This window comes from Hordeum vulgare, chromosome 6H (genome assembly GCF_904849725.1).
Source record: "Hordeum vulgare subsp. vulgare chromosome 6H, MorexV3_pseudomolecules_assembly, whole genome shotgun sequence".
Taxonomy (NCBI): domain Eukaryota; kingdom Viridiplantae; phylum Streptophyta; class Magnoliopsida; order Poales; family Poaceae; genus Hordeum; species Hordeum vulgare.
The window spans coordinates 383461937-383534025 of NC_058523.1; the positions used below are offsets into that span (position 1 = coordinate 383461937).

Below are 72089 nucleotides of genomic sequence, written 5' to 3' on the forward strand. Positions count from 1 at the left end.
GATTGGCACATATGGCTAGAGCGGGTAATGCCGGTGATGTTACGTGGCTTTATTCCTGAGGATGAATGGCTAGTATTGGCGAAGCTGAGCTATTTCTTCCGTGTTCTTTGTGTGAAAGAATTGTCGTCTTGCGTGGTAGAAGACATGGAGGAGTTTGCACCGGAGTTGTTGTGCAAGTTAGAGAAGATCTTTCCACCGGGCTTCTTTAATCCAATGCAGCATTTGATTTTACATCTACCGACCGAGGCAAGATTGGGTGGGCCCGTGCAAGATCGTTGGTGCTATGCAACTGAGAGGATGCAGAAGACCCTTCGAGCTAAATGTAAAAATAAGCGTAGAATTGTAGCATCGATGGCTGAGGCATTCATTACTAAGGAGGTGGCAAACTTTGTGACATCACACTACGAAGCCAAAAATCATCATTTGCATACTCCGAAGCCTCGGCACAATGATGCAGACCCTAAAAAAGGTGGGTCCAACCTCAACCTATTCAAAGGGAAGCTCGCACCAGCTGGTGCTTCGAAACCAATAGCGTTGGATGTCGAAGAATGGCGGAACATTTCATTGTATATCTTCAACAACCTAACAGAAGTGCAGCCGTACATCGTGTGAGTTCTCGGCACATTTTCCCGTAACTTCTAATTCATTTGAACTGCTCTTATTCCCGGATATTTCAAACAACCGTTACGTCGCCAAATTCTCGGATGGAGCGGTGATCGAAAATGATTCCGTCGAAGAGTATGAGCTTCTGTCAAAGACAGGAGGCGGCTATCCCGGTTTCATCTATTGGTTCAAACAAACGGTAATTATCAATAATGGACCATTTCATTCTTGGTCTAACTTGCGGTTAATGCAACAATCGTTTCGTATTAAACTTGTAGGCTAATTCAGAGTCTATGGACGCCGAATTGAGATAAGTCGCTAATGGTTTTGACTATAAGGTCCGTTCATTTGAGAAATACAACATCAACGGGTATCTCTTTCGTACCTTTGGCAAAGAGCTATCTATGCCCGACAGGAAATCTACAAATTGTGGTGTCTCTGCTATCGGCGAAGGTGTTATCGAGTATTATGGAAGAGTTGAAGCAATTTATGAACTTCAATTCTATGGTGAAAACCCACCGAACGTCGTAGTCTTCAAATGTTATTGGTTCCAGCCGAAGAAGACTAGAAGGACTCATGAACATATAGGACTATTCGAAATCAATCCAAACACCCATTTAGATGTTCCCGATGTCTATATTACGGCTCAACAGGCGACCCAAGTTTTCTATCTACTATGGGCATGCCAAACGGATAAGAATCTGGAAGGTTGGTATGTTGTTTATGAAGTGCCGCCACATGTCAGACCACCTCTCCCAAATGAACAGGATTATGAACCTCACATTAACCCAAACACATATGATGGAGAATTCATCCAAGAAACACGTCTTTCCAAGAAACGTTTCAAGAACCGCTGTGCTTCACCCAAGAACATGGAAGTAGACAGTGACAATGAATCCGACTCCAGCCCTGAGCCAGAACGAGAAGACCTGGAACTCGTAGAGGTTACTGATGCGGATGACCTATCAATGCTTCAACGATTAAAGGAAGGCATTTCACAACTTCACGCCGTTGAACCCAACGAGCACGTCATTCATGAAGACATGCGTGATAGTGATGATGATGATGCATTTATTGATGATGATTATTAGTTTGTAAGATTCACAACTTAAATTTTATATATTTTAATCTTTATTATTCATGTACATATTATTATTCATGTCAGTTATTCAATTTTTTTATGTTGTCTAATTTCTTTTAATCTTTATCATGGCAGGTCACCAGGTGTGGAAAGATGGTGGGCGCTGGTCTAGATCGCTCGACGGGTTCTTCCCAGGCGCCCCGCACGAGGGGTGGTACTTCCCTTCCACCCCTATCTCTCCGTAGAGCCTTGGCAGACAGTCTGTCGACACCACCCGTGGGTTCTTCTTCGTCGGCGGCATTGCCCACTAGGAGAGGTGCTGGTCAGGTAGGGAAGAAGGGGAAGGGTACAGGGAGAGGTGGTGGCCGCGGAAGATCCAGGAGGACTGTTGAGCCGTCCTCGCCACCACCACCAGCTCATTCACCCGAGCATAGGACTAGTATGGTCGACCCGTTTGCGGAGGAGGCTACGGGGACTCCGTTCCAGGAGCCTGTTGTTGACGAGCATTCGTCCCATGAGACTCCGGTCCAGGAGCAGCCTCGGGTCGAGGTGCATTCGGCCCAGGAGCAGCCGGAGGAGACTACGGTTCCGGAGGCTTCACCCGACGTGGAGAGGCCCGGATGGGAGACCTGACCGGATCATACCGAGTTGCCGGATTGGACCGAGGGTCCGGGTGGCTCAGGGGGCAGGGATGAGCTTACGGATAGTGAGGGTGATGTGCAGGTGGACGGGGCCACCGTGTACAAGCGTGGTAGTACACGTCTCCCGGTCGCGTCGGCTACCCGCGAGCAGAGGCCGGTGATTAAACCTGAAGGAGATAGGTAAGTACATTTACTCTTTTTTTAGCTTTTGCCTTCAAGTTTGTTCAAATATCTAATGCGTTGACCTTATCATACTGCAGGGGATGGGTACACCCACTTGGAGTCCGCAGGCCGAACTCCGTCCTTGGTGTGCTTTGCCGGACAAATTTCCCGGGGTTTGTCACGTTGCCTGGTGAGGGTCAGGTTCCTACACTAGGATTTTCCTGGGAGCACTACCAGGCTGCACAGGCCCCGCCGGAGGAGATTATAGATGGTGTCTTGTGCCACACGAGGGCCGAGATGGTGATCAAGAGCTTTTGGGTAAATTATCCTTTTACAGAATCTAAAATTAACAATATAGATAATCATTGTACTAATCGGTGTTTTCACGTTTGATTGCAGACCTTCTATAGGTGTGAGGATGGATATGAGGAGGAGGTGGCCAGGGTTCTCGAGGCCGAGAGTAGGCGGTTACTACAGAACTTGCGCCACGAGGCTGGGCCGTAGGCTATTCGAGATTACTACGCCACGTGTGGTATTAAGAAGCAGAAGAAGGATTGCCGCAGAAAGTTTCTAAAGAAGGAGCAATACATGAAGGTAATTACCTATTCGTAAGTCCTTCTACGTAGTTTTCTTGATTTCATTCATAGGCGTAGCGCTGAAAATTCTTTCTAATAACTTACAGGTGCCCCCGAGATGGTGTGCGGATAAGATGGATTGTTGGGAGGCGTTGGTTGATGAGTGGTGCACACGCAGCTGGCGAGCCGTCCACGAGAATGCGAAGGATCGGCGTAGCCAAATGGTTGGTGTGCCACACCATCAAGGCAGCGCCAACTTACTTCAATTTGGACGAAACTGGGTATGTGATTTTCTTCATGATTCATGCAATTCATTCTTGATGCTAATATTTTGTTCCTCTCTTTTAGGCGCATCACAATAAGACGAAGATGCCACACTTGTACGACCTTTATGGCATGGCCCATACTGCCTCGTACAAGAAGGCGAAGGCATTCTCCGAGTCTGACATGGATGATCCCAATAACTTCACCAACATATCATCCCACCAGAAGCTCGTGGCATACAGGGACGCGGGGAAGGCTACGAAAGGGTGTGTCTTTCTTGTTTCCGTGTTTTGTTTTCTCTTGGCTTGATCAAGTTTTTCCACCACCTAAGGAGTAGAGAGCTCTTTTTGGCCATTTTTGTGACTTCAAGCACGGTACTACCGCCCCCAGCACGGTAGTACAAATTTACTACCACTGGGGGAGCGGTACTACCGCTCACCATGCGGTACTACCGCCCCCAGCACGGTACTAATTTTTTACTACCGTTGTGGGCGCGGTACTACCGCACGTAGAGCGGTACTACCACGATGACTGGGGTACTACCGCGCCGCCTCGTCCAGGGGACTATTTAAAGGGCCGGGAGGCCTTTCTTTTTCCCCCCTCTGTCCCGAGTTCTTCCCTGTCTCTCTCTCTCCTCTCCTCAAAAACTGCCCTAAGGCATCGCCGGATCTCCCTATCCGGCCATCGTCCTCCGATTCCGACCGGTGGGACTCTTCCCCACGCGCCATGGACACCGGTACTGCCCTCATCTGCAATCTTATGCTTTGTTTGTTGATTCCTTCTAAGGATAGGGCATATGGTCTCATGGCATCGTGATTGGGAGTTAGTGGTAGCTTTTTGGGTAATATGATTCCTTGCATATGTGGTCTGTGTGCCTAGGCCTGCATAGGATCCAGTTCTACGGTTTTCAATCTACTCCACAAGTTTTTCCCTGTCAAATTTGATTAGATCTGTGATTAGGCCATCCCGTGCGGTACTACCACCCCTTGTGGCGCGGTACTACCGCTCGAGGAGCGGTAGTAAAATTTTAGTACCGCTCGGTACTACCGCTCCCCTTTGTGCACACACACTGATCTATTGTGTTTTATGGGGTTTTTGGTCGTTCTTGTTCATTGCCTTGACTTGTTTCTCCCTTCTTTCGTGTTTTGTGTGTTGTTTTGCGTATCCCAGGTGGTGGTTCCCGTCGTTCCAATCCGTCTCGCACTGCCAGCTCCAAGCGACCTTCCTCTGATCCGTCTGAAGGCTCCAATGCCCCCAAGCGCTCGTTCAAGAAGCCTGCTCCAAAGAAGCCCTCAGTCAACTGGAACACTATGCCGCTTGCCGAGTTCCAACACCGCCGCAAGCTCAACCCATATGCCAACAATAGGGAGGAGTTCCCTGGCGGTGAACAGTTTTGGACTCGCGATCAATTCTTAATCTATGAAGACGTGCTCAGATCAAAGAAGAACCTCTATGTCCTGGTGCAGTGTATAGATCTTGAACATTTGAGGAAGGACATGACTTATTTTGGGGAGGCCATTGCTATGGTGGAGCAACTTCAGATTGCGGACCTCATCTCGTTTCACCAGGATTTTGATATTTCCATTGTAGCTCACTTCTTTGCTACAGTGCACTTTCACCATGATGACGCCCGTACTATGACTTGGATGACAAATGGAATGCAGCTGACTGCTACCTGGAAAGACTTCATGGATCTTCTTCAGGTCAGGGATGAGGGCCTCACTACTGCTGTTGGCTTGCGCCCCCATGCCAAGGCCCAAGCCGCTCCAAAGGAGAAGCTGCTCCCATACCTCTCTGTGAAGCACACCCCCACTGGCGAGGTATCCTATGTCATGAACCCCTTCTTGGATGTGATGCACCGGATCTTTCGCAACACACTGTTTCCCAGGGTTGGAAACAAGGACTAGGTGCACTCCTACCTGGTAGACATGCTCCTCTTGTGTCAGAAAGCGAAGAATCGTCAGTGCCAGCCCCTTAATGTTTCTCATGTCATGTGGACTGAACTCTACTCTGCAGTCATTAACCGTAAGGTCCCAATCTACGGTCCCTACCTATTATACTTTATTAAGGCCACTTGGACCAAGATCTTCCACGGGGCTGAGTTTGTTGCTCCTGATTAGGTCCGCCATGAGCCCATCAAGCTGCGTCAGAAAGACAAATGGGCCAACACCTCCTCTCGTCAGGCTGCCCCAAGGGATTTTGATGACGATTTGCTAGGCGCTGAGGATGAGGCCCCTCCAGAGGCTCCTCGACAGGGTGAGGGTTCCCACACATCTGCGGCACCGTCTTGGGCCACACGGCTCACTGACAGGATGAAGACCCTGTTCTGTATGCAGGCCAAGGGAGGAGGAGGAGGACACCGACGATGGCTCCGATGAGGAGTATCGTGATGAGGAGGACCCCGACTGATGTTTCTACCACCTGGGTGTTAGGGCTCCTCTCTGCCTATTTGGTGTTTCGATGCCAAAGGGGGAGAGAGTGTAGGATTTGCTCGTTCTCTAGTTTTTCTGGTCTTTTGGTTTGATAAAACTCTGTTGCTTTCGTTCGCTACTTTTGCTTTATGGTTGAGACTGAGTCGTCAGATCCTATCTTAATGTGAGATATATGTTTTATCTTGCTTATCTTCTGTCTCAGTATTATCAGTTTTATCATTTTATTATTAACCTGTGAGACATAGTATCTTGTGCCAGTATTCCTTTGCTCACATGCTTTGCCATGCTTCAATATTCTTCATCTCTCGTATGTATGCAGTAAGGATGGCTTAGTCTATATAATCTAGGGGGAGTGTTCTCTCTGTGGTTAGTTGTTGGTATGCACATACCTAGAGGAAACTAGCCCCCTTGTGATATCTTTGAAGTTTGCATATGCCTATCTCTCTTTTTTTGTGCAAATCCAACATTGCCATCAATCCACCAAAAAGGGGGAGATTGTTAGGGCATATTTATCCTAAGTGGTTTTAGTGATTGATGACAATTGTTGTGCGGACTAATCTTGTGTCCTGAGCATTTCAGAATATTCTCCTCTAGGCACAAGATGACTCGACGCCCCTCGGAGGATCTCGAAGACGGATTTTCTTCTACATTTCTCTTCCTAGTTTGAGTCATAGGAAAGTCTTCTTACCAAGAGGGGGTCCGCGTCGGAAAGGTTTGGGTGGAATCCTCACGCACACACCTCATGCACCCACCCATATTTTAGCCTCAATGGAGCACCATTGTGTTTTCCCTGCCTATGTGAAAAAGGGTAAGCGGTAGTACCGCTGTACCGGCGGTAGTACCGCTGGCACAGCAGTAGTACCGCTCTCAGAGCGGTAGTAAATTTTTACTACCGCTCCAGGAGCGGTACTACCATTCCAGGTGCGGTAGTAAACTTTTACTACCGCTCCAGGAGCGGTACTACCGCCCGAAGAACGGTAGTAGTTTTTTACTACCGCTCCAAGGGCGGTACTACCGCCCTCAGTGCGGTAGTATTATTTTACTACCGCACCGACGGGCCTTTTCCCGCATACTTTCCCACGGAGGGGGTGGCGCGGTAGTACCCCCCGGTACTACCGTGGTTGGTGAGGAGCTGAGCGGTAGTACCGCTCTGGGAAGTGGTAGTACCACTCGAGGTGCGGTAGTACCGCTCGTGCATTTATGTGGTAGGTGGGTAACGGTTGGATCTGCCCCATCTACTATATAAAGGCATCTCCTTCTTCCTTGAGCCTACCTTTAACCTCTCTAAGCTCCATTGTTGCTCCACAAGCTCATTTTAGCCCGATCTCTCTCCCTAGCCAATCAACCTTGTTGATTTTCTAGGGATTGCTTGAGAAGGCCTTGATCCACACTTCCACCAAAGGATATTTGATTCCCCCTACTAATCCCTTGCGGATCTTATTACTCTTGGGTGTTTGAGCACCCTAGACGGTTGAGGTCACCTCGGAGCCACATTCCATTGTGGTGAAGCTCCGTGGTCTTGTTGGGAGCCTCCAAGCTTTGTGTGGAGATTGCCCCAACCTTGTTTGTAAAGGTTTGGTCGCCGCCTTCAAGAGCACTTATAGTGGAATCACGGTACCTTGCATTGTGCGAGGGCGTGAGGAGAATACGATGGCCCAAGTGGCTCATTGGGGAGCATTGTGCCTCCACACCGCTCCAACGGAGACGTACTTCCTGTCAAAGGGAAGGAACTTCGGTAACACATCCTCGTCTTCATCGGTTCCACTTGTGGTTATCTCTTACCTTTACTTTGTATATGTTGGTGTTGTAGAGTATCTCCTACGTGCTTCGTTACTCATTACTAAGTAGCATCATATAGGTTGTTCTCCCAGTGCCATGTTAGTGAACCTTTATGATTTCTACTCCGTATTTATTTAGAAAAGCTAAAAATTGGTAGTTGCCTATTCACCCCCCCATCTAGTCAACCATATCGATCCTTTCACATGTTCTCCGTTGCTTTATATTGCTTTGGCCAAGTAGTAGATCGTAACTCCAAGAGGGAGCGTTATGCATGATTGTGGGTTCGGGCCCCTCGATGTCTAGCTTGAGTGACAGAAACATGAGACCAGGGGATGTGCTTGTTGCCACCAGGGAGAAAACAACGGTGCTTGTGACCAAGGTTGCAAGGATTGTTACCTTACGCATAGTTCATTAATGCAGTTGTCCGTTGCTTTGAGTTTACACTTTGGGTGGGGCTCGCAACTTAATACGGGAGAGATGTTCTAGATAGATATCTCAAGGTGGATGATAAGTAAGAAGATGCTGATGAATAAACGGTCTACTTGTCTTGGCGTATTGCCCATTACTATTGAACCTCTAACTATCAAGGAACATAATTAGCATTGCGGTGCGTTCATAATTCTGTCAATTGCCCAACTGTGATTTGTTTACCCTAGCATAGTTGTTTATCGTCTTTTGGGAGAGAGACATCACCGGTGAACGTCATGTGACTCCGGTCCATATCATCATCATTGCTTACACCTCCACTATTTACCGTTTTATTTACTTTTTCGTTGCAATCACTATTACCCTCCCGCTTGTGTTCTGATCCTTTGCAAACTACAAGGCCGGAGAGATTGACAACCTCTTTGTACTCGTTGGGAGCAAAGTTAATTGTGTGTGTGCAGGTCCACGTCTTCTGCTAGCGCCAGGGTGGAAGACACCTACTTGTTGGTCCTAGGAGTCCTCCTGGTTAGATAAACCTTACAGTTCCCGTGTGAGGGAAAACTTGCTGCTGACTACATCTCAACCTTCCACTTGGGGTAACCAACGAGGTGCGAGAAGTGTATACATCAGCTCGTCATCACCTAGTGAAGGGGATATGGCCCGTGGGTATACCAAAGTGGAGGAAACCCCACTCCAAGACATTTCGGACCGGCTGGCCCCTAGGTTCGCACTGGTGGCCAGCTGGCGACAACCAGCCCGTCCTACTGGCCCCAATGGCAGCCGGCGGGTCAGCGCTCGTCCTATCCGCTCGTACTGGCGTACGACGATAAGACATGACCCAGACAAAGGGGCACACGTGGCTACAATGCGCGTTGACAAGTCTGATGAGGCTACATGACCTCATGCATGCAAGCAGGGCGAGGCTATAGGACTCCGGTCACTCCTCAGGCTCATCCGGCGAGCCGACACTGTAGCAAAGCATGCAACTACCAACTCCCTGACGGCGGGCGTGCTGACCACTATAGCGCCCGATCGGCAGGCCTCGCGCCGGAAAAGACTCGATAGCAGGCGGGGCCTGCAACCAGCTAGAGAGGCTGGCGACTAGGTCATGCCCCTTATTTTCCTCTACTATTGTAATCCCCTGGCTTGCCTATAAAGCCGAACCCAAGCCCCCAGAGAGAGGGGCTGGCTAGAAACCGAACACTTGTAACACACCATATTCCACACCCCACCGAGGCAGCAAGACTAGTAGTGAGAGCTCCATCTTCCTCCTCACGATCAGCTCAACAAGCACTTTGTATTGTGACCACCTATAGTCACTCCGGTAGGAATAGGGGTTTTACCTCCATCGGAGGGCCCTGAACCTGGGTAGATCGACGTCATGCGTCTCACACCTTCACCCGTTCCTAAACGCCACCGGCACCCGTCGGCCCCAAACAACGAACTAAGCCACCCCCTGGCATGTGCTGCGGAAAAACCTCAACAGGTAGTGGACGAAGGCAAAGCTCTAGTTCATCACATATGCTTTGCTAACCCTAATGCGAAGCTAGGAGACATGTACTTATAGTCCAAGGGGTAAGTTCGGGATACATGAGCCGTGACTCCTTTTACTACGCAGATGAAAGGTGGTTGTATCGGCCACAACATTGGTTGTATTGGCCACAACAGTGGTTGTATCGCTTGGGGACGGTTGTACCACTTCCTGGAGGCGTCCTCGAATTTGAGACCGGCTGTACCGGTCATGTAGAGGCTGGCGGAACAACCGTAACGGTACCGGTCTCGAACCACTTCAAAACAGAAGCTTAGGCGATGTTGGAGTGGTAGTCGGCGGTAGTGAACCAGTTGTATCGCTTGACCGGTGGTTGACCGGTTGTACTAGTACTCGTGTGCTGGGCACAATCCCTCTACATGTTCTTAGGGTTCATCTTGCTCCTTCCCTTCTTTTTGATACCTAAGCCCACAAAGTGTCTCCGTTTGAGGTAGCATTCATGTCTCAAGGGTATTAAATGGTGAATCACTAAAGAGAGATGTCACCTCGGATTCGATGGCACGTGCACGTGCTCTTGTCATAGGACCATTTGGAGCTTGAGGTGTTGATAATGGTTTCATGAGATGATCATGAGATGCTCCTCATTAGAAGGTCTCGATGTGAAAAATTCAATGTGAAAACGGTTTGGTATTTGAATCATTTCGAATAAATGAATATTTAAAAAAGAAAAACTGTCAGCTTGCGACAAATGACGTGATTCATGTGTGCGCCAACGGCTCGGCGAGCATTCTAATCTGACGCCCTACCAACAAACTCGGCCTAGCCCACTAACCAACCCATAAGCCCATCAACTGGCTGAATCAGTTGCTAGTTAGGCCCAAAAACCAGACGAACCCATGCAACCCTGAGTGGCCTCCTTCACCGACCCACGAAAGAGAACAGCTCCACGCGACAGAGAGACAGCAACTGCCCGACCGCACTCCTCTTCCACCTCCCGCCCACGCCCAGATCTCCCGGAGCTTCCAGAGAGCAGCCTCGCCCCCACTCGAGGACAGACATGGCGGCCTTCACCAAGCTCGAGGACTCCCCCATGTTCCGCAAGCAGGTGCTTCCCTTCTCTCCCTGCCTGCGAGGCGTACACGATCATCGGGGTCCCTCCGGGTTAGCATTTTCGGGATCCCGTGGATTGAAGAGATCTCCGGTTTCTTCTGCGTTTTGCTTGGCGTGTTTGGTGGACTTGCATCAGGAGCATGGTGGGTTTTGAGCTGTATTTAGAGTTTTGATGATACTGTAATGACACAGCTGGGTCGGATTTGGGGATTCGGCACCATTTGTGTCGCGAGATCTCGACTTGATCGTGTGCTGTGACGGTTGTTGGTCTGTTTTGATTGGAAATGCGAGAGCTCTTTGAGTGGTTGGAGTTTTTATTGATAAAATTCCGTGTTGGATTGGATTGAGCGAATCGAGTAGGTTGGTGCTGATTTGGCCGCTTGAGTGGATCACATTGTGGTCTGCTTACCGGGTGCATTCCTTTACCTTTTGGCTTTCGTGGTGCCGGATAGTGATTAGTTGGAGGGCTGACGGCTGAGGCTTTTCCGGTTGCAGCGGTGCCTTTTTGGGTCTAGATCAATTTTGCTGCTTGCCGCACACTTGGAACACAATGGTTAGATCATGCAAGAACGAACTTGTCACTTGTGGATTCGGTGAATTGGGAAGCTTGCTGGCCAAAATTGTTAATCCGGCCATTCAGTCCGTGAAATTTGCTACTTTTGTTGCCAATGTCCCTTGTTGATTTGGAATTATGCGTCTGAAATGTTATTGCATCACCTTTTTAACTACAATGATGTTATTTACAATGATGTTATTCACCTCTTAAATTATGTTATTTACTGTTAGTGCTAAAACAGATAAATTATTTGACCACTTAAAATATAGCACTGTTACTGTTTTAAAAAGGTAAACATTATTCTGTTGCTTAAAAGTTACGTTGGAAATGTAGATAAAATGTTCAACTATAGAACTGTTTGGTAAACAAAAGACACCGCAATCCTGAAGTCATAAAAATACCACTATAAGACAATAATGTGTAACTCACTTTACTTTTGCAATTGCAACAATACAAATCACAGTCGTCTTATAATATAATGTAGGCTGTTTTGGTGTCATATAGTCATTTAAAACTGCAAAATATCACTTGATGCTCATTACAGTTTTCAATTTGTGTAGACACTATTTGGTCACTGTGATGGCCTGGGCCTCATTTTGATCCTGTACTTTCAGTATAATACACTAGTCCTGTTACACATAGAATTGGGTCATCAGTGGCACACATTGACGTGGTGGGACAAATAAACATTGATGTGGCTGCTAACTCATACAGGGACTAGCTGCCTGCCACACAAAATTACCATCTGTTCATATCAACCCCCTTCGTTCCAGGCTCCAAAATGAGCCTCGGGGTAAAGTAGGAGGAAAAAAAAGTGTACTGTGCTCTTGTGGTGACATTGGTGCTTCTGCAAATTATCGGAATACCTTGTTGGACCAGCATGACCAATTGAAAATTTGACATATTGAACTGACATATAGGCTTCATCTGTAAATCAGAATGCCCTTGGTTACAGTTCGTTGGATTTTATATGTATTCCGTGACTAACCTTACTCAAGATTAAATTCTGTTGTAATTTAGTGATGAAAGAAATCCAAAGATTATTCTCTAAATGGCTGTTATGCGGCGAAATAGTAGTGATCTTGACACATGACTGTTTGGACACCGGTCTCAATAATTTCACAAGATGGAGCATGAATTTCCTTTTAACCTCTCTCTGTGTTTTGGCCATCAGACCTTTCTTTCCAGTTTAAAGTGTAATTGAGCTTATACGTGCATTTAAGTTGTTTCTGACTTATTTCAATTGATCCATAGGTCACTTCTTTGGAACAACTTACCGATGAGCTGAAACAGCGGTGTTCAAACCTTCATAAAGGATGCAAAAAATTCATGTACATTTCTCTCCTAACTCGCAGCTGTAAACATTTGTTATGGAAATGTAAAGCAACTAGGCAGCACGTGCATCGTTGTGGATGCTATAGATACATAGTACTGTATATGTTTCTCTTATATTTTTTGTTTCACGTAATACATTAATTTTTTTCACTACCTAAGTTTATTTGAAGGCAAGTAGATATTAAGTTTCTGTGGCCTTAGATGTGGTGCTGGTTTGTGTTGTGTAATAGCGCAACCATAGAAATCACTACTCCCTGTAAAAGCAACGACAAAGCGAGTTACTTCCTTCAAGGTTGAAGCCATGCTGGCCATCCTCTACACGAGATTGATCCTAATGTAAAAAACCAAGGTTCATGTAGCAAACCAGGTTATGTACGTGGATCAAGGCCATACGCCCAGCATACACAAGCAAGGCAGGGATTATGTTAGGAAAGAAGAAATTGAAAATAGGAAAGATAGAGAGGTCCTTTGTTAGGAAATTAGAGATAGAGTTAGAGTTTCGTGGATCAAGTTAGTCTTTTTATATATAAAGGACTAGTACACACTAGTCCTTTATATATAAGATGTCTGACTAGATCCTTAAGACCAGACTCTATCTCCTAAGAAAGCTTATATGCATTTGTAAATTTCAATTGAAGTTATCTCTTTTTGTAACCCTAGAATATCCTATCTGTACTTAATTCAATTCTTCAACCAGTCCCTGCGCCCATAACATATGAACCCTCCTTAGGGCATACAACCTCACCACAATGCTAAATCTAGTTGTAGACGTTTTTAGATGAAATGAAATTATTAACTTGGTCTCTATTACTCCCTCCGTCCCAAAATAAGTTTCTTAACTTTGTACTAGCTCTAGTACAAAGTGATACTAAGCTCGAGACACTTATTTTGGGACGGAGGGAGTATTGTGTTATGGTCTAATATTATTTTGGATGTCTATAGCATATATTCCGTGGATGCCTATGAATGATAATTTTACATGCTCCTTTCTTTGCTGCTTCTAGCTATTTTTACTATTATATTGCATGTAACTACTTCGTTTTGTAATTTTGAGGACTAAAAGAATAATAAACCTTATGGTTCATGTTCAACCTTGTTATAGTTTGGCTAATATCCTTAGTTTCAGGGGATCTCTTGATGAAGGATATGCAGGAGATCTATTATTTGCCGACGCCCTAGAAGCTTTTGGTGCTGGTCGTGATGACCCTGTTAGTGTTGCCATTGGAGGTTATTTCACAAAAATCTCTGATGTATCTTTTGCTTACTTCTGTCTTGGTTTCTCATCTATACTTACTGAAGCCATTATCCTTCTCAATTGAATATCTTGTGCCCCTTTGTTTTTTCTATTTCTTGGTGCTCCATATGCCCACATTTACTTTAAGACCACAGTTCTTTGCAACAGTCGACATGATTTGCACCTGCCATCTCACTGGAACTAGATTATACAAGTTTATTCAATAAAATATGGTTCCATGTAACCATTTAGATTTGGGAGAAACCTGAACTTACAAATTTCTTATTATTTTGCAGGGCCTGTAATGTCCAAGTTCACTACTGCATTTAGGGAGCTTGGAACATACAAGGAGCTCCTTCGTTCTCAGGTACTACCTATCATTTACCATTGACATCTACCTTTATTGGTAGTTTAGTTCACCCGTGAGAATAATTTAGTACTCCCTTCGTAAATAAATATTAAGAGCGTTTTGAGTTCTTAATATTTCTTTACGGAGGGAGTAGAAAGTAATATCTTTCTTGCTAAGTTTTGAGTTCGAAGGACAGGCCTAGCGTACTAGTGAAGTACTCCTCACTTGTACCAAGAGGTCCTCGTTTGGCGCAGCCTCTATGCATTGCACTGTGCAGGGGTAAGGCTTGCCTCGTATAATCCTTCCCTAGACCCCACCTGGTATCGGAGCTTCTAGCACTTAAGTTTTGAATCTCCACGCCTTGAATTTATCCCTGCGAGTTATGCCATGAGCTGTACCATTTCAATTTGTAGCATTTGCACCAGGTAAGTACCTGTGCTTTCCTTCTTCATTTTCAGATTTGAACCTGTAGTTTGGAACTACGCCAATTTGACAACCATAGCTTCAATGTTTAGGCTGTAGTATACTGAGTATATTTTACCACCTACAAATTGGATTAGTGGTAAGGGCGCGTTTGGTTACCTGCATCGTTTTTGGGTACTTTGCATACTTGTTCCAGTTGGGCCTGGCTGAGCATATGCAGGCAAAAAACCAACATCTGCATGTTAATTGGTTGCCTGCATCCCCTCTAGCCTGCATGTGCTGAAACAGAAGGCATGTTGTTTGGTTGTGGCCTGGTTTGAGCGAAACACAGGTCGACAATAGTGTGGTAACCTCCTCCTCGATGTGGTGAGGTTACTAGAGGCACAAAAATAGAGCAACCAGAACAAACTTAAGCACACATCAAAGTTTAACCACACACAAAAGTTTAACATAGTACGAATAGTCTTAAACGATATCGCGACACATAGTCTTAAACGAACAACGAACAACCTAAACCAGGAACGAGAGGTCATTTAGGCAGTCACGGCGAAGGCCTCGTCGTGCTTCTTGCACTTGGTGACCACCTCCATGCCGTCGTCGTTAAAGACGATCACCTTCATGGTGTTCGGGGTGAGCAACTTGAAAGTCATCATGTACCCGATCCTGACCTGGTGAACGATGACGAAGGTGGCCCAACCCTGATCAAGGGTGACCCTGCCGTCGACCACCTTCACCGTGACCCTCCATGAGCAGCCGGTGTTCGTCTTCAGACTGAACTCTATAGGCACGGCGGGGAAGTGGTTCGTGAAGTCTAGAGGCAAAGGCAGAGCCTCCAGCTTCGGAGCAAAGATCACCTTACAGAAGTGGGTTGGCCTTGCCTCATCATGGTAGTGCCCGTAGTTCCTCCGCTTGGCGTTAGGGTGATCCTACACCGGCGGCGGCGACACCATCTCCTTGCCCTTGTCCAATGGTGGCACCACCTCCTTGCCCTCCATTTGCATTATCAACAACACGTAGTTCAAAGGTCAGCACTCAAACCCCCTCTCAGTTTCACCTCCTCTCTTCTTCAACCTCTCTGTTTCACCACCTCTCCCTCACCATGAACTCCCAACTCCAACCCCAACCCTTTCTTCTAGGGCATGGGATGGAGGGCATTCTTCCTCGGGTGCTCGCTCGGTGACCGCGCGAAGTTCAAGGACACAATGGAAGTGTGCTCGAACTTCACGAGCATGGCTGAAGTGCAAAAGGAGGCCAACGCTGTGGTGAAGAAGGCGACAGCGAATGAGTTGAAGACGCTGATTCTTGACCCAGCGAAGGGCGCTATGTCAGTCGACATCCTTCGCCGGGCCATGAATCAGGCCAACTCCGGTGACGCTCGACAGAGGGCCAAGTGGGTCAAGTACAGGGAGTACAAGCGTCCCAATGACGACTGTGCCGCGGTGCACTAGACGACACAGACTGTGGTGGATCCGGCGGAGGAAGACGACGAGGTGCAGATGGTGGCCAGGGTGCCGGTGACAAACGACCGTGCAAGACCCATCGTTCTTGACGGTGACGATGAGGAAGAAGACGATGAGGTAGAAGACGAAGAGGAAGAAGACGACGGCGAGGAAGAAAAGAAGCCTACGCCCCATCGCCGCTCGACGCTATTCCAGGGTCGCCGCGCCTAGACAAGTAGGTTGTACCCCAAATCCCCACCCCTGATGTAATCGACAACTTAGCGAAGAACTAAAGATTAGGGTGGTGCTGAATCCTATCCCCACATCGTCGATGTGTTCAATCCCCTCCGTAACTCCCAAATCCCCTGCTCCAAATAAATCTAGCCCGAGTAGATGGATGTAATGTAGAGAGGGAAAAAGACTTACCGCCATGGCCGATTTGCTCCGGTCACGGTCTGCAGTTGCTGTGGTGGTCGCTGCCGTCTTGGATCGCCCTGCTGTCGCTCCGGTGGTCGCCGCCGCCGGTGTGAGTGAGGAAGAGGGGAGAGAGCGGTGAGGAAGGGAGGTGAGGGTGATTTATGACGGTGCTTTAGGAAACAACGTGACTTCTCGAGACTGCACCACGCGTGCAACCGCCCATGCCCACGTACCTAGGGTTGCATCGCTCGGGCCTGGCTCTGCAAAAACGTCAGCGTTCCTGTGGATGTAGGCCCAGAGTTGCTTTAAGATTCGTGCTATGCAGGCCAACCTGTCAATGCGGGTAACCACGGGCCTGGCCCGACCTAATGCAGCCTACCAAACGCGTCCTAAGTTCCTGTTGAGACAGGCTCACCTCCTCTCTCTCGATAGCTCTGGTGGCTGGGAGGTCATGTGTGTGGCTCTCTCAAGGAGACAACGCCTAGCTCCTACTCTTCTATGTCTAGCACATGGGCTGGGCCTAATGGGCAGGACCCATACCGATTCAACACCCCCCCTCAAGATTGGTGGTAGATATCTATCAACCCCATCCTGTCACATGCCAAGTTACCGTCCTTTGTTTCCAGTCCCTTTGTCAAGCAATCTGCAACCTGCTGCCCCGAGCTGACATGAGTAAGGCTAATGATCCCAGCATCAAGTTTCTCCTTAATGAAGATGCGATCAATTTTCACATGTTTTGTTCTATCATGTTGAACTGGGTTATTGGCAATGCTTATAACTGATCGTTTGTCTTTCCACACTCTCAAGGGCTCCTTCCTCATAAGTTTCAACTCGCTCAGTATATTCTTCACACAGAGCATCTCGCTCAGCTTCTGTTGTTGATCTAGACAAAACTGTCTGTTTCTTGCTTCTCCATGACACCAAATTTCCTCCCACAAACACACAATAGCCTGAATTTGATCTTCTATCATCTTGACAATTAGCTCAGTAGAATCATTGTAGCCATCCACCTCAAGATGTCCACTCTTCACAAACCACAACCCTTTGCCCGAAGTGCCCTTCAAGTATGTGAGATTCTGTACACTGTATCAAGATGCCCACTCCTTGGTTCATGCATGTATCTGCTCACCACACCCTCGACATATGCAATGTCAGGCCTGGTATGACACAAATACAGTAACCTCCCAACCAGTTTCAGATAACCTTCCTTATTCACCAGCTCATTTGATTGTGCTATCTCTTGATGATTTTGTTCAAATGGAGTAGGGGCTGCAGGACATCCCATCATGCCCATGGCACTCAAGAGATCTAAGGTGTATTTCTGTTAGCACAAAGATATTCCCTTCTCTGTCCGGGCCACTTCGATGCCAAGGAAGTATTTTAGGTTGCCCAAATCCTTTACTCTAAGCTCCTTGCTCATAATCTCTTTATTTCCTCTTTATTATCTCGAGTGATGATAATGTCATCAAAATACGTACACCGCAAGAACGGTGATTTTCTTACCAGTGTGTCTATAGAACACCATGTCTGATGAAACACGAACTAGCGAGATGCTAATTCGTGTGTGTTGACGACCCGATCTTTCACGGCGACTCTTGATCAACAGTTCGTTCCTCGTGTTCCTCCTTGCACCCTCCAATAATAATCTCTACCCGTGCACAAACAATGCACAAACAAAAATAATGACCCCCTCGGGTCAGGACATAGGCATCGATGTGATGATCAACCCTTCGTCACTAATAGATTGTATCGACGGAAAATCACAAAAAACACTCAAAATTGGATTGCCCCAAAACTGAATGTTTTCTGACCTTTGTTCATAACTCACAAATACAAAGCTTTTTATATGCCAAAAACAATGCGTCAACTCCAAATCTAGGAACTTAGACTCCAACTCCATGTCATGAGCTAACTAGGAAAAACAAATCCTAACAAGAAAGGGAAAAGGACCCACGTACGTGCTAGCTAGCTAGCTCATTGACTCACACAAAAGAGTAAGTACCTATCAAATCTGCACCAGTATTCTACCTATCGCAACCTGATACGGTGCGGTACGAAAATTAGTCTCCACCAAAGCCAGCGCTGGCTCCGCTTTAATCTCCTGTATTTTCTTGTAAGACGCTTGGTGTCATTCTGATTCCTTTTTATTTTGAAAACCAATTTAATCTCTCGCCATTTTATGCACACGTGACTTTTCTTTCCTCTTCTCTTTGGTCAAATATAATTGTACATCTTTACCCTCCATGCGTGTAGGCCTTTGCACTACCGTGCCATATGACATCTCTTGGTCACAATGCATGCGTCACATAATTGGTCTCTGGTCTGCTAATTGCAAAATTGATTCTCGGTCCACACAGTTGACGTACATGACCATCCTTTCCTCGATGAAATCTGACCACCTGTATTGCATTAGTTTCTGTAACATTTTCATGACCTCTGCTTAACTAGCTTAGCTTCGGTAGAATGAACAATTGATGGTGCCATGCCCGTATCAATGTCCCACAAACACACAATCACAATTACATTGACCATACCCCATATCACAAACAGCTCATCTGAAGTTCTGAACCTATCAAGCCATGCCCTTGGCGATTACTTCAGTCCATATAAGGATTTCTTCAGCCTGCATACCTTCCCCGAGGTCTGTTCAAAACAAAGTCTGGTGGTATCTCCATGTATACCTCTTACTGCAAGTCACCTTGTAAGAGGGCACTCTTGACATCTAATTGGTGCAGTTTCCACCCAAAGTTCGCAGCACATGAGACCAATATCCTTACTGTGTTCATCTTTGCCACTGGAGCAAACGTCTCATCATAGTCAGTTCCATAAGTTTGCCACTGGATGGCTCTGGTGCTGGCTGACCCTGTCGACCGCCGGACGTCCCTCCCCGGCGAGCACGTCTCCTTTGGGGACTGCAGCTCTGGCTCGGAGAGCGGCTCGTCGGCGCGCTCGTACAGCGACGTCGCCCGCACCTCGCCGGCCGTTCCCGCGCCGTCGACCGCCGCCGCTCCTGGCTGCGTCGCTCCCGCGGCCCGTCCTCCCGCCAAAGCTCGCCTTGGCCCCCGCTCGGAAGTCCGCCGTGTCTCGGGCGGGCCGGTGCTGGACGCAGATGGCTTCCAGCAGGCTCGCCGACGGGAGCACCGCCGTCGCCCGCGCCAGGAGGACCCTGCCAGGGCTTCGACCTCGCGCCGCCGCAGCCCTTCCCCCGAGGAGCTCGCGGGCCTCTGCTTCCGGTGCCTCGATCATCGCCACTGCGTCCGGGATTGCCCCAACGACATTCGCTGCCGCCGCTGCCTCGCCTCCGGTCACTCCTCTCGGGACTGCGATGGTAGGCGGCCTGCGGCCGCAACCCAGCGACCCCCGTGCAACGCCCCGGTCCTGCAGACCCGGCTTCCTCGCGCTGCCCCTCCCCCAGCGGCGCGCCCCGCTCCCGTCTTGCTGGCTCCAGTCCCCTCCCCACCTCCCGCCCTGCTGGCCGCGGACGCGCCCCCCCGCGTGTTCATGGCGCAGACCGAGGAGATGGACGAGGCCGAGCTGGTTCTAGCCCGCGCGATGGTGGCTTCGGTCACGGGCACTCGCCCCTCCGTGTCCATTGACGAGGTCGCCGCCCTGCTCCTCGGCTCCCTCGAGCTCGAGGAAGGAGACTTCACGGTTCACCAGCACCATCCCGAAGACTTCCTGATCATCTTCTCCTCCCTGGCTGTCATGCGGCGGCTCCGTGGCGAGCACTTCATCAGCTCCGGCCGCTTCTCGCTGTCGCTCCGGCCCTGGTGCAAGCTCGCCCACGCCGGCGCCGGCGAGCTCGAGTACCGCGTCGAGCTGGAGCTCTGCGGCATCCCCGCTCACGCCTGGCTGCTCTCCACTGCCGAGCACCTGCTGGGAGACTGTTGCTGGATCGAGAGGCTACACCCCCGCACTCGTTCCCGCGACGACATGGCGGTCTTCCGCGTCTCAGGGCGCGCGCACAACCCGGCTGCCATCCGGCGCGCCGCCGTCCTGGAAATCGTCGAGCAGCTGCCCGGCCGCGTGCCCTCAGAGGCGCCGGCCGTCAGAACACTCACGTTCCCGGTGGCCATCGCCCTCACAAAGGCCGAGTTGATCCGACCCGCTCCAGCCGCTGCCCACTCCTCCGACAATGGTGGCGAAGCTGACGATGCTACTGGCAGGCATGGCCCTGGGCCGAGCAGGGGGCAGGGCCCTGGCAATGGACGCGCGCGCCGGCGGGGCCGCAAACGTCGTCGAACGGACGGGGCGCAGGCCGGCCGGGCGGATGGCATGGCAGTGGACGCTCTGGTGCAGCATGCCCACGGTGGCTCTGGCCGCTCCGGCGGCGTCTCCGGCCGCTCCGGCGGTGCCTGTACGGTTGCGCCCTGGCCGTCCTCGGCCGCACCGCGACAGGGGCGCCGCCCCACGCGACAGGGGATGCTCGCCTGGCCCGGTCAGCAGGGGCCTGCACGCCCGCGTCAGGGCGCCAGGGAAAGAAGGCGTCAGGGGCCCGCAGTGACGCCCAAAGCCACTTTGCCGGTGGCCCCATCGCTAGCTGCCAACTCCCCCCCGCTGATGACGGCGCGACGGCTGGCAGTGGGACGGGTGGCACGCCCCCATTCGCTGGACGAGGACAGGAGGGGGCCGCCGATTCTAACACGCCCTTGACCGAGGATGCTTCGCCCGGGCCCGCCACCTCTGCGCCCGATCCCACACCCTGTCGGGATCGCTGCCAGCCACGTCCGGCTCCTGCAAAGCATCCAGACGGGATGACCCTCCCTGTCCCCCCTGCAGCTCTGTCTGGGCCGAAGGGGGCGAGGATCTCCTCTGCCCTCCCCCCCGCACCGCCGTAGCCCCTCCCTGCACAGCTGCAGCAGGCACACGCACGCACTCACGTCGGGGAGGCGGGACGCGATCTGCACGCTCCCGCCAATTCGGCCTTGACCTCCCCGTCCCCACTGGCCCCAGTTGCCACCCCGGGGCCCGCGGAGCTCGGCGCTGCTGCCCCTGCCTCGGCACCTGCGGTTGCTGACCTGGCCGGGCCGGCCGTTGCTGTGAATGGGCCCAGGACCGGGGATAACGCTGCCCCTGGGGCCGCGCCGGTTGAGACACCCGCGCTAACTACCGCGCCTGCCGGGGCGTCAGGGCCCGCGATGCCCACGGAGCCGTCGGCCCTGCGGCGCGTGACACCGGGCTCCTCCCCCTGCCCAGGGCACCTCTCGATACTGCTGCGACCAGCGCCCAGGCAGGACTCCTCCCCCCGCGCTGCTAGCTCTAGCACTCGTGCTCTGGCCCCTGGTCGCTTCGCCTCGCCGCCGATCACCCTGCAGCGACGGCGCACCTGCCGCGCCCCCAGCCAGCCCTGGGCGCTGGGTGCCTTCCTCTCCGCGGCCACCAAACAGCTCGACGCCGTTCTGCCCTCTCCCGGGAAGCGGCAGCGCCCCGCCCTCAACTTCAGTCCCAGAAGGGGACGTTCCGCAGCCGCTGACAAAGCCTCGGCTCCCTGCGCATCAGATCGGCGCGCGGTGGTGCAGATTATGCGCACCCTCGGCATAGTGGGGGTGAACCAGCAGATTACAGCCACAGAGATGAAGGCCTATGACGAGATGTTTGCCATGCCGCTGGGGCTTCCAGTGCTGCAGGCCATGGCCGCCTTGGTCGACCGAGCTATCCCCGCTGACCTGGCTACGCCGGCGGGTGATGTCATGGTCCGTGCGCGCTAGGCTGGCGGCGTCTGTTGTCGATCTCTCTTCCATGTATCGAGGTCCTCAGATTGTGGTCTGGAATGTTAGGGGATTAAACTCACGCGCCAGGCGCTGCGCGATTCGCTCTCTGCTTTGTACTACTCGGGCATCCATTGTATGTCTCCAGGAAACGAAAATGGAGTTGATTTGCTCGTCGACTGTGTTGGACACCCTCGGGTCAGAGTTCGATGGCTCTACCTATCTCCCGGCTGACGGCACCCGCGGCGGCATCCTCATCGCTTGGAAAACTAGGGCCGTCACCATTTCCGACCCCCTATTTACCCAAAACGCGATCACGGTCAAGGTGCGCGCGCTTGCAGGAGCCCCGTGGTGGCTTACCACGGTGTATGGCCCTCAAGGCGACCCCGAGAAGCGGCTGTTTCTGCAAGAGTTGCGGGACATTCGCGCCGCTTGCCAGGGCCCATGGATGCTATGTGGTGATTTCAACCTCATATACCGGGATGCTGACAAGAGTTCGGGTAACCTGAATCGCCGCATGATGGGCAGATTCCGGCGCGCTATCAACGACCTTGCCTTGAAGGAAGTCTACCTCAACGGGCGCCGCTTTACTTGGTCCAACGAGCAATCGCCGCCGATGCTCGTGCACCTTGACCGGGTACTATGCACCTCGGAGTGGGAGGACTGCCATGGAGAGTGCCACCTCCGTTGCCTCGCATCCGTCGTGTCCGATCACTGCCCGCTGCTCTTGGACTGCTCTCCTATGCCCGAGGCCCATAAGCGCTTCCGCTTCGAGGATTTCTGGCTACGCCTCGACGGATTCCACGACACCGTCGCCACAGCCTGGAGCTCGGTACATGACCCCGACCCCTTCCAGCGGCTGGTCCGGCGCCTGAAGGCCACTGCCCGCGCCCTTACGAGCTGGAGCGCCCGCTCCACGGGCAGTATCCGGGACAAGCTGGCCATCTCCCGCGAGCTGATTGCCCGCTTCGACCTCGCGATGGAGACCCGCCCGCTCACCACATCAGAGGATTGGTTGCGCAGGCAGCTCAAGCAGTCATACCTCGGGCTTGCCTCCCTGGAGCGCACCATCGCGCGGCAGCGCGCCCGTATTACCTCCCTCGCGGAGGGCGATGCTAACACGAGCTTCTTCCACCGGCAGTGCACCTACCGCCGCTAGAAGAACCGCGTGCATAGCCTCCTAGTTGATGGACAGGTTCGGACTGATCACGAGGAGATGGCCCAGGCCGCATTTGAGCACTTCGACGGACTCCTGGGCACTGCGGTGGACCGAGAGCACACGCTTGACCTGGCGCAGCTCATCACGCCCGGCCAGCTGGGCAACCTGGACGAGCCTTTCACTTCCGAGGAGATCTGGGCTGCGGTGTGCCGCATGCCGCCCCACAAGGCACCGGGGTCGGAGGGGTTTACCGCCGAATTCCTGCGCGCTTGCTGGTGCATCATCAGGCAAGACATCCTGGACGCCTTCGAGCAGCTGTATGCGCTCCGAGGAAGAGGGTTTGGTAAGCTCAACCAAGCCCTGCTCACCCTGCTGCCCAAGCGAGCGGATGCACACAAGCTGGGAGACTATCGGCCCATTTGCCTGATCCACATAGTCGCCAAGATATTCGCCAAGGCTCTGTCATTGCGCATCGCCCCCAAGCTCGATAGCTTGGTGAGCCGCAACCAGAACGCCTTCATCGCCGGTCGCACGCTCCACGACAACTTCGTGCTCGTCAGGCAGTCTCTGCGGATGCTCCAGCACCTGGGCGCGCCGTGCATCATGCTCAAGCTCGACCTCACACGGGCTTTCGACTCCATATCCTAGCCGTTCCTCTTCGAGGTCCTGCGCCAATATGGCTTCGGTGACAGGATCAGGGAATGGCTGTCCATCCTGCTCTCTTCGGCCAGCACGCGAGTTATGCTCAATGGAGTACCCGGCCCACCGATCTGGCACAGGCGTGGGCTGCGCCAGGGCGACTCCACATCGCCGCTGCTCTTTGTCCTGGCGGCTGATGCGCTGGCCCGCCTCATGCACAGGGCGCTCCACACCGGCATCCTCAGGCGCCTGCACCCCCGTCGCAACATTCCGACAATTTCTCTATATGCCGACGACGTGATGATGTTTTGCCACGCCGAGATGGAGGAGGTTGTTGCCGTGAAGAGCATCTTGGGCATCTTCGAGACCGCATCTGGCCTGCGGGTGAACTACGGCAAAAGCTCGGCCACGACCCTGCACGGGGGTGAGGACGCCGACGCCCTGCTGGAGGCGCTGGGCTGCCAGCCCGCGGCGCTGCCCATCATGTACCTGGGCATCCCGCTCTCTTATCGCCGGCCCTCAGCGGCACAGATGCAGCCACTGGTAGACGCCGTCGCAGGCCGCCTCCCGTCCTGGAAGGCATGGCTCATGAACAAGGCAGGACGGCTGGCATTGGTCAAATCTGTTCTCAGCGCGATTCCGATTCACCAGATGCTGGCTCTCTCGCCCCCGAAGAAGACCCTGAAACAGCTTGAGAAGATTCAGCGCGGCTTCCTCTGGGCGGGTCGTGAGGCTGCAAAGGGAGGACACTGTCACGTCAACTGGCGCACTGTCTGCCGGCCGCTCGCCTACGGTGGGCTGGGCATTCGAGACCTGGAGCGCACGGGGCTAGCGCTCAGGCTCCGCTGGCTCTGGTTATCGAGGACGGATGCCGACCGTGCATGGCAAGGCCTTGACTTACAGTTCTCCCCTGAGGAGCGCGGCCTATTCCATGCATCCACCCTCATGCTAGTAGGTGATGGCCTCACCGCACTGTTCTGGGAGGACCGATGGCTGCATGGGCAGTCAATTCGCGAGCTTGCGCCACTCCTATACCTATGCATCCCCAAGAACAGAAGGAAAGTGAGGACGGTGGCGGAAGGCATCGCCGGCAATGCCTGGGCCCGCGACATCAGAGGTGTGGTGGGCCTGCAGGAGATAGGCCAATACTTGAGGACATGGCAGCTCGTCGCTCGGATCAATCTGTCCTCGGAGCCGGACAAGCTCATCTGGAAGTGGACGGCCAACGGCATCTACTCGGCGAGGTCTTGCTACAGGGCAACCTTCCATGGATCATTAACATGCCACTCTTGGCAGCTCATTTGGAAAGGTTGGGCTCCCCCGAAAGTCAAGTTCTTCCACTGGCTTGCGGACCTGGACCGCTGTTGGACCGCAGCCAGGCTTGCGCGCCGAGGGCTCCCTCACCACACTCGCTGCCTCCTATGCGACCAGGAGCCCGAGACTATCCGGCACCTGCTGATCTCCTGCTCCTTCGCGCGGCAGGCATGGCATGAGACGTTGTCCTGGCTGCACCTCCCGGCCCCTCTGCCGATGCACGACGCTTCCATCCAGGACTGGTGGAGTAGGGCGCGAAACGCCACCCCCGCACCGCTCCGCAAGACACTGCGTTCTGTCGCGCTGCTGGTCCCCTGGATGATATGGAAGCATAGGAACGCGTGTGTGTTCGATCACATACCTCCGTCGCTGAGCGAGCTCTTAGATAGGATTCAAGAGGAGATTAGGTGCTGGGCTCGGGCTGGGGACAAAGGGCTTAGGGTAGCTTTGCCCCCAACCTGGGATGTCCACTAGACCTGCATGTAACCGTGCTGTAACTTCCTCTTCGGAGGCTGAACTATCCCCCTTTTCAATGCAAAGAAACGCAAGGCTTTTGCGTTTTCTCGAAAAAAAATTAAGTTTGACTATATCCTCTGGCGACCAATCTGACCTTATGTTGAACCGCTGTGGGCCCAAGCCCATCAAGCTTATCTCTTAGGGCCCAAGACCATGTGGGGTGCTGGCATAGAAGGGGACATCCAGTTCTTCCGTTCCCATCCAAGCAGTCACACGAGAGAAACCCCTCGCGCTAGCCACCAGACTGCTGCTCGCCCTGTCTGTAGATACATCTCTCCCTCGATTCTAGATGGTATCAGAGGCCTGGACGACGGGACCTGAGGTGAAGGCGGCGCCGGCCGGCAAGGCGGCGGGGTCCGGCAAGGCGGTGGCATGGATCTGAGCCGGCAGCAAGCGCGACGAGCTCGTGGTGCGGAGAGGCTGCGCGTGTGAGCGGGAGACACGAGGGCAGCGCAGGAGCTGCGTGCGTGCGTGTGTGCTGCGTGAGAGGGACCAGGCCGAGTGGAGGCTGATTGTGCTGGCTGCTGCTGGTGGAACTGTGGGGAAGAGGAGGAGCAGAGGAGGAGCGGTAGAGGGGGAAGAAGGGCAGCTGCTGGTGCCTGCTGGTGCATCTGGAGTGGGCTGGTACTGATTGCCCAAGGAGAAGGTTGTAGCTGCTGTTGCTGCTAGTGCTACCACTTGTGTGGGTAGTTTGCTGCTAGAGTTACTGCTTCTGCTGTAATTTGCAGAAGAGGAGGCTGCTGCTGTGCAGTGCTGTGCTGAATTGCTACTGCTGCCTTACTGTGTCTAGGAGGAAGAAAGGGGCTGCTGTTTGGAGAGGAAGGAGGAATTGTTGGTGTTGTGCTGCTGTTGTTTGCTGAAGGTGAAGCGGGCAACTACTAGAGCTGCTACTGAGTTGTTGGTTTTGCTGCTGCTGAAAGTGGACGAGGTGTTGTGTGTTGGAGCTGCTGCTGCTGATTGTAGAGGAGAAGGGTTTGAGGGGGAGAGCCTCATGCTCAAGGAGAGGCTCTTCCTAATGGAGCAGGAGGTCAGCAAGGGATGCCGTCTCGTGACCATCGAGGCGTGTTTTGCAGGGGCAGATGGTGCCGCTGGCAGCGCCGAGAAAGCTGTTGTTCTGGAGATGGGGGATACCATAGCTGCGGCTGGTGCTCACCATGCAGTCAAGGAGTATCTAGGGAATGATGACATGAGAAGGGGTGATGTGGAGCCAGAGAAGAGTGGTGAGGATAGTGTAGAGAAGGCCAGTGCAGGGTTTGAGAAGGAATACAGCATGACTGTAGCAGAGGTTGAGAGGCTCAGGGAGGAATTGGTAAGCCTGAAGAGGAAGGTGGAGGAAATCCAGGCTGGCAAGGAAACAACCGAGGGGGCGACACGTGAGAAGGATGCTCAGACCGTTAAGTTGAGCGCTGAGTTGGAGGAGCTTCATGCTTTCATATCACAGCTTCAAACCGCAGGCTTGGATGCTCGCTATGGAGACTGTGCTCAGTGGACCTCTACTGATGATGATAACCCGAAAAAGGCATCTCTTGCTGCTAATGAGAATGGTCCAGAATGGGTTCTAGACTCTGGAGCATCTAGGCATGTTGCGGGCAAATCCTGTGTGTTCGAGTCTTACAATAAGTATCCTCCTTCTCATACGGGCACTATACAAACTGTTGGTGGCACAAAACAGCCTGCCATTGGGGTTGGTACAGTAAAGTGCACTCAGACCATCTCCATATCCTCAGTTTTACATGTGCCAACTTTTCATGTCAATTCGGTCTCTTTCAGTGCTCTCATTGATCAAATAGACTGCCGTGTGATCCTTGACAAAATCAGTTGCCAGATTCAGGAGTGACAGATGAGCAAGACGGTTGGGACCGGCACCAGGCATAGGGGGCTCTGGTATATGGATCAGGGGGTGCAGCCAGACTTGGTTTGTGCTGCGACCATGGAGGACAAGGAGAAGCAGGCGATGATCCATCACTGTAGGATGGGCATGTCTTGTTTGATATGATGACTAGAATATTTCCGGATGTTATGTGTGAAATAGGCAAGGGCAAGATGACATGTGATGTTTGCGAATATGCAAAACACACAAGAGCTACATATGTGAGTAAGGGGCTTAGGAGCATATCTCCTATGCTCATTAATTCAGATGTATGGAAGAGCCCAGTTGTGTCAGTAAATGGAATGAAGTACTTTGTTACCTTTATTGACTGCTATACTCATATGACTTGGATTTATTCGATGCGTCACAAGGATGAGGTGTTCAGCTGTTTTCAGGATTTTCATGCCTTGGTAAAGAATCAGTTTAAGGTGCAGGTGCAGGTGATCAGACTGACAATGGCATAGAGTATGTGAACAACACCTTTGGAGCCTTCTTGTCTGACCAAGGGATTCTTCATCTGACTTCTTGTCCGGACCCCCCCCCCTCAGAATGGAGTGGCAGAAAGGAAGAATCGACGTATTCTTTAGGTTGCTCGGTCGTTGATGTTTACCATGAATGTGCCCAACTTCTTGTGGAGTGAAGCAGTTACGACAACCACATACTTGATCAGCCGAACACCTGCAAGGATACTCAGCATGAAATCGTCGTGTGAATTGCTGTTTGGAGAAAATAAGTTTGTTGTTCCCCCAAAGTTGTTTGGCAGCACCTGCTTTGTTTGTGATCTCCGACCTTCTGTTGAGAAGCTAGATCTGCGGGCAGTGAAGTGTGTTTTTTTGGGCTATGCTTCGAGTCAGCAGGGGTACAAATGTTGGTGTCCCTTGGAGAACACCGATTTATAGTATGGATGTCATTTTCAAGGAGTCAGAGCCATTCTATGGTGGACCGACAGACCTAAGTCTGTTGTTTGCAGAGCTTGACCACTTGCACTTTGTTCAGGATGGTCAAGAGGGGGAGAAGGATGTATCTCATTCTCAGGATGATTCTATGGGCACTAACATTGATGAGGATGTACATGTTCAAGTCTAGGTTCAGCCAACAGTGAGTTCCATTCAGACTGGTAATCTCCAGCTCCTTGTTCGAGATCGGTGGCAGGAGATTCCCCTAGTGTACTCTCGACGACAGCCACAAGTGCATAGCTCATCGGACACACATCTGGTATATTCACAATGTCAGCCACAAGTGCATGGGGAGCAGTCAGGGTAGGGGGAGCAGCAGGGCAGTGATGCAAGCTCATCTGACACAGTGGAACTGCTTATTGCGTTGCGAAAGGGGACACGTGAAGCGGCACAGAAGGCTTTACCACGAGATGTTTTTGATGATCATGACATTGGAAATTTTGTGTCTTATGAGGCCTTGTCTCCTTCCTATAGAGCATTTGTTGCCTCTCTTCAAACTGTGTCAATCCCAAAGGATTGGAAGGCTGCAAAGCAAGATCTGAAGTGGTGCGAAGCGCTGATAGAAGATTTGGAAGCATTGAGGAAAAACAAGACTTGGGTGCTAACCACAATGCCAGCCGAAAAGAAAGCAATGAGTTGTAAGTGGATCTATACAGTGAAGCAGAATCCTGAGGGGAAGGTGGAATGGTATAAGGCCAGATTGGTTGCCAGAGGATATAGTCAAACTTATGGAATTGACTACGACGAGACGTTTGCTCCTATAGCAAAGATGAACACAGTAAGGATATTGGTTTCCTGTGTTGCAAACTTTGGGTGGAAGTTGCATCAACTAGATGTCAAGAATGCCTTCTTGCATGGTGAGGTTAAGGAAGAAGTGTACATGGAGATACCACCAGGTTTTGGTACTTCTGTGACCACGGGAAAGGTATGCAAACTGAAGAAATCCTTGTATGGACTGAAGCAATCACCGAGGGCATGATATGATAGATTCAGGCGTGCTGTTTGTGGTATGGGGTATGGTCAGTGTAACGGTGACCACACGGTGTTCTACATGCACTTTGATCGAAAGATCACCATTCTTGCAGTTTATGTGGATGACATTATCATCACTAGAGATGATAAGGAGGAAATAGAGATATTGAAGGGGTGTCTGAGCAAGGAGTTTGAGATACAGGATTTGGGTAACCTAAAATACTTCCTTGGTATTGAAGTGGCCCGGACAGAGAAGGGAATAACTTTGTGCCAACGAAAATACACCTTAGATCTCTTGAGTGACATGTGCATGGTGGGATGTCGTACAACCCCTACTCCGATTGAACAAAACTATCAAGTGACGGCACAATCAGGAGAGCTGGTGAATAAGGAAGATTATCAGAAACTGGTTGGGAGGTTATTGTACTTGTTTCATACCAGGCTTTGACATTACGTATTCCTTGGGTGTGGTGAGCAGATACATGCATGAACTAAGGAGTGGGCATCTTCATCTAGATATTGTGCATCTTGAAGGGGACTCCGGGTAAAGGGTCGTGGTTTGCGAAGAGTGGACATCTTGAGGTGGATGGCTATAGTGACTCTGATTGGGCCAGTTGTAAAGAACTAAAGATGATAGAAGATCAACTTCTGGCTACTGTGTGTTTGTGGGAGGAAATTTGGTGTCATGAAGAAGCAAGAAACAGATGGTTGTGTCTAGATCAACATCAGAAGCTGAATAGCAGAAGTTGAATATAGAGCATTATCTCAAGGGTTGTGTGAGATGCTCTGGGTGAAGAATATACTGAGCCAGTTGAAACTTCTGAGTAAGGGACCCTTGAAGGTGTGGTGTGACGATGAGTCAACTATAGCCATTGCTAATAACCCAGTTCAACATGATAGGACAAAGCACGTGGAAATTGATCGCTTCTTCATTAAGGAGAAACTTGATGCTGGGATTATCAGCCTTACTCATGTCAGCTCCGGACAGCAGTTTGCAGATTGCTTGACAAAGGGACTGGGAACAAAGGACTATAAATTGGCATGTGACAAGATGGGAATGATAGATATCTACCATCCATCTTGAGGGTGAGTGTTAAACTGGTATGGCCCCAAGCCCATCAAGCTTATCTCTTAGGGCCCAAGCCCACGTGGGGTGCTGACCTAGAAGGGGACATCCAGTCCTCCCGTTCCCATCCAAGCAGCCACACGAGAGAAACCCCTCGCGCTAGCCACCAGACTGCTGCTCGCCCCCGTTTGTAGGTACCTCTCTCCCTCGATTGTACACCTTATAACGTTCCACCTTCCCCTCGGGATTCTACTTCACCGTATAGATCCACTTACAAATCACTGCTTTCTTTTCTGCGGCATTGTGGTCAGCACCCATGTCTTGTTTTTTTTTCCAGTGCTTCCAACTCCTATCATCGCTTTGCAGCACTTCGGATCTTGCTTTGCAGCCTTCCAATTCTTTGGGATAGACACAGTTTGCAGAGATGCAACAAATGCTCTATAGGAAGAAGACACAGCCTTATAAGACACAAAATTGCCAATGTATGGTCATCAAAACCAGTTTGTAGAGCCTTCCTTGCCACTTGACCCTTGCCGCTTCAGGTGTCCCCTATTGTGCAATAGGCAGTAGAGCCTTCCTTGCCACTTCACTCTTCCTTGCTGCTTTCATGTGTCCTTTCGCAACGCAAAAGGCAGTTCCACTGTGTCAGATGAGCTTGCCTCACTGCCTTGTTGCTCCCCCTGCACTCTTGCATCACTGCCTTGTTTCTCCCCCTGCACTCTTGCATCACTGCCTTGTTGCTCCCCCTTCGCTTGTGGCTGCCATCATGAGTACACCAGGGTATTCTTGTGCCTCCGATCCCGAACAGGAACCTGGAGAATACCAATCTTGGAAAAGGAGCGCTATTCTTTTTTTTTAAGCAGTAGTAGAGAAGAAACAAAACTGATTGGAAGGAAATGCCAAAGTGGTCTTTGAATCAAACTAGTTCGTTATGTTTTGAATGTTAAATGTTATCGTCATACTCCAGTCTAGGGTCTGTGTGTATTCCTTGAATCTTGTAATATGCCCTTTGGGCCTTATAGCGATACACCAAATCTCTGCTCTTACAGTCAGAAGGTTCTCCATTATTTTGCGAAATGTAGAAATTATCTTATTGGATATGAACAGATTGACCAATCTAAATTTTAGAGTACCCCTGGTTGTATGGCTGTAATTGCAGTTCAGACTTGCTGAGCCTAACAGCTAAATAGTGAAGTATGACTAAAATACCATCCAGACACATTTGTTATCAACTATATACTTTGAACTAGTGTGTGTATAAGTTCCAAGAATCCTTTTGGAATGACAAATATATATCGGTGCAAGTGCCCGGTTGTCTCTAACTAGGCCACTAGGGACTTTATACATCTGGAAAAAACTGTTAAGAATGGAAAGTATTTTGATATACTTAGCTTCACTGCACCGGCATATATCCAGAACCTGAATCATGTGTTGAAAGAGAATATTTATGTGGTATGTAATGGGGCCACCATTTGGGATCACAAAATCACGGATTCCTGGAAAGCTGGCACATTTCATTTGGTCATGGTGTATGTCGCTCTGCTCTTTTTTCCTAGTAAAATATCATTACAAGTGACTATTCGTAACATTCTATTCAATCTGTCCCTTCAAACAGGTCGAGCATATGCTTAGTGAACGTCTGACGCAATTCATTAACGAGGATCTGCATGATGCAAAGGTTAACACCCCCCCCCCCCCCCCCCCACACACACACACAACACACGTCTTTTATGCTTGTTGGGCCCAAACTTAATTAAGTAGACTGAAATGGTCTTCAAATTAATTTCACACTTGTAATTGATGTTCTCTTAACTACACTTGGCCTACTGTCTTGATTTTAATGTGGAGAATTTTTAACACATTGGTTAGTTACTATTTGCGCTAACATTTGGCCCACTATATAGGATTGCCGACAGCGTTTGGATAGGGCTACAATGGGCTATGATCAGGTAATGTCTTGACTTCTACTATGTCATTTTCTATTTTTGTTGTTTATTTCTTCATGTTGGCCCGTGGTGCACCATGAATAAATGAATGATTTCACCTTTTTTCTGAATACCATGTTTTGTTTTTATGCAACTTATGGCCTACTAATTCCTATTGGTATATTGCTTCTCAGGCCCGTGAAAAATTTGTGTCAGTGAGGAAAGGGACTAGAGCAGAAGTAGTGACAGGACTTGAGGAGGTAAACTGTGATAACTTTTTCGTAATGGATGTAATTCAGTGTGCACGCCATCTTCCTAATCCCGTCTTTACAGGATCTACACAACGGCAAGTCAGCTTTCGAGAGATGCCGCTTTAACTTAGTATGTATCATCATTTTTCCTGCATATACCATTGCTATGTATATTGTGTAACCATACCAATGATTCTCCTGCAATGTAAGGAATTCAGGTTCATGCCCTTGCAAACATTGAAGCAAAGAAGAAGTACGAGTTCTTGGAATCAATAAGTGCGGTGATGGATGCCCATCTAAGATATTTTAAGCAGGCATGGATACTCTCTATAGTTTAAGCGATCTTTGTTGTATTGTTGGTTGAGACCTTCTTGATTTATTTTCTTTGTTCTAGGGATTTGAGCTACTGAGCCAAATGGAACCGTTCATTCACCAGGTTTAATAATCGCTCCTTTGGCATATTGGTTTTAACCGATATTTATGATAACCAGGAGTGCGTTGACCATAACTTATTGATGAATCTGCTAATTGCAATGTCTTAATGCAGGTTCTAACATATGCACAGCAATCAAAAGAAATGGCTATGAACGAGCAAGATAAACTTGCAAAGAGAATTCAAGAGTTTAGAACTCAAGAAGAAATATCAAACTTGAGAATGGCTAGTAATGTGAACACATCTACGAGTGGTGATGGCATCCATGTTGTTGGTCTTCAGTCCTATAAAAAGATTGAAGCCTTGATGCAGTCAACTGCCAATGGCCAGGTAGTTAGTTATCCGTTGTTGAGTAAAGAATCATAAATAATAGGCTAAAATACTAGAAATTGTATGGATGGTGCATTGCTTCCCCACATAATCGTTTGGAGAGAACATGTAGCCCAGAGATAAATAGATAATAAGTGTGCCGATGAACTTTTGTTTCTACTGGTGCTTGATTTGTTTAGGCACCTGTTCCCCACATAATGACTGTTTGGCTCAAAAACTAGGACTCCACTCTTCTATTATCCTCTTATTATTATAATTAAATCAGCTACATGTTCATTATATTTGTAATCCGTAATTATTTTCTGGAGTCTGTTGCTTTTCCTGAATATTTTTCTTTTACCAGGTTGAAATAATTAAACAAAGTTATCTCTTTAAGCGTTCTGAAAATTTACGAGGAGAATGGAAGAGGAGGTATTTTGTTCTTGACAGCCATGGGACTCTGTACTACTATGGGAACAAGGGAAAGGTATTGTTAGCAATTTGATCATGGCTTGTTGGTCTATTTAAAACTTGGCACACTAAGTATCCTGAGCTTTCACATTTTTCTTGTGTGAGTTGGTAAACTTATGTTTTGTAGAAATATATGTTTCGCCTTATTCATAGTTATAATTGATTTTCTTTTCATAATTCATCTATATTTGTAATAAACATTATGTTTTCTAATATCCAATCCTTGATCATGGTTTTCATCACTGTTACTTACTGTGCCATTTTCCTCTTTCAACTAGAGTATGATCTAGGAGTATTTGTTTGCGTTTGGTGATTAATTGTTCTGTGTGTGGAAGGTATCAGAGTGATGCCTATTTTCCCCATCAAGTGGATTAATTGAAAAAATGAGTTACAGTGGGGAGTCCCCACTGTCTTTGCTAAAAAAAGGTGGACTAATTTTCTAAGGGTTATGTCACTACAGTGTGATTTGTGCTCTACAAAATTTCTTTGCAACTGGTGATTATAGTGGAAATATGATAGATTGTTTAAGTGCGGCGTTTGAGAAGTTATGACATAAATGTGTTATATAATTCACCCTAAGTAGTTGTTATTTGTTATTTACTTTATACTTACCTTGTTTTGTTCTTTGGAAGCAAGGAGTGGCATCACAGCAAACTGCTGAACCGACTGGTGTATTTAGTCGCTTCAGATTCCTAAATCAAAAAGCTTCATCCCAGGGGGATGATTCTCTTTCATGCCGTACAATTAATCTCAGAACTTCAACAATTAAGATGGATGCTGAAGAAAATGATTTAAGATTTTGCTTCAGAGTAATCACTCCCATGAAGGCATACACTTTACAGGTAATTGTAACTGGTACCCCTTAAACGTTGAACGTTCTGTTTATAGCACACATTTTAGGTTTTGAAGAAAAACAGTGTTTTGAAATGTTAGAAGAAAAACACATTGTTATGAACTTCTGATATTCATTTTTTGAAGAGTGATGCCATATGTTTCTTGAGATCCAATTTTCACTTTGTTGATGGCAGGCGGAAACAGAGGCTGATCAAAAGGACTGGATCGAAAAAATAACTGGAGTTATTGCATCACTGCTGAATTCACCATTCCCGCATCAGGTTTGCTCCGGTCTTCTCTTTTGTTGCATTCTACAGAAACACTTGGTTATCTGTATCAAAATCTATCCAAAAATAATCTGCTTAACTGTCTGGTAGCAAACTTCAGATATCTTACTGCAGCATCTGCTTTTCATAATCATGTTATACATTACTAGTGCTTGGCCTGCCTTAAGATTTTCTCCATTTTAGTGCAATTGCATGCATGCGAAAAACAGTTCCTCTTCAAGAGAGTAAATTACGTAAAACAACCACATGTGGAGCAGCCAAGCTTCTGGCATTCTCTGTGACAAGAGGGTGCCACAAAAGCTAAAAGGCAAGTTCTATAGGACGGGGTTCGACCCGCAGTGTTGTATGGCGCTGAGTGTTGGCTGACTAAAAGGCGACATGTGCACCAGCTAGGTGTGGCGGAGATGCGCATGTTGAGATGGATGTGTGGCCACACAAGGAAGGACCGAATCCGGAATGATGATATACGAGATAGAGTTGGGGTAGCGTCAATTGAAGAGAAGCTTGTCCAACATCGTCTGAGGTGGTTTGGGCATATTTAGTGCAGGCCTCCAGAAGCCCCAGTGCATAGTGGACGGCTAAAGCATTGCTGATAATGTCAAGAAAGGCCGGGGTAGACTGAACTTGACATGGGAAGAGTCTGTGAAGAGAGATCTAAAGGATTGGGGCATTACCAAAGAACTAGCCATGGACAGGGGTGTGTGGAAGCTTGCTATCCATGTGCCAGAACCATGAGTTGGTCGCGAGATCTTATGGGTTTCACCTCTAGCGTACTCCAACTTGTTTGGGACTAAAGGCTTTGTTGTTGTTGTAACCACATGTGGGGCAGCCTTCAAACATATAATCGCTACTTTTGGGGAAAATTGCTAAAAGCACTACTTCTGGGGCAGGAAGTGAAAACTAACACTGATGATTGGGTTTAGTGGTTTCGGCAGCAAATCTGGCATACTGGGCCTGCATGTAAGAGCTGACGTGGCTTAGCTTACGAAGACACTATGTTCAAGTGGATTTGGGGCCAACTTATTAGCTCTCATCTTCTTCCCAGCCTCTTCTCCATGTTAGAGTATATATAATATAGTTGTGTACCCTTTTGTATTTATCCCAATATACAAGGGGTTTCCTGCATATAGTCCACCACCTGTACATGTATATATATCGGCCTATGGCCTCATGGGAATACAAGTTGCTTATTCCTAACATGGTATTAGAGCTTTAGGTTATTTTTTCGCACGCGCAACTCGTGCTGATCCAATCCCACGCTGCCGCTCAGATCGAGCTCATCCCTCCTGCTCGGTTCATCCTGCCCACCGCAGGTCCCGCTCGATCTTTAGCCGGCCTTTGCTCTGCTCGATCTCCCGCACCGCCGATCCAGCTCGATCTCCCGCACGAGCCGGCCGCGTTCACAGCAGGAGGCCCCCGCTCGAAGCAGCCGATTCCCTCCAGCCCGCCAGAAGATCTCCTGCAGGCGGCCCTGCTCGATCTCCCGCGGCGGCCCTGCTCAGCTGCCCCGATCTGATTCACTCCAGCCGCCGCCAGCCGCCCTGATCCCGCCGCCCCAGGGTCCCGATCCAACTGCTGGTTGCCTCAATCTCGCCGGATCTCGCCTGATTTCGCTGGATCTCGTCGGATTCTCCAGATCGAGGCAGGCTCCACCGGCTCTAGATCGAGGCTGTTTTCGATCGTGCTCCAGATCGAGGCTGGTAGTTTCGGTTCTGGTCTCTCCTTCATGACTAAGTTCCTTGGATAAAAAAAAGAAAAAAAATGTTTGCTGCATCAGACTATGTTGTTGTTCCTTGTTGTCCAGTGATTTTTGATGGTACTAACTACACTGAGTTTATTGGCTTCATGCGCATTCACATGCATGGCATCCGTCTATGGGGCGTTCTTTCTGGCGAGGTCCGTTGTCCGCCACGTCCGGTTCCTCCTGTGGCCCCCACTCCGCCGACGCCACCGGTTCTTTCTGCGGATGCTAATCAGGCTGCAAAGGATGCAACTAAACTTGCTGATGAGGCCGTTGTTGGTACTTATGATGAGCAGGTTTTGATTTATGAGGAGGCTCTTCAGGCGTATCATGGTGCTCTGTCTGTTTACACCCATTGGCTTGATGATGATGCTCATGCTGCAGCTGTTCTCACTGCTAGTGTTCTGCCCCAGTTTGCCTCTGAGTTTCTGGGTCTTCCTACTGTCTGTGAGATGTGGACCCGTCTTCGTCAGCGTTATGAGCCCTCTGGTGATGCCTTATACCTCTCTGTGGTTCGTAAGGAGCATGCTCTTCAGCAGGGCGACTCCACTATTGATGATTTCTATGCACAGAGTTCTACCATCTGGCGCCAGCTTGATTCTCTCCGTAGTGCTGGTTGTCGTACTTGCCCATGTTGCCAGACTGTTCAGGCCAATTTGGAGTTTCATCGTGTCTATGAGTTTTTGTCTCGGCTCCGTAAGGAGTTTGAGCCCCGACGTGCTCAGTTGTTTGCTCGTGGCCGTATTTCTCTCATGGAGGCACTTTTTGAGATTCGTGTTGAGGAGACTCGCTTGCGTGGTGCTGGTTTACTAGAGATTCCCTTTGTGCTCGCTGCTCGAGCCCTTGCTACGCCACTTGCTGCACCGACCTCGTCTCCCTCGAGTGCTCCGCCGCTCTTGTCCACTCCTGGCGTTTCGGGCCGCCTCCGTCCTCATTGCGGCTACTGCAACCTGAATGGTCATGTTAAGTCTCAGTGCTACCGGAAAAAGAAACACTTGCGTCAGGCGCGATCATCATCTTCATGGACTTCGTCTACTACCTCGACATCTTCAGCCACCGCTTTGACTGAGCAGGATATTCTGAGACTTAAGCGTCTGCTCGCTGCTTCCGGTTCTTCCTCAACGGGTACTGCTGGTTCTGTGACTGATGCTTCTCGCACTGAGCAACCACCTTCTACACAGTCAGGTACATCCCCATGGGTTCTGGACTCTTGAGCTTCTTTTCATATGTCTTCTCATTCTTCCACTCTGTCTTCTCTCCGATCGCTTGATTCTCCTGTTCATGTCCTCACTACTGATGGTACTCCTCTTCCTGTCGTTAGTCGAGGCAATCTTATCACTCCTTATTCTGTCCCTGATGTTGCTCATGTTCCTCGACTTACCATGAATCTATTTTCTGCTGGTCAACTTACTGATTCTGGTTGTCGCGTCATCCTTGACGTTGACTCTTGTTCTGTACAGGACCGTCGCACGCACACTTTGGTTGGGGCTGGCCCTCGCCGCCGTGATTCTCAGGGTCTTTGGGAGTTAGACTGGCTTCATGTTCCTTTCGCTGCCACCACTATCGCCAGTTCCTCCGCTTCGGTCGCCTCCGCTACTGGTTCCTTCCAGCAGTGGCATCATCGACTTGGTCATCTGTGTGGTTCTCTTTTGTCGTCTTTAGTTCGTCGAGGTCTTCTGGGGTCTGTCTCAGGAGATGTCTCTTTAGAGTGTCAGGGTTGTCGTTTTGGCAAGCAGATTCAGTTACCATATTCACATAGTGAGTCAGTGTCTACGCGTCCTTTTGATTTAGTCCATTCTGATGTATGGGGTCCGGCTCCCTTCGCTTCGAAAGGGGGTCATAAATACTATATTATTTTCATAAATGATTTCTCTCGCTACACATGGCTTTATTTCATGACTTCTCGTAGTGAGGTGTTGTCTATTTATAAGTGTTTTGCTGCCATGGTTCACACTCAGTTCTCTTCGCCCATTCGTGTGTTTCGTGCTGACTCGCTGGCGAGTATATCTCTAAGATGTTGCGTGGTGTTCTTGCTGAGCAAGGGACTCTCTCTCAATTCTCTTGTCCTGGTGCTCACGCTCAGAATGATGTGGCTGAGCGAAAGCATCGTCATCTTCTTGAGACGACTCGTGCATTGATGATTGCTGCCTCTGTCCCGCCTCATTTTTGGGCTGAGGCTGTCTTCACCTTCACCTATCTCATCAATCTACAACCTTCCGCTACTCTACAGGGTGGTGTTCCTTTTGAGCGTCTTTTTGATCGTTCCCCCGATTGTTCGGTGCTTCGCTTGTTTGGTTGTGTTTGCTATGTTCTTCTTGCCCCTCGCGAACGCACCAAACTGACCTCTCAGTCTGTTGAGTGTGTCTTCTTAGGCTATAGTGATGAGCATAAGGGCTATCGTTGTTGGGATCCTATCGGTCATCGGATGCGTATCTCTTGGGATGTGACTTTTGATGAGTCTCGTCGTTTCTACCCACGCCCATCTTCCTCGACCTTTTATGTGAAGGATATCTCTTTCCTCACTTTTCCTGACACACCTATCACCCCTATCGACCCTTTGCCTATTCGCTCCGCTCCCTCTGCTTCTCCACCTCTTGTCGATTTGCCGCCACCATCTTCCCCGGTCTCCTCGCCTAGCATGTCACCAAATTTTGCACCTTCATCTCCGGTGACTTCTTCGTCGCCACCCCCCGATTCTACCTTGGCGATTCTTCCTTGCATTGTTCCATCTTTTCCACATGTTACACTCGTCGTTCACGTCCTGTGGATGCCTCTGCGGATGTGTCGTCATCCTCGTCTCAGTCTACCTATGGCTTGCATTCTCGTCCTCGTCCGCCTGTTGATCGTCTTGGATTTCCTACCGCCGGTGCTGCTGTTCTTGAGCCGACTTCTTATCGTCATGCTGTTGTTCATCCTGAATGGCAGTTTGCGATGGCAGAGGAGATTGTTGCTCTTGAACGCACTGGTACATGGGATCTTGTTTCCCTTCCTCTCGGTGTCCGTCCCATCACTTGTAAGTGGGTCTACAAGGTTAAGACTCGCTCCAAAGGTTCTCTTGAGCGTTACAAAGCTCGTCTTGTGGCTCATGGTTTTCAGCTGGAACATGGCCGTGATTACGACGAGACTTTTGCTCCTGTGGCCCATATGACCACTGTTCGTACACTTCTTGCCGTGGCCTCTGCACGCCATTGGTCTATATCTCAGCTCGATGTTAAGAACGCCTTTCTTAATGGTGAGCTGCGTGAGGAGGTGTACATGCAACCGCCACCTGGGTATTCTGTTCGTGATGGCATGGTATGTCGTCTTTGTCTCTCTCTCTATGGCCTTAAGCAAGCCCCTCGCGCCTGGTTTGAGCGTTTTGCCTCTGTGGTCACTGCCGCTGGTTTTTCAGCAAGTGCTCATGATCCAGCATTGTTTGTTCACCTTTCTCCTCGTGGTCGGACTCTTCTTCTCTATGTTGATGACATGATCATCACCGGGGATGACCCCGAGTATATTGCCTTTGTAAAGGCTCGTCTTAGTGAGCTGTTTCTTATGTCTGATCTTGGACCTCTTCGCTACTTTCTTGGGATTGAAGTCTCTTCTACCTCTGATGGCTTTTTTATATCCCAGCAAAAGTATATTTAGGATCTTCTTGCTCGTGCTACTCTTACTGACGAGCGCATTGTTGAGACTCGCATGGAGCTCAATGTTCACCTCCGTGATACTGATGGTGATCCCCTGCCTGACCCGACGCGTTATCGTCATCTTGTTGGCAGTCTTGTCTATCTAGTTGTCACTCGTCAGGATATCTCTTATCCGGTTCATATTCTGAGTCAGTTCGTCTCTGCTCCCACCTCGGTTCACTATAGTCATCTTCTTCGTGTTCTCCGATATCTTGGGGGCACGATCTCTCACCGTCTATTCTATCCTCGCTCCAGTTCTTTACAGGCCTATTCGGATGCTACGTGGGCTAGTGATCCTTCAGATAGCCGTTCACTTTCTGCTTACTGTGTTTTTCTTGGTGGTTCGCTCATTGCCTGGAAGACGAAGAAACAGATTGCAGTTTTCCGTTCGAGTGTAGAGGCTGAGTTGCGAGCGATGGCTCTTTTGACGGCAGAGGTGACTTGGTTACGGTGGTTACTTCAGGATTTTGGTGTTTCTGTCATTACACCGACTCTGCTCTTATCTGACAGTACATGTGCTATTAGCATTGCGCGCGATGCCGTGAAGCATGAGCTCACCAAGCATATTGGTGTTGATGCTTTCTATGTGCGCGCTGGTGTGCAGGATCAGGTTATTGCTCTTCAGTATGTGCCTTCCGAGTTACAGTTGGCGGATTTTTTGACGAAGGCCCAGACTAGAGCACAACATGTCTTCTATCTCTCCAAACTCAGTGTTGTTCATCCACCATGAGTTTGAGGGGGTATTAGAGTATATATAATATAGCTGTGTACCCTTTTGTATTTATCCCAATATATAAGGGGTTTCCGGCATATAGTTCGCCACCTGTACATGTATATATATCGGCCTATGGCCTCATGGGAATACAAGTTGCTTATTCCTAACACCCCACCCCGCTTCTGAGCCTCTGCCCTCTCCTCTCGAGTGAGCGCCATTATCACCGGCGTCCCGGCCATGCTGAACCACTCCACATAACACAGGAGCTCCACCTCGAAACCAAGAGGAAGTGACGTCAGCCAAATTTGAATCCCCGCAACCGTTTATATCGTTGGAATTTGCCTTCTTGTTCCAAACTCCGACCGTGGCATCCACACCATGATCTCCTTCTCTGGTGTGTATTAGGATGATTCCCATACATAATCTCTCATTCACGCTCCGCCGTCGCTACCCTCGACCAATTTAAAGATTCCACAATTGTAGCCTTGCTCCTGTGCATGACTGGCATCACATCGACTCATGGTCCCATTTTAGCCATCTGTGGGGTTCCCATGCATAGCTGGCATCGCACGGTTCCTGGTCCCAAATGTGTTGGTTATGTTTGAAGGCTGTCCCAAGTGTAGTGGTTTTATGTAGTTCATTATTTTCAAGTTAGTACTATACTGATTTATCCTGATTTTATCTCATTTCAGCCGCCATACGGGAATCTAGCAGTAGAGCGTCATGGTTCTGCAAGTTCCCTTGATTCTGCTGCATCTCTTGAAGAGAGCAAAAGTTCAGAGGCACACAGTGATGCAATAAACCATCTTAGGAATATCCCTGGAAACGACAGTTGTGCAGAATGTCGTTCTCCAGATCCTGACTGGGCATCTCTAAACTTGGGTATTCTTATTTGCATTGAGTGCTCAGGGGCTCACAGGAATCTTGGCGTCCATATTTCAAAGGTGCAATATCCAATTCTTTATTTTTAGCACATTTACTTTTTTGGCACCTTATTTGCGTTACGATTTAATCAGTATACATTGGGTTGATCCTGTCATCCCCCAAAAGATTAAACTTGAAATGATTGGAGCTATTAACTTAATGACAGCACTAGTGTAAAGCTGTAAAATAGCAGCGTAATACTGTCCACTGCCACCGATCACTATTGAAGATGGTTGATGGAACTCTTCAACTCAATGCGAACTATGGGCTGCCTTTTGCTGCAATGTTAGTACTTGGTATCCTGTCAAAGTATCTTTATGAACTGAAGGATCTAGATTCTTTTGGTTCACCAGAACATAAAGCGACATCTGTCCTTTTTTCCTTGATTGATCTGTCTTCTCCATCGATCATTACCTTCCTGCAGTTGCTGTGAGATTCTGAATTCTAAAACTGCCATGTCTCTGCCAGAAAAGGTTCACATACCTTGTTGTAATACATGTAGCTATTATATTTCTGTGTGCTGGTACCGGATGTAACAACGAATTCTACTTACCACTTAGCAACTCTGACTTAGGAATATGTTTTCATACCATGTATATTATATATTGTACTCCCTCCGTCCCAAAATAAGTGTCTCAACTTTAGTACAATTTTGTACTAAAGTTACTACAAAGTTGATACACTTATTTTGGGACGGAGGGTGTAGATATTAGCATATGTTTCAATGTAGTTTGACTTGGGACAAAACTAGAACTTCAAGTAGTTTGGAACGGAGGGAGTATTAATGAGTATAAGATGTTCAGAACTATGCGAATGTGCCAATCTTTGCTGTATATGATATTTTGCGGGCTTGTGATATATAGGGTTTTAATAATCTTTTGATTTAGAGACTATACCATATCAAGGTCAATATGTCAACAGTGCAGCTGATGTTCTTATTTGATGTAGGTTCGATCCTTGAGATTGGATGTGAAAATATGGGAGCCAGTAATTATTGATTTGTTTCGTGCACTTGGAAATGATTACAATAATTCCATTTGGGAAGCTTTGCTTCCGAAAGAAGATCAAGGGTATGTTCAAGCAATATACGTATCCTGTTAACTAGTCCTTCTACTCAAGTTTTAAGCATTTCTCGTCCTAGCTACATCCCTCTTCTAAACATCGATAAGCTGTGGCAGATGACTGTTATACCAGCTGACAAATTTGGGATAAATGGATCATGTGTACCTGTACAGATTGTTTGTAACATCGATAAGCTTGGGAAATGCTATTACTTCAGGTCCTTATCTGTGGGTTCGAGTCTAGTCTTATTGACTTTATTATTATTTTCTTCTACCAAGTAACCAGAAGATAATCCTTCAATTTGATACTGCATTGAACATATATTTATACTCTTATTATAAAGACCGGAGTTGGTGGCGGTCCATTCACCCTCAGAGGCTACCTTACATCGTCAAGAAATTAATTGCCACAGTTATCATACGTTAGATGTAGTACACAGATGTATCACAGTTGATATCTTTTTATGTATATCTTTAGATATTTTCATTTGCAAAAGACTAGGTACTATGATGACACAACCGTTTAAACAATTCATGCAGTAAAAATAAACCTTTTTTACAGTACAACAGTAGGGTACCCTATGTGTATTTTACAAACAAAGGGAGAAATATTAACAGGGTTACATGAGCAATTAGCCCATATGTACACTAGATTACAAGCCCAAAATGGCCACACTAGTTGAAGGGAATCTAGCCAAGCAAGTAAAGAGGCTTGAAGAGGGGCCTTAAAAATAAGCTTCTTAGCAATGCATGAGCAATTAACTCCCTTAGCAGCGCAATTAACTTCCATGACGACACACGAGTATTTAGTACTCCCTCCGTCCCAAAATAACTGTCTCAAGCTTAGTACAAATTTATACTACAGCTAGTACAAAGTTGAGACACTTATTTTGGGACGGAGGGAGTAGTTTCTATTAAGGATGTTGGCAACTAGTAGTTTCAGGCGTGCAGGAAGGGGCAAACTTTGCTCGTCTCCTGTCTAATTTCTTTCTCGACAGTGACTTATTGTGTAATATTATTTACATCCATGCAGAATGGATGAGTCAAATAGCGCTATCCTATTCATGGAAAAGCCTAAACCTACTGATGCTTTCTCAATAAAGGAAAGGTTCATACAATCAAAGGTAAGCTCTTCTGTGCTGTCTGTGCGACTAAGCCTAGTAGCACGTTCTCAGTAGCTAATATATGGCCAGTCGGGCATTTGCTCATTGATGTTTTCAAAAGGCAATCTTTGGCCAGTCGGGCATTTGCTCATTGAAGTTTTCAAAAGGCAATCTTTCTGTGTTTATGAGCTGTCGTGTCGGTTATTTTAGTTTGTAAAACTTCTGGGCTTTAGTGAGCCAATCATCCAATATTGTTAGAGGAGCCTAGCAGCCTGATGTGCTAGAATAAAATTTCTGGAATTAGTATCCACAAAATATCATATTCAGATCCATCGTGTTACGAAGTTTGACATCCAGTGTTTGCAGAATGTAGTTAGCAAAATTTGTACAGACCATGGGAATACTTCTATGATGTAAGTATCCTTTGGGTATATGTTACAGGCGAAGGCAAAGCTCAGTTTGTAACCTGACGCCTGGTACCTCAGTTACCTAGCATTTGGGCAAAAGAAGGCCAAATTTGAATTCCAGTTCGTTACCACATTCGAATGCACCCCCTCCCCTCCCACCACCATCCAATCTGGGTGACCCTCTTACCTTTTGGACGCTGGTTTTCCCCGCTTGGGTAGTAGACAACCAAATTAATCTAATGGCTGTTTGGCTACAATTTTTGAGTTGAAATCAACAAGTTACATCATAGTTAATGTAATGGCTGACTAGAAACTTCAAGCTTTCATGGTGAGTCTGTATCCAATGAAGTAATGCTGGCTGCCACACCCTCATTTCCCTGCAGATACTTTGGACTTTTGGGAATTAATAATATTTAGCTTCATGCATGTGAATTATGATATTGACTATAGTTTTGTTCCTCCAGCAGTTTTCACTATTCTGCTGATCAACTTCTGTACGTTATTCCATAATTCACTCATAAATGATCTGTGCAGTACGTGGACAAACTTCTTATTGCCAAAGATGCCAATCAAATTACCATTGGTATACTGGATGCTATAAGGACAAATGATGTGAGAGCAGTGTATCGCATTCTTGTGTTGGCCGATGCAAGCCCTAACATGACATATGACGACTTGAACAACGACGTTAACCATGTTCTACCAGTAACAGACAGGAAATTATTTGATCCAGCCTCTTGTGAGAAAATAGAGAATTCCGGTATACCAGAAGGTTGTCTGCAAGGCTGCTCCTTATTGCACTTGGCATGTCAACATGGTCATCCTGTACTAGTGGAGCTTCTGCTACTTTTGGGCGCGGATATTAATAAGCAGGATTTCCATGGGCGGACACCATTGCACCATTGTGTCCAAAAGAGTAATGATGCCCTTACCAAGCATCTACTGAAGAGGTAAGGTTGAATTCCTGCTGTACAGTCGTCTGTTAATTGTACTCCGGTATATTCAGTGCTTGGAGAGGTAATGCTTGCTCATGCCAAGAGCACCCTGTTTCCATGTAAATACAGAATGTTTCAGCGTTAAAGTACACTAATTTCTTTACAAGAAGATTGTACTTGTCTCTCTAAAAAAAGATTGGTTGTCTTTTTCATTTCATTCACCGTAATAACTAGACATTGAGAAATTTACACAGTTATGATACTTGTTTTGGGGATATTGAGAATGTGTTTGCTAGATTTTATCATTTTAACTAAATATTTGAAACAAACGTGACTGGTGTCTTGTAAGATACTTGGAAATTGGAATCATTGAAGTTTCTATCACCCGTGTCCAGTTTCACCGATCATTGTAAAAAGCAACCATTAAAGTTTTTGTCATTTTAGTTGAAATACTTCATATGCCATCTTCAGTCCACAATATGGTCAATCACACCAGCCATGCCCATCTCATGCACCCCAGATAGGGTGCATGGAGGCAGCCATGCTTGCCTCGACCCTCGTCCCTGTTAGGAAAGCAACTTGTATTCCCATGAGGCCATAGGCCAGTATATATACATGTACAGGTGGTGGACTATATGCAGGAAACCCCTTATATATTGGGATAAATACAAAAGGGTACATGACTTATATTACAACTCTTAACACCCCCCCCCCCCTCAAACTCATGGTGGATTAACAACACTGAGTTTGGAGAGATAAAAGCCATGTTGTGCTCTAGTCTGGGCCTTCGTCAGGAAATCCGCCAACTGTAACTCGGAAGGCACATACTGAAGAGCAATGAGCTGATCCTGCAGAGCAGCGCGCACATAAAAAGCATCAACATCAATATGCTTGGTGAGCTCATGCTTCACGGGATCGCACGCAATGCTAATAGCACATGTACTGTCAGATAAGAGCAGAGTCGGTGTAGTGACAGAAACACCAAAATCCTGAAGTAACCACCGTAACCAAGCCTCTGCACTCGAACGGGAAACTGCAATCTGTTTCTTCGTCTTCCAGGCAATGAGAGAACCACCAAGAAAAACACAGTAAGCAGAAAGTGAACGGCGATCCGAAGGATCACTAGCCCACGTAGCATCCGAATAGGCCTGAAGCTGTAAAGAACTGGAGCGAGGAAAGAATAGACGGTGAGGGATCGTGCCCTGAAGATATCGGAGAACACGGAGGAGATGACTATAGTGAACTGATGTGGGAGCAGAGACGAACTGACTCAGAATATGAACCGGATAAGAGATATCCGGACGAGTGACAGCTAGATAAACAAGACTGCCAACAAGATGATGGTAACACGTCGGGTCAGGCAGGGGATCACCATCAGTAGCACAGAGGTGAACATTGAGCTCCATAGGAGTCTCAACAATGCGCTCATCAGTAAGAGCAGCACGAGCAAGAAGATCCTGGATATACTTTTCCTGGGATATAAAAAAGCCATCAGAGGTAGAAGAGACTTCAATCCCAAGAAAGTAGCGAAGAGGTCCAAGATCAGACATAAGGAACTGCTCACTATGATGGGCCTTAACAAAGGCAATATACTTGGGGTCATCCCCAGTGATGACCATGTCATCAACATAGAGAAGAAGAAGAGTCCGACCACGAGGAGAAAGGTGAATGAACAATGCTGGATCATGAACACTGGGTGAAAAACCAGCGGCAGTCACCACAGAGGCAAAACGCTCAAACCATGCGCGAGGTGCTTGCTTAAGGCCATAGAGAGAGCGACGAAGACGACATACCATGCCATCAGGAACAGAATAGCCAGGTGGTGGCTGCATGTACACCTCCTCACGCAGCTCACCATTAAGAAAAGCATTCTTAGCATCAAGCTGAGAGATAGACCAGTGGCGTGTAGAGGCCACAACAAGAAGTGTACGAACAGTGGTCATATGAGCCACAGGAGCAAAAGTCTCGTCATAATCACGACCATGCTCCTGCTGAAAACCACGAGCCACAAGACGAGCCTTGTGACGCTCAAGAGAACCATCGGAGCGAGTCTTAACCTTGTAGACCCACTTACAAGTGATGGGACGGACTCCGGGAGGAAGGGAAACAAGATCCCACGTACCAGTGCGCTCAAGAGCAGCAATCTCCTCTGCCATCGCAAACTGCCATTCAGGATGAATAACAACCTCATGATAAGTAGTCGGCTCAAGAACAGCAGCACCAGCGGTGGAAAATCCAAAGCGATCAACAGGCGGACGAGGACGAGAACGCAAGCCATAAGTAGGCTGAGACGAGGATGACGACACATCCACAGAGGCATCCACAGAACGTTAACGATGAGTGTAACACCGAGGAAAAGATGAAACAATGGAAGGAGGAATCGCCAAGGTAGAATCGGGGAGTGGCGACGAAGAAGTCACCGGAGATGAAGGTGTAGAATCCGGTGTCATGCTAGGCGAGGAGACCTTGGAAGATGGTGGCGACAAATCGAGTGGAGGTGGAGAAGCAGAGGGAGCGGAACGAATAGGCAAAGGCTCGACGGGTGTGATAGGTGTGTCAGGAAAAGTGAGGAAAGAGATATCCTCCACTGAAAAGGTCGAGGAAGATGGGCGTGGGTAGAAGGGACGAGACTCATCGAAAGTCACATCCCGAGAGATACGCATCCGACGACCGATAGGATCCCAACAACGATAGCCCTTATGCTCATCACTATAGCCTAAGAAGACACTCTCAACAGACCGAGCGGTCAGTTTGGTGCGTTCGCGGGGGGCAAGAAGAACATAGCAAACACAACCAAACAAGCGAAGCATCGAATAATCGGGAGAACGATCAAAAAGACGCTCGAAAGGAACACCACCCTGTAGAGCAGCGGAAGGCTGGAGATTGATGAGATAGGTGGAGGTGGAGACGGCCTCAACCCAAAAATGAGGCGAGAGAGAGGCAACAATCATCAATGCACGAGCCGTCTCAAGAAGATGACGATGCTTGCGCTCAGCCACGCCATTCTGAGCGTGAGCACCAGGACAAGAGAATTGAGAGAGAGTCCCTTGCTCAGCAAGAACACCACACAACATCTTAGAGATATACTCGCCAGCGGAGTCAGCACGAAACACACGAATGGGAGAAGAGAACTGAGTATGAACCATGGCAGCAAAACGCCTATAAATGGACAACACCTCACTACGAGAAGTCATGAAATAAAGCCATGTGTAACGAGAGAAGTCATCTATGAAAATAATATAGTATTTATGACCCCCTTTCGAAGCGAAGGGAGTCGGACCCCATACATCGGAATGGACTAAATCAAAAGGACGCTTAGACACTGACTCACTATGTGGATATGGTAACTGAATCTGCTTGCCAAGACGACAACCCTGACACTCTAAAGAGGCATCTCCTGAGACAGACCCCAGAAGACCTCGACGAACTAAAGACGACAAACGAGAACCACACAGATGACCAAGTCGATGATGCCACCGCTGGAAGGAACCAATAGCCGAGGCGACCAAAGCGGAAGAACTGGCGATAGAGTGGGCAACGGAAGAAACATGAAGCCAGTCCAACTCCCAAAGACATTCAGAATCACGGCGCTGAGGACCAGCCCCAACCAGAGTGTGCGTGCGACGGTCCTGGACAGAACAAGAGTCAAGGTCAAGGATGACACGACAACCAGAATCAACAAGTTGACCAACGGAAAACAGATTCATGGTAAGTCGAGGAACATGAGCAACATCAGGAACAGAATAAGGAGTGGTAAGAGTGCCTCTACTAACGACAGGAAGTGGAGTACCATCAACGGTGAGGACATGAACAGGAGAATCAAGCGATCGAAGAGAGGACAGAGTGGAAGAATTAGAAGTCATATGAAAGGAAGCTCCAGAGTCCAGAACCCATGGGGATGTACCTGACTGTGTAGAAGGTGGTTGCTCAGTTGGGGAAGCCTCAGTCACAGAACCATCAGTACCCGTCGAGGAAGAACCTGAAGCAGCGAGCTGACGCTTAAGTCTCAGAATATCCTGCTCAGTCAAAGTGATGGCTGAAGCTGTCGAGGTAGATGACGAAGTCGCTGTAGATGATGAGCGCGCCTTGCGCAAGTGTTTCTTCTTCGTGTAGCAGTGGGACTCAATATGACCATCATTGTTGCAGTAGCCACAATGTGAACGGGGGCGTCCTGAGCCGCCAGAAGGAGTGGGCAAGAGCAACGGAGCACTCGAGCGAGAGGGGGTCGGTGCAGCAGGTGGCGTAGAAAAAGTCCGAGCAGCGAGCACCGAGGAAACCTCCAGCAAACCAGCATCACGTAAGCGAGTCTCCTCAGCACGAATCTCAAAAAGCGCCTCCATGAGAGAAATACGGCCACGAGCAAACAACTGAGCACGCCGAGGCTCAAACTCCTTACGGAGCCTAGACAGGAACTAGTAGGCGCGATGAAACTCCAAATCGGCCTGGACAGCCTGGCAACAGGGGCAACTACGACAACCAGCACTACGGAGAGAATCAAGCTGGCGCCAGATAGCAGAACTTTGTTCATAGAAGTCATCAACAGTAGAGTCACCCTGCTGAAGAGCATGCTCCTGACGAATCACAGAGAGGTATAGGGCATCGCCAGAGGGCTCATAGCGCTGACGAAGGCGAGTCCACATCTCAAAGACAGTAGGAAGGCCCAGAAACTCAGAGGCAAACTGAGGCAGAACACTGGCAGTGAGAACAGCTGCAGCACGGGCATCATCATCAAGCCACTGGGTGTAAACAGACAAAGCACCATGATACACCTGAAGAGCCTCCTCATAACTCAAAACCTTCTCATCATAAGCACGAATAGCAGCCTCATCAGCAACCTTAGCTGCATCCTTCATAGACTGAGGAGCATCCGCGGGAAGAACCAGTGGAGTCGGAGGAGTGGGAGCCACAGGAGGAACTGGACGTGGCGGACAACAGACCTCGCCAGAGAGAACTCCCCAGAGACGGATGCCACGCATGTGAATGCGCATGAAGCCAGTGAACTCGGTGTAGTTAGTACCATCGAAAATCACCGAACAGCGAGGGACAACAACATAGCCAGATGCAGTAGACATTTTTTTTAGAAAGGAAATCAGTCAACGGGGTCGAAACCGCGTCGACAGCAGAGAGAACCGCGAGATCCGATCAGGCGGTAGGTGGAGCGGGGCGAGATCGAGTTCCAACCCAGGCAGCAGTCGGGGCGGCAGGTTCCGGGGCGGCTGGTTCCGATCCAGGCAGGGTCGGGGTGCGGATTGGCGGGCGGCTGGTTCCGATCCAGGCAGGGTCGGGGTGCGTATGGGCGCCTGAAGACGGGATCGAGGCTTGGACGAGATCGAGGGGCTCCCTCCAGCCTGGCCTGCTCCCCACGAGACGGACAGATCGGCGCCTTGCGGATGGGCGCCTGAAGACGGGATCGAGGCTTGGACGAGATCGAGGGGCTCCCTCCAGCCTGGCCTGCTCCCCACGAGACGCACAGATCGGCGCCTGAAGAGGGGATCGAGGCTGGGTAACCGCCGCGAGAGCAGTTCTGGACGAGATCGAGGGGCTCCCTCCAGCGGTAGAAGAGGGGGTCCTTCTGTCACCACGACGCGGCGCAGTTGGAGCGGGATTCGGAGAAGGGGAATTAGATCGGGAGGAGCACGAGTTGCGCGTGCTAAGAAAACCTAGGCTCTAATACCATGTTAGGAAAGCAACTTGTATTCCTATGAGGCCATAGGCCAGTATATATACATGTACAAGTGGTGGACTATATGCAGAAACCCCTTATATATTGGGATAAATACAAAAGGGTACATGACTTATATTATAACTCTAACAGTCCCCACCACCAGACCACGTCCAGATATGTTTAAATTTTCAAAAAATGTTCATAATTTCAGTTTTTGTTTAAATTTTGCTCCAGATCACATATGATAAAATTTATCATATAGTGGCCACCATAGCGCTCTGCCTCCAGTAGATCATGTGACAGTGAGTGTGTATAGTGCTTTCACTTGCTTCTTGTGTGGTTTTAGTTGGTGTCTGTTCCAGATCACATATGATAAATTTCAACAGAGATTTCAACGGACTAGTACAAATTGGGGAAGCAGTATGCAGAGCAAAGTTCAAACAACAACAACAACAACAACCAAGCCTTTCAGTCCTAAACAAGTTGGGGTAGGCTATGCAGAGCAAAGTTCAAAAAAAAAAAAACGCTAGGCGTTAATTATGCATTTGGCCACCTACTTATGCATTTCTAGCTTAGGCGCGATTAGGCGTTCCTACAGAATTGTACGGAGACGGGCAACAAAGAGCAGTTTCTATCTAAAATAGTGATAGAATGTAACCTGGAGGTATAAAATAGTGCTAACACTAACAGCAGCAACAACAAAGTACTAACACTACTGTATATACTACTAACACTAACAGCAGCACACATTGAGCACACATGAAGCATACTTTGAGTGCCAAGTTCAAAAATGCGCATCAGCAGCTGACAGCAGAGCACCAACCCCAGGCCCCCCAGTAGCAGCAGAGCACCAACCCCAAGCCCCAGCAGCGGCAGAGCAACATCCCCAGCAGCAGCAGAGCGATAGCCCTCGCAGAGAACAAGGGGGCTCGAGGGGGAGATGGGGAGAGGAGGAATCAGAGGCTCACCTAGTCACCTTCTTGGGGACGCAAGGCCGAGATGGAGCTCGATGTTGCTGGCAGTGGGAGAAGGAGCTCAAGGTGGTTGGCGCTTGGAGGAAGAGGAACTCGAGGTGGCTGCCGATGGGAAGAGGAGAAGGAGATCCGGCGGTGCGAGCTGAGCACCCGGACCTAACCCTAACATAGGATGTCTAGTTTTGGTGTGTTCCCTCTCTTGCCGCCCGTGCTGCTGCTTTTCTTCAATTTGGGTTGCTCCCTCCCTCGCCTTTGCGCGGTGCCGCACACACTTAAGCACAGATTCCGCGTGCCTAGTCACGTCGAATAGAAAAGGCGCTCCGCCTAATCGCGCCTCACGCCTTTCCCGGGAGCATATGGCCTATATGAGGCGTTGGGCTAGTGCCCCACACTTTTGCGAGCATAAGCGCCCGCTTCCGCGCGCCTTTTTGAACTTTGATGCAGAGCACATTGTATTTTGTTTTTTCTTATTATTGCTATGATGTTCTGTGAATATTCTCTCATTTTCCTTCGGAGAACATGAAAACAAAGGATTCTGAGTCCGTTTTTGTTTCAGTAGTTTAATTTTTAAGGATCCGAATATCCAGTGAACGTCAGATTTTTAGACATGGCAAATCGTACTTTTTTCATGGTAAATTGTGTTTGTTGAGGATGGCAAGTTTAGTTGGTGAGCATGGCAAATCTGTCTCAGTTTATATTTTGCCAGAAAATTGCCGTGCTTGTAAACTAAATTTGCCATCCTCGTGCTAATACAAATCATACCTGGCCAAACGGGCCGTGCCTGCCGGGCCAGCTCGACTGCCCGCAGGCCAGGCATGACACGGGCCGGGTCCGGCACGGGCTAATCGTGCTCAGGCTAGGCACGAGCACGCCGTGGGCCGTGCCCGGGCGGCCACCCGCCGGCACGGCCCGGCACGATTAGGGAGCGATGGGGGGAGCGGGCGGGAGCGACGCGGCCAACTGGGGGAGCGCGAGAGGGGCGGGAAAAGGGGGAGAGGGCGGGGGAGGGGCGGGAAAAGGGGGATTTGGGCTGGGGAGGGGCGGGAAAAGCAGGATCTGGGCGGGAGAGGGGCGGGAGTCAGGGGCGGGACCGGTGGGATTTTTTTTTCAATCAAATAGGCCAGCGTGCCGTGAGCCTAGCGTGCCGCGGGCCGGCCCGATTAGGCCACGTGCCGTGCTTGAGCCTGGGAGGCCGGCACGCGGGCCGGCACGGCACGACCCGTATATTAATCGGGCCTAGGTGGACCGTGCCGTGCCTGGCACGATTACGCCGTGCCGGGCCGGCCCGTTTGGCCAGGTATGATACAAATTGCCATGAAAAATGTTTGATTTGCCATGCCTGAAAATTTGACATAAGATTTTTAGCATTTCCGTATTTTAATTGGGTCCCCTTTTTTACAGGGGTGCAAGAACAACAATTAAAGATGGTGGGGGCCTGACTGCTTTGGAGAGAAGAATGGAGCTTGGAGCAATAACAGATGAAGAATTGTTCATATTATTTGTGAGGTATGACCGATAATAGGGTTCAAAAGCCATTTTTTACACAAGTACTCAGTGCCATTTGGGTGTTGTACTGTTTCTAGAACTTCAAACTGTACACCTCAAGTTTTTATATTTTTATGATCTCTAGAGTAAAAAGTGCATATATTTAGGAAAGATGGGGATCAAGCATCGGCAATTAAACGCTGGACCAACATTTCTCTATGAAATTAATCTGAGCGGGTTCTCCGTATTCGGCAAAAAACAGCAGTTAATTTTAGTCCTCTAGTTTGCTCATAATAATTACCCCCTCCGTAAAGAAATATAAGAGCGTTTAGATCATAAAGTAGTGATGATCATAAAGTAGTGATCTAAACGCTCTTATATTTCTGTACACAGGGAGTATTTGTTTAACAAAAGCGTCCTCTATGGGGCATTAGCTAGGATTGATGGCATGCAACTTCCATGGGCTCAATGATCTGCTATTTTCCTACATCAACTGAATCACTAATTGAGTCACTGTGATTAACTTGATTGGAAAACATGTGGATTTGAATAAATTACGTGTGCAGGTGATTGCTGAAAAATACTAGCTTGTTGTACCGTTGTAGCCTTAGCAAGCAAAGCTCATCTGTATCTGAAGGAGGCGTCGTGCCACCTGTTTTAGCTTCTTCTACACTTGTACATCGGAAGACAAGAAAACTTACCGGAGATTACTGTATCTGACCTTTGTACCGTGTCACTCCTCATTACAACGATAGGCTAGTGGTATAGCATACATTATTACATGTATTTATTCATATATACGATGATTACTGGGGTTTGTATGATCAACATGTTGTGACGCATATCACACTATATATACATTTGGGGAACTGTAAGCCCATTTTATCTTGCGGCATCGTGCTGATTTGCAATCGAGTTTTCTATTCCAAATCTTAGTGATGGTTGTTCGCCACTGTTTGTAATGACATACTCCTCGATCACAAGGTTAAAAAGTTGCGCTAGCGTAAATTCATAGTTCTCCCTCTCACTAATGTCTACTCGCCTAAGCAGTGTTTAGGCTAGGCATTCTGAGATATAAAGTTGTATACTAAAGCAGCAAAGTAATATGGACCCAAGGAAGTAATACAAAACCGCTATTTAATGTCATTTTTAACAGATCCTAATAACCGTTACTCCTTTAACCGTTAGTCATCTAACCGGGTACTTAGTTGATCCCCAATCGGCGTTAGCCGCGTTAGTGGAGGATAAATTATCCTCAACAGTGCAAAGCCTCCCTATATTTACTCTATGGGCAGCGCTCGAGTAAAAAAAGGATCTCACTTCTTCTCCGCCTCCTCAGCCTCTTCTCCTTCCCATCCTTGTCGCCGGTGGCCCCTTCCCCCTCCTCCCCCCAACTTCTTCTCCGCCTCCTCAACCTCTTTTCCTTCCCATCATTGTCGCTAGCGAGCCCCCTTCGATGTCCCCTCTCATCCTAATGGTCGGATGTGGTGGACGGAGGTCCTCGTCGTCGATCCGCAGCGCGGACCCCCCTTGCCACGCTTGCGGTTCATTGTCAAGTGATCATGAATCAGGAGACCCACATGAGGAAGTGGTTCGGGTCGTTCCACACGGAGCTCGCCATCGAATACGATCAGTGGCAGGTCTGGTTCCACGGCAGGCCCGTTAGGGACGACACTGGCTCACCCTGCGAGGTCCGAGAGGCGAGGTAGCGCCTCGGGACGAAGGAGGCCGATGAGGAGTACATGGCGAAGCTCCGTCGGCAGCACCCCGAGCTCGTGGAGGTGAAGCGGGCCATCTTTGTGGAGCATGGCGGGGAGGTCATCGTTATCTCCGACGACGAGGTGTAAGCCGACGAGGAGGGTGGTGAGGAGGAGGAGGAGGAGGAGTTTGGTGTCGAGGAGTGGCGGCGCATCTTCCCCAGCTGCGATGACGAAGGCACCGGCCTGGACCCATGTATCGCCGATGATGGCCTCTCGAGGCAAGAACGACTCGACCTCCACTATGGCAAGGATGATAATGATGATGAGTAGTCTAGTGTAGTTTAAATTTAATTAGTTTAAGTTTGAGTTTATATATAATGTTCCGTTGTCAAGAATAGTTTGAACTTAAGTTTAAATATATGCAAATTTCGGTTGGAACTAGGTTGAATTTATACAAATTCATGTTTTACTTCATTAAATTTAAATGATCGGCTAGAACCGACCAAAACTTAGTGGAGTATTAAGATTTACTCGGCCGGATCGTCCTCTATTTTTTAGGGGATCGGTTAGAAATGCCCTAAGATAGGTTTATTTTAATTTCTGACGAAACCAATCTAGGTGCTCATCTAGCATGTAGCCTGGACGGTGAACGGGCCATACCCCTTCGCAACCGGTGGAATCGAAGGCATCAATGCAACCGACGGAATTGAAGGCGTTAGCCTAGCGCATGGTGCAAAATCTCCTTCCCAATGCACACAACATTCAGTGCGTCCATGGCCGCCGGCCGGCTTCGACTTGCGACATTTTTCACTTTTCTGACCTCGTTAGGAAACTTCATCACAGAATGAACTCCCCACAAATTATTTCATGATATGATCTTTTTCAAAAACACCATGGAAACGTCAAACCTACCCGCATTGCTAGACTGGTCGAGACCCTACATGACAGGGAGAAACGCGAGTATGTGTGGCGTTGCTAGAAACGCCAGGGTGCGTCGCATTGCCGCCAAAACAAGCAACACCATGGTGCGGTGTTTCCAGCAAAACGTTCCCATTTGCCACCTAGGCTGGTTTTGCGTTGCCAAAAAGAGCGAAAGGCCATGCCTTGTGGCGTTATCAAAAGGATTAGATCGTGAAATATTTTTTTGAGAAGTTTATTTCGTACTAGAGTTTTCCGACAAGGTCAAAATAGTGAAAAGAGCCTCGACTCGCAGCCTTCCTCGTACAGGCCGCACCTGGTCATGCCGAAGCTCACGACATTGACGCTGGAGATAGTACTGCCTGTGTGCCCACATGCAAGCGTAATGGCGCGCCCTTCTCAGTGTCGAGACGCTAGCCCGACTGCGACCATCCTGAAGTTGACCTCGGACGGGTTGCCACCGGCCTCCTCGGACAACACGACGGTGCTCGACTTGTCGCCAGTGCCGCCAGGCTACATAAAATATTCCTTTTGATGCAAGGATATAAGAAATACTTAAACCACATAGATATAACAAATACTAGCATGGATTAGTACACAAAAGGCAATTCATAATTAGTTAGGTTAACTAGATCACTTGATCCCACACGGTATAATATTTTGCGCTTGTGTGTTGATCATCTAATATACAATATTATAGCTTCATCTTCGTCAATGAACATCTTTACTTCATGATCCATCTTGGTTTCTTGAAAGCCACAATGAACTCTTCATTTCACTTCACTGCTTCAAGACTAGATCACCAAAGACTCTTTCATGACCATATCAAGTTTCACCATGAACATTATATTGGTCACACACTTTTTCTTATAAATGCCCCATCACAATCTCTTGAGGGGTAGAATGAATTATTCACTCTAGTTGCTTGCTTCAAGACTCGATCAACCAAAATCCAACGCATGAGCTTAACATGATCTTGTCTTAGAACCATAACTTGAATTCTTCCTTAAGACTATATATCAACCTTTGAGATTATATATATATATATATATCGAAAAACCAAGGTATAGCAAAAAAATACATCCAAAGACCAACTAGTAACATCACTGGAAATGATATGCTGAAACTCTTCCTAAACCAACCCAATATGCTTCATGCATCACTATGAAACATTTATTTATATAAGATATAACACACTTGATGCTCCATAGGAATTGTCATTCAACACCAAAGCTTAGAGCATATCTGTATCTATATGGCATCCATGCTTGAATCCATCCAATATCCTTAATGAACCACCTATGGAATAATCCTTCAAATATATCTCAATGAAACCATTAGTCCATAGAGAATGTCATTAATTACCAAAACTACACTTATGGGCTACATGCACTTTCAGCAGGGTACGAGACGACAATCACACAGTGTAGAAAACAAGCAGAGTGCCATGTTCCTTGGAAGCTACATTTTTCTTGGAAAGTTGCAACAAATTCATTGGCTACGATGGAAAATAAAGTGACCTGATAGATTTTTTGGACATATGCATACTCTATGGAAATGGATCAAGAGGAAACATTCCATGTCTTTTGTAGGTGCCCCTAGATGTCTAGCTATGGTGATAAATGAGGAAATAATTTTAGATGCTGGATGTCGAAGAGGTGGTTGATACAAGGGTGGATTGGCTACTCCAACTTATGTCCAACAACAATGAACATGAGTGCACCCCTTGTTGATGACACTTAAGAGGATATGTCATGTGAGAAACAAGATCACACACCACAAGCAGCCGCCAACGGTGGAAGTTTCCAAACATTTCTTATGAAGCTACACCGCCACCCTCTTGTTCATAAAGCAAAACCCGATTTGAAAGTGTTGTTCTAAGCCCGAGCCATGTGAGCTTGGGTGAACAGTAAAATCACAAAAAAATATATTTAAATAATTCCATTTTTTTGTATGAGACGTTGACAAATGTTTTCATAGCTTCCGACGCTCATCCATGAAGACCCAGTGGTTTTGGTAGATGTTTTCATAGCTTCTGACGCGCATCCATGAAGACCGAGTGGTTTCGGTAGCTCTTGACCTTCTTTCCGGCCTTCAGGCGGATGCCCACGCTCGCGACGTTGACAAAAGAGACGCATGCGGAGCGCTGGCCCTGGGCGGTGAACCGCAAGCTGAAGAAGTGACGAAAGAGCTCCACCAAGGGACTCACGCCCAGGCCTTGCAGTAAAAGGTGAAGACGGTTAGGAGGAGGACGAAGTTGGGCTGAAGGTGTAGAGCCCAGATCTGGTAACGGGAAAGGATGGCGTAGAAGAAGTCAGAGAATGGCGGGACCAGTCTGTCATAAATGCTGTGGAGGAATAAGGGGTAGGCAGTCTTCACCAAGCCGCTCGACGCTGCTGAGCCCGGCCGGATGGCAGTCGCTCCCCGCTAGTTCGTGTCATTGGCCATGAACCGGAGCACTGGACCCAGGTCCTCCGCCTTCGAGATGCGGGAAGGCATGAGAGCAGGCCTGGGAGTAGCGGCGCTCGCGGCGGATGCCATGACCTTCCCTTTCTTGCCGATAGGCGCCATCCACCATCCGGAGCTGCAAAGGGGGCGAGAAGGCGACTTGCTCGGAGATTGGATCTAGCGCGTCCTTGCGCGGAGGGAGAAGATGCAGAAAGGTGGAATGTCGTGAAGGTAAGTAATGACGGCTCCACCCCGCGTGCGTGCTTTATGTTAGCCAGGGCGGATGCCAAAGCACTACGAAAAGGTGGGGTGCCCTGCGTCCCGTCGTGCGCCACATGTCTGGCCTGGCCTGCAGGCGGGGAGAGCCTACACCGTCTCGCCCTAGACTGCTCGGCCATAAACGCCACGGGCTTGGGGGCTACTATCGTGGCTCTGGTACCGGGGGTCCCCAGGCCCGCCTGCTTGCGGCCGAGGTCCCAGTGCATGCTGTGAGCCCTAAGGCGCCCACGTTAAGGCCCGAGGGCACGACCCTTGTGAGGGCCCCTCCTCGCAAGGGGCTGGTCGTGGGGTTCTCCCTAGGATGTTCCCTGCAAGGCTCGTGGGAAGAAGGTGCCTGATGACCCACAAGTATATGGGATCTATCATAGTCCTTTCGATAAGTAAGAGTGTCGAACGTGACGAGGAGCAGAAGGATCTGACAAGTGGTTTTCAGCAAGGAAATATGTGCAAGCACTGAAATTGTCGGTAACAAGTAGTTGTGTGGTGAGATGATTCGTAGCAAGCAACAAGTAACAAAAGTAGCAACGGTGCAGCAAAGTGGCCCAATCCCTTTTGTAGCAAGGGACAAGCCTGGACAAAGTCTTATAGGAGGAAAAATGCTCCCGAGGACACACGGGAATTTCTGTCATGCTAGTTTTCATCATGTTCATATGATTCATGTTCGTTACTTTGATAGTTTGATATGTGGGTGGACCGGCGCTTGGGTACTGCCCTTACTTGGACAAGCATCCCACTTATGATTAACCCCTCTCGCAATCATCCGCAACTACGAAAGAAGAATTAAGACAAAGTCTAACCATAGCATTAAACTAGTGGATCCAAATCAGCCCCTTACGAAGCAACACATAAATTAGGGTTTAAGCTTCTGTCACTCTAGCAACCCATCATCTACTTACTACTTCCCAATGCCTTCCTCTAGGCCCAAATAATGGTGAAGTGTTATGTAGTCGACGTTCACATAACACCACTAGAGGAAAAACAACATACAACACATAAAAATATCAAACGAATACCAAATTCACATGACTACTATTAGCATGACTTATCCCATGTCCTCAGGAACAAAAGTAACTACTCACAAAGCATAATCATATTCATGACCAGAGAGGTAATGAGTAGCATCAAGGATCTGAACATAAACTCTTCCACCAAGTAATCCAACTAGCATCAACTACAAAGAGTAATTAACACTACTAGCCACCTTACAAGTACCAATTGGAGTCGCGAGACGGAGATTGGTTACAAGTGATGAACTAGGGTTTGAAGATGAGATGGTGCTGATGAAGATGTTGATGGTGACGAGTACCCTCCGATGAGAGAAGTGTTGGTGATGACGATGGCGAGATTTCCCCCTCCGGGAGGGAAGTTTCCCCAGCAGGGATCGTCCTGCCGGAGCTCTAGATTGGTTCTGCTCAAGTTCCACCTCGTGGCGGCGGTGAATCCTTGAAAAAGCCTCCTTTCGATTTTTTTCGGACGAAACCCTTCATATAGAGGAAGGGGGGGGGGCAGTGGGCCAGCTGGGTGCCCACAAGCCCCCTAGGCGTGGCCAGGGGGTGGCCGCGCCTAGCAGGCTTGTGGCCACCTGCTGGCGCCCTCTGGCACTTCTTCGGCCCAGTATTTTTTATAAATCCCGAAAAAAAATCCTCGTTGATTTTTACGGCGTTTGGAGTTGCGCAGAATAGGTATCTCAACTTTGCTCCTTTTTCAGGCCAGAATTCCAGCCGCCGGCATTCTCCCTCTTCAAGTAAACCTTGCAAAATAAGAGAGAAAAGGCATAAGTATTGTACCGTGAAGTGAAATAACAGTCCAAGAAGCGATAAATATCAACATAAAAGCATGATGCAAAATGGACGTATCAACTCCCCCAAGCTTAGACCTCGCTTGTCCTCAAGCGAAAGCCTAGCTCAATAAATATGTCCACATGTTTAGGGAGAGAGGTGTCGACAAAACAAGATACGAACATGCATGCATCATGATCATGACCAGAACAGCAATACCAACATATAATCTCTCATGCTAAAGCGACAATTCCTTCACAAAGTAAAGTATGAATCAAGAACCTTACCGAGAATTAGCAACCGATAGCCTTTAGTCATTGAAACAATCACAATTTATCACAACATCAAAAAGAGTCAAATAAGAGCTTGTAAAGAAAATCCACATACTCAATCATCTTTTCATTCTCTACAATTGCTACAACTCACGTGGTACTCATGAGATCAAAGTTTCGGCTGGACACAGAGAAAGATAGGGGCTTATAGTTTTGCCTCCCAACTGCTTACCTCAAAGGTAATGTCAACAATAATAATTCATGAATGCTTACCTCCAAGTTGACATATGAATATAGATCTTTCCCTAGCATATGACTTTAGCCAAGATAAAGGCGAAACAAGGAATTGGTGAAGATCACCATGACTCTTTCAAGGGCAAAAAGTAAAGGTACAAGATAGGCCCTTCGCACAGGGAAGCAGAGGTTGTCATGCGCTTTTGAGGTTTGGATGTGATGGGGTTATAGTCCCAGGGTAGGGTCATAGGTCTGCCATATAGGTCCTACCCAAGGACTACCCTTCATAGGGGACAAGGCCCTTAGACAGTTCCGACTGAACTAAGGACGCCCCCATCATCCAGTCGGCGACGGTCCACTCGGAGCATATCTAACGTGCCGACTGGAATCCACTCTGTACATCATAACCTCCCAGGAGGGCAACGGCCATACGTTTTCATACACCATAACTAGCATTTAAGGCTTACATTACCAGTAACGCCAGCATTAACTCGCCACTACTCCACCCCTGTCCACCGGACCATTATGAAGGGCAGCGCTCTATATAAGCCGCCCTTCACCACCGGTACAGGGGTTGGCACTTGCTGTAATCCCTTAATACACTCGACACAAAGCTCCCAAGAGCACTGAGACGTAGGGCTTTTACCTCCACCGTAGAGGGGCCTGAACTCATACATCCTCGCCGTAGCTAAGGCTCTGCCCATATACTTTCGTACCCCGTACTTCTACTGTCAGACTTATACCCACAACAGTTGGTGCCCACCGTGGGGTAGGCGTCTAAGCGAGTTCCGGCGAGTTTGCGATTTCATCTTTTCGTCATGTCATCCGGCGGAGATCTGTGCATGGGTCATGAGATCCTCTTCGGTGCACTCTCCTTCATCGCCGATGATTCGGCATGGCTTCAGGATGCACCCCTCGACATCGAGACGCTTCCGAGTCGCGGGGCTATGCACTTCCGTGCCAGTTCCTGCGGCGTTCTTCTTCTCCAGCTATCGACCCCGGTGTCGATCTTCGCCCCCGTCACGCGCCGCAACAAGCGATCCGGTCGTCCGCGGCTCCAGCGTTGGGTGCGACACGCCCTAGCGCGACAAAACATGTCCTCTCAAGTGGCGGTGCTCGAATTAGTTGTGGTCCCGCGGTCATCCCAGTGCTTGGAGTCAGTTCCGACTGAACTACCTTCCGAGTATCAGGGTCACGGGCCTGCAGCCGAAGTACTCATGGCCGATTCCCACGAAAGTCCCTCCGGGACTGGTCGGAACAAGGGTGAGACCGGAGAATCATCCGGCGCTCGTCGTCAGCACCCTCGTTCTTCCAGTCGACGCGCTTGCCAGAGCAACATCGAGGTGTTCCGCACACCCATCCTCAACTTGGCTGCAGCCACCAGGATCGCTGATTCTCTCTAGCCGGCTGATTCGGAGGCTGGTAGAGGAATCGAGCAGATCCGTGCCTTGTTACATACGGCGCAGCAGCAAAACTCGGCGGTCTCCCAGTCGCACAACAAGATCCAGAACAGTTCCTTTCAAGCGAACACACATCGGTCGGTTTTCAGTCCCGGCTCTCACCAGCGTCGCAGAGGGGGCAGCCTCTGGAACGATCGTTCCAGGGACCAGAGTCGGAATCCGCTTTCCATTCGGTCTCATCCCGAAGATCGTCGCCGTTCGCGTACTCCTCCGCGGAGTGGGCCTTACGGACCCCGGCATTACGATGATCATCGTTCGGGCGGTGACGCGCATGATCAAAGGCCTGATGCAAGAGGGTATATCACTCAGAAGAAGGTTGATAGAAGCCGAGCCCATCGTGATGGTCACGATAGAGATCATCCGAGTGGAAGCAGGACCGTTGTTTCTGGTCCCGAGTGTTTCAGTCGGGCCATTCGCTCGGCTGACATCCCTCCCAACTTCCGATTGGCGACGGGAATCAGCAAATTCACAGGAGAGTCCAAACCAGAAACTTGGTTAGACGACTACAGAGTGGCGGTCCAGATCGGTGGCGGAGATGACCATGTCGCCATGAAACATCTCCCATTGATGCTCGACGGTTCGGCTCGAGCTTGGCTAAACCAGTTAGCTCCATAAAGCATTTATAGTTGGGCAGATCTGTCCCGAGTCTTTATCAGGACCTTCGAGTGTACGTGCAAATGCCCTGCTGGTCTCACAGAGCTTCAACACTGTGTCCAGAAGCAAAACGAGCCCTTGCATGATTTAATCCAGCGCTGGATAACCCTCTACCACACGGTGGAGAATGTTACAGAACACCAAGCAGTCTGCGCCTTCAAGGCAGGCGTTCGGTACAGAGATCTATACCTGAAGTTTGGTCAGACAGGCGACATCTCCATGAGAAAGATGATGGAGATAGCCGCGCGCTATGCGAATGGCGAAGAGGAGGACCGCATACGTAGCGGCAAGCATAAGTCAGTCGCCGATGGAGATGGGAGCAGCAGTCGGAAGCAGAAACAGAAAGCCCAATCCACTCCGCAAGCGGAGGTGGCAGTCGTTACAAACGCTAAGTCCAAAGGCAAGGGGAAACCACAGTACACCCCCAAGAAGAAACAGTCAGGAAATTCCATCCTAGATCAACCGTGTCCAATCCACACAAAGACGGATGAAGAAGGCAATGCCATATTGCAGAAACATACCACTCAGCAGTGTCGCCTCCTGATCCAAGGATTCGGTGAAGGACAGCTGATGGGGTTATAGTCCTAGGGTAGGGTCATAGGCCTGCCCTATGAGTCCTACCCAAGGACTACCCTTCATAAGGGATAAGGCCCTTAGTCAGTTCCGACTGAATTAAGGACTTCCCATCATCCGGTCGGTGACGATTCCTCCATCATCCAGTCGGAGATGAGCATTCGGAGCGTATCGAATTTACCGACTGGATTCCACTCTGTGCATCGTAACCCCCTTGGAGGGCAACGGTCATACGTTTCCATGTACCTTTATTAGCATTTAAGACATACGTTACCTGTAACGTAGGCATTTATTCGCCACTACTCCACCCCTGCGCACCGAACCGTTGTGAAGGGTAGCGCACTCTATATAAGCCGCCCTTCCCCTCTGGTGCAGGGGTTAGCAATTCACTGTAATCCATATTCCACTCGACAACAAGCTCCCAAGAGCACTGAGACGTAGGGCTTTTACCTCCACCGTAGAGGGGCCTGAACTCATACAACCTCGCCGTAGCTAAGGCTCTGCCCATCCTTTCGTACCCTACACATCTACTGTCAGACTTATACCCACGACAGTTGGCGCCCACCTTGGGGCCGGCGTCTAAGCGACTCTTCGGTGAGTTTGCGACTACATCTTTTCGTCATGTCGTCCGGTGGTGATTTGAGCATGTGTCGCGAGATCCTCTTCGGCGCTCTCTCCTTCATCGTCGACGATTCGGCATGGCTTCGGGATGCCCCTCTTGACGTCGAGGCGCTCCCCAGTCGCGGGGCTACGCACTTCCGTGTCGGCGCCCGCGGCATCCTTCTTCTCCAGCAGTCGGCTCCGGTGTCGACCTTCCCCCTGTCACGCGCCGCAACAAGCGGTCTCGCCGTCCGCGGCTCGAGCGTTGGGTGCAACACGCCCAGGCGCGCCAGAGCGCGTCTTCACAAGTGGCGGTCCTCGAGTCGGTTGTAGTTGCGCCGCCGTCCCAGTGCTCGGACTCACTTCTGACTGAGTTCCCTTCCGAGTACGTGGGTCGCGGGCCTGCAGCCGAAGTGCACATGGCCAACTCCCATGAAAGCCCCTGCCAGACCGGCCGGAACGAGCACGAGGTCGGCGAAACCTCCGACGCTCACCGTCAACCCCGCCGTTCTGCCAGTCGACACACTCGTCAGAGCAACGTGGAGGTGTTCCGCACACCCGTCCTCAACCTGGCCGCCGCCGCCAGGATAGCCGATTCCCTCCAGCCGACTGATTCAGAGGCTGGCAGAGGGATCGAGCAGATCCGTGCCCTGCTGCACACGGCGCAACAGCAAAATTCGGCGGTCTCCCAGTCGCACAACAGGATCCACAATAGTTCTGTTCATGTGAAGACGCATCGGTCAGTTCACAGCCCCGGTTCTCATCGGCGACACAGGGGAGGCATCCGTTCCATAAATCCCGAAGATCGTCGTCGTTCATGCACCCCTCCGCGGGGTGGGCCCTACGGGCCCCGACATCCTGTTGATCGGCGTTCAGTCGGTGACACTTATGATCCAAGGCCCGACGCAAGAGGGCATATCGCTCAGAGGAGGGTCGACAGGGGATGGGCCCACCGCGATGGTCACGATATGGACCGTCCGAGTGGAAGCAGGACCATCGTCTCTGGTCCCGAGTGTTTCAGCCGAGCCATCCGTTCGGCTAACATCCCTCCCAACTTTCGATTGGCGACGGGGATCAGCAAGTTTACAGGAGAATCCAAGCCAGAAACGTGGCTGGACGACTACCGAGTTGCAGTCCAGATCGGAGGAGGGGACGACCACGTCGCCATGAAACACCTTCCTCTGATGCTCGATGGCTCGGCATGAGCGTGGCTGAACCAGTTGGCCCCCTCAAGCATCTACAGCTGGGCAGATCTGGCCCGAGTCTTCATCAGGACCTTCGAAGGGACGTGCAAACGCCCTGCTGGCCTCGTGGAGCTCCAGCACTGTGTCCAAAAGCAGAATGAGCCCCTGCGCGATTTCATTCAGCGTTGGACGACCCTCTACCACACGGTGGAGAACGTCACACAACACCAAGCAGTCTGCGCCTTCAAGGCAGGCGTGCGGTATAGAGATTTGTACCTGAAGTTCGGTCGAACAGGCGACATCTCCATGAGTAAGATGATGGAGATAGCGGCATGCTATGCAAATGGCGAAGAAGAAGACCGCATTCGGAGTGGCAAGCACAAAGCAGTCGCCGATGGAGATGGGAACAACACTCGAAAGCAGAAGCAGAAAGCTCCGTCCACTCCGCAGGCAGAGGCCGCAGCCGTTACCAATGCCAACTTCAAGGGCAAGGGGAAGGCTCAGTTCACCCCCAAGAAGAAGCAGTTCGGAAACCCCATCCTGGACCAGCCATGTCCGATTCACACGAAGATGGATGAAGAGGGCAACACCATATATCCGAAGCATACCACTCGGCAATGTCGCCTCCTGCTCCAGGGGTTCTGCGAAGGGCAACCGAGTGAAAAGGGCAATGAACAGGATGAGGAGGACAAGGAGGATCCGTTCCCCCAAGTCCATGCAATAGTGATGATTTTTGCTGACATTGAGAGCAAGAGTCGACTGAAGCTGGTGAACAGGGAGGTGAACATGGCCACGCCGACCAACCCCACGTTCCTCAAATGGTCTCAGACTGCGATCACCTTTGACCAGTCGGTATCATCCAGCACACGTACCCACCCCAGGGAGGCAGGCTCTGGTCGTCGACCCGGTGGTGGAAGGAGTCCGACTGCGCAAAGTCCTCATGGACGGCGGCAGTGGTTTTAACATCATGTACGCTAACACTCTCAAGGGGATGGGCATTCCGATGTCCAAACTTAGCGAGAGCAGCATGCAGTTCCATGGAGTCGTCCCTGGACGAAAGGCCAAGTCACTCGGCCAGATCGCGTTGGACGTCGTCTTCGGCTCCGACAAGAACTTCCGCAAGGAAAAGTTGACGTTCGAGGTGGTGGACTTCCAGAGTGCGTATCACGCAATTCTGGGCCGCCCGGCGTATGCACGTTTCATGGCCCGTCCATGTTACGTGTACCTGAAGTTGAAGATGCGAGGCTCGAAAGGTGTGATCAATATGACACGCAATCGGCAGCGGGCCGAGGAGTGTCTGCAGCAGGGATCGAGGATCACCGATCAGCAGATGGCTGTCCTCGAGCTTGACGAGTACAAGAAGACAATCGACCCCGCTGACTTGATGCGTTCGAAGAAGCCAGCTTCTGAATCCGCATTCCAGTCGGCGGGAGAGACGAAGAAGGTCAGCATCCACCCGACGGACGACACCGCTGCCCCGACGAACATCTCCACCACCCTCGGTCCTAAATAGGAAGCCGAGCTCATCCAATTCCTCCGTGAGAACTGGGACATCTTCGCATGGAAGCCCTCTGACATGCCACGTGTACCCAGGGAGTTGGCTGAGCACCGACTGCATGTGGATCCCGCCGCTCGGCCTGTCCGAGAACGCCTGCGTCGGTCCGCCGCGCACAAGAGGAAGGCAATCGGAGAAGAGGTGGCCAAGCTTTTGGCAGCCAACTTTATTCGCGAGGTACACCACTCCGAGTGGCTCGCCAATGTTGTCATGGTGCCCAAGAAGGACAAGTCGCTCCGAATGTGCATCGACTTCAAGCATTTCAATAAGGTCTGCCCGAAAGACCATTTTCCGCTCCCCTGCATCGATCAAATTGTCGATTCGACTGCGGGTTGCGAGCGTTTGTCATTTCTTGATGCCTACTCGGGCTATCATCAGATCCGTCTGTATGGCCCCGACGAATTAGAAACAGCCTTCATCACCCCATTCGTGTGCTTCTGCTACATCACTATGCCATTTGGTTTGAAGAATGCAGGAGCAACCTTTATGCACATGATCCAAAAATGCCTCTTCGACCAGATCGGTCGGAATGTGGAGGCGTATATGGATGATATCGTAGTCAAGTCACGCAAAGGTTCCGACCTGCTGACTGACTTGGCAGAAACATTCGCCAACCTTCGTAGGTACGATATCAAGCTCAACCCAGCCAAGTGTTCATTCGGCGTTCCCAGCGGAAAGTTACTCGGTTTCTTTGTTTCCGAACGAGGGATTGATGTCAACCCCGAAAAGATCGGGACCATCGTCCGAATGGAGCGCCCGGTCAGAATACACGACGTACAAAAGCTCACAGGTTGCCTTGCGGCTTTGAGCAGGTTTATCAGTCGACTCGGCGAGAAGGCGCTTCCTCTGTACCGACTCATGAAGAAATCAGATACTTTCGAGTGGACAGATGAAGCCCAAGTCGCATTCGATGACCTGAAAGTCCTACTTTCCACCCAGCCGGTTCTTACTGCTCCGCTCAGTAAAGAGCCGCTTCTTCTGTACATCGCGGCTACAAATCAAGTCGTCAGCACTGTTCTCACAGTCGAACGGGAAGAAGAAGGAAAAGCATACAAGGTTCAGCGGCCAGGGTATTATGTCTCCGAAGTCCTGACTCCTTCCAAGCAGAGGTATCCCCACTATCAAAAACTTATCTACGGGATTTACATGACTGGGAAGAAGGTGGCTCATTATTTCCAAGACCACTTGGTGTCTGTCGTTTCTGATGCTCCGTTGTCGGAAATCCTCCACAATCGGGATGCATCGGGCCGAGTGGCGAAGTGGGCAATGGAGATGTTGTATCGCGACATCAAGTTCGAGGCCAAGAAAGCTATAAAGTCTCAAGCTCTGGCTGACTTCATAGCAGAATGGGTAGAACAACAGCAACCAACCCACATCTACTCGGCTCATTGGACAATGTTCTTCGATGGGTCCAAGATGTTGAATGGCTCTGGCGCTGGTGTTGTGATCATATCGCCAAAGGGTGACAAACTCAAGTATGTGTTGCAGATACACTTTGATTCCTCCAACAACGGGGCAGACTATGAAGCTCTCCTTTATGGACTGCGCATGGCCATCGCACTCGGCGTCCGTCGCCTGATGGTCTATGGCGATTCAGATTTGGTGGTTAATCAAGTGATGAAGGAGTGGGACGTCAGAAACCCCACCATGACCAAATACTGCAATGCAGTGAGGAAGCTCGAGAAAAAGTTTGAAGGTCTAGAACTCGACCATGTTCCGCGACTGAAAAACCAAGGAGCTGATGAGTTGGCAAAACTCGGATCCACTCGGAGACCAGTCCCGAGTGACATCTGCCTCGAGCACCTCCACCTTCCCTCAATTAAAGAAGATCCTTTCACAGAGGAACCAGTACAACCAAAGAGCTCGACAGATCCGACTGAAGTCGAAGTACCTGCTGTGGTTGATTTGATCATGGAGATTCTTGCTGTCATCCCCGATTGGACTGTGCCGATCATTGCATACATCCTGAGACAAGAATTACGAGAAGACGAAGTCCAAGCAAGACATATCGTCCGCAGGTCAAAGTCGTTCACTGTCATTGATGGCCAGTTGTACAAAGAAAGCGTTTCAGGCGTCCTTCAACGATGCATCTCCCCTGAGGAGGGACAGTTAATCCTGGAAGAAATTCACTCGGGAACCTGCGGTCATCACGCCTCCTCAAGGGCAATCGTCGCCAAAGCATTCAGAGCTGGCTTCTTTTGGCTGCAAGCGAATGAAATGGCGAAAGATATGGTCGACCGATGTGAAGGCTGTCAGTTCTACTCTAACAAGTCCCACAAACCAACATCTGCGTTGAAGACAATTCCTCTTGTTTGGCCATTTGCAGTATGGGGATTAGATACAATCGGTCCATTCAGGACAGGCCAAGGGGGATTCACACATCTGTTGGTGGCAGTCGACAAGTTCACAAAGTGGATTGAAGCCAAGCCCATCAAGAAGCTCGACGCCCTAACGGCCATCAAGTTTGTGAGGGATATCATCTCCAGATTCGGGGTACCTCACAGCATAATCACTGACAACGGAACAAACTTTGACTCTGACAGATTCAAAGGTTTCTGTACAGGCCAAGGTCTCCGAGTGGATTTTGCATCTGTGGCGCATCCCCAAACAAACGGGCAAGCAGAGCGGGCGAATGGACTTATTCTGCAAGGTTTGAAGCGTCGACTCCTACGAGAAGTGGGACATGCCGCCGGCGCATGGGTCATCGAGCTACCTTCGGTGCTTTGGGGTCTCCGCACAACCCCAAATAGATCTACATGGCGATCCCCGTTCTTCCTCGTTTACGGAGCAGAGGCAGTCCTTCCGAGTGACTTGCTTCACAACGCTCCACGAGTTGAACTCTTCTCCGAAGCTGAAGCAGAGCAAGCAAGGCAAGACGGAGTGGATCTTCTAGAGGAGGAGCGCGAGACGGCACTGACACGCTCAACGATTTACCAACAAGATCTGCGGCGCTTTCACGCGCGACACGTCAGGAGTCGTACATTCTAAGCAGGCGACCTGGTGCTCCGAGTGGATCAGCAAGACCTCACAAGTTGGCCCCCGCCTGGGAAGGACCCTTCATCATCTCCAAGGTGCTGAACAACGGAGCATATCGACTCTACAACATCGACATGGAAACGGACGAGCCGCGAGCATGGAACGGAGATCTCCTCAAGCGCTTCTACACGTGACCGTCGACTGAAGCAATGTAAAGAACAAGTATCGTTGAAGTAATACAAAGCAGATTGAGTTTTTGCAGATTCAAAATTCTTCCGCGGTCGCAGACTCCTGTCTCAAAAAAAAACTTAGCTGCGTTCAAGAATCGCCTAAGTACAAACTTTCTCCGAGTGTGCACTAAACGTCGCACTCGGGGACTTAGCTGCGATCAAGAATCGCCTAAGTACAAACTTTCTCCGAGTGTGCACTAAACGTCGCACTCGGGGACTTAGCTGCGATCAAGAATCGCCTAAGTACAAACTTTCTCCAAGTGTGCACTAAACGTCGCACTCGGGGACTTAGCTGCGATCAAGAATCGCCTAAGTACAAACTTTCTCCGAGTGTGCACTAAACGTCGCACTCGGGGACTTAGGTGCGATCAAGAATCGCCTAAGTACAAACTTTCTCCGAGTGTGCACTAAACGTCGCACTCGGGGACTTAGCTGCGATGAAGAATCACCTAAGTACAAACTTTCTCCGAGTGTGCACTAAACGTCGCACTCAGGGACTTAGCTATGATCAAGAATCGCCTAAGTACAAAGTTTCTCCGAGTGTGCACTAAACGTCGCACTCGGGGACTTAGCTGCGATCCAGAATCGCCTAAGTACAAAGTTTCTCCGAGTGTGCACTAAACGTCGCACTCGGGGACTTAGCTGCGATCAAGAATCGCCTAAGTACAAACTTTCTCCGAGTGTGCACTAAACGTCGCACTCGGGGACTTAGCTGCGATCAAGAATCGCCTAAGTACAAACTTTCTCCGAGTGTGCACTAAACGTCGCACTCGGGGACTTAGCTATGATCAAGAATCGCTTAAGTACAAACTTTCTCCGAGTGTGCACTAAACGTCGTACTCGAGGACTTAGCTGCGATCAAGAATCGCCTAAGTACTAACTTTCTCCGAATGTGCACTAAACGTCGCACTCGGAGACTTGTCTGCGATCAATAATCGCCTAAATAGAAAGCTTCCTTCGAGTGTATCCTACAGATCCACTCAGAGGCTTAGCAGACCCTCATTGAGACTCATGTAGATGTCAAGACAACTGACAATTACATGAGTGGCAGAACCTCATTGAGGCTCATGTAGATGTCAAGACAACTGACAATTACATGAGTAACAACTCGCTCCGAGTACGACCTGACAGTCGCACTCGAAGACTTAGCCGCGATCACGAATCGCCTAAGTACTCGATTGCCTTCGAGTGTATCCTCCAGATCCACTCGGAGATTCAGCAGACCCTCAGTGAGGCTCATGCAGATGTCAAGACAACTGGCAATTACATGCTCCGCATGTTTGCCATTGGCTTCACCAAGAAACGCCAAACAAAAACCACGAGCCAAAATCGTGTCAACAACTCTTTGGCAATGGAAGAGCAAAAGATTCGATTCAAATTCAAAGTTCGTCTAAAGATAGTTGGTTCGGTGTAGATCAAGCTTATACACACCGAACCACGAATGTGACGGCCAACAGCAGTGGCCAAAGTTTCATACAGCTAACACTCGGCATACCGAGGTAAAAGTTTTCTTAAACGTCGCCAGGAC

The 72089-nt window shown here is 49.3% G+C and overlaps 1 protein-coding gene across 2 annotated transcripts; it reads left to right on the forward strand.

Moving 5' to 3' along the window:
- Nucleotides 1–10368: 10368 nt before the first annotated feature.
- On the forward strand, nt 10369–54588 carry LOC123401063 (ADP-ribosylation factor GTPase-activating protein AGD2-like). 2 transcript variants are annotated; one of them, XM_045094775.1, is made up of 20 exons: nt 10369–10557; nt 12373–12449; nt 13580–13680; nt 13984–14054; nt 32131–32193; nt 32420–32464; nt 32635–32700; nt 32774–32821; nt 32910–33005; nt 33086–33127; nt 33239–33454; nt 33798–33920; nt 34537–34746; nt 34933–35019; nt 41839–42090; nt 43019–43140; nt 44165–44255; nt 45176–45591; nt 53617–53721; nt 54267–54588. In XM_045094775.1, the coding sequence occupies exons 1-20, from the start codon at nt 10510–10512 to the stop codon at nt 54268–54270; spliced, it is 2283 nt and encodes a 760-aa protein (XP_044950710.1). In that variant the 5' UTR covers nt 10369–10509; the 3' UTR covers nt 54271–54588. The 2 variants fall into 2 exon arrangements, with proteins under 2 accessions (XP_044950710.1, XP_044950712.1); XM_045094777.1 differs by lacking the exons at nt 10369–10557; nt 12373–12449; nt 13580–13680; nt 13984–14054 and adding an exon at nt 31949–32044.
- Nucleotides 54589–72089: the final 17501 nt, after the last annotated feature.

Bases quoted from the DNA above. Each gene is read 5' to 3' on its own strand.
- LOC123401063 (XM_045094775.1), top strand. From the start codon at position 10,510: ATGGCGGCCTTCACCAAGCTCGAGGACTCCCCCATGTTCCGCAAGCAG. The intron at 13,681-13,983 runs GTTATTTCACAA...ATTATTTTGCAG, and splicing joins TGTTAGTGTTGCCATTGGAG to GGCCTGTAATGTCCAAGTTC. The intron at 32,701-32,773 runs GTAAACTGTGAT...CCGTCTTTACAG, and splicing joins TAGTGACAGGACTTGAGGAG to GATCTACACAACGGCAAGTC.